Below are 71,650 nucleotides of genomic sequence, written 5' to 3'. Positions count from 1 at the left end.
TAATTTAGCACCCGGCGCTCTGCTCGTTGTTGTGAGCGTAGCTCCTCCGCCCTCCGTTGTTATTGGAGGGCAACTGCCTCCAACTGCCCAGCAGCGTCTTTCACGAGCCTCCTCCACAGAGGCCGATCTTGATACCGCTGGTACCAGTCATCGGCAAGTCCAATCAGCTCCACATCCTCCTGTACCACATCACTCCATCTCTTCTCTAGCCCGTGCCGCGCCCGTTTAGCAGAATTCACCACCACCTCGAATCAGCATCCAAGTAGCACCTAATCATAGTTCACAACAGTGACCCCTTAACACTGTGACCTATATGAATTGACCTATTAAAAGTGTAAAAACACTTTTATTTTATACGTGGAGTACAGATATAGAAATTAGTGAAATTGTCTACTTAGTTTTTTTTTTAACAAAAACTATCTCCTTGCAAACGTGTATTTATTTGCTAAGCGAAACTTGGGTGGAGTTGTCCATTAAATCAACAACCCCATAACCCTAATACTCATCAACTATACACACTCGCAAAACATGCAGGCACAGGGGAAATAGAGTTGTATACAGTACATGACTACCATATACAGCGGAAGGAGAGCTGTACACACGCACAGTGGAAAGAGTTGAAAGGACAACTCCCGGGACACACACATGTAGGTTGTCAGCTGTATGGGTCACAGCCAAGTGGAGAAGAAGTGAATGCTTACGTAAACTGAGTGGTCTGGCTGAAAGTTATGTGGACGATGCCTAGGCAGAGAGGGTCGTTTGCACGGTTAAAGGTCGCACGTCTACCTATGGAGTCGGGGGTCTTAAAGCTACAGAAAGCAGTACCCACATCGTGGATTCTTAGCAGCATAAGATATCAAGTCAGTAATGTGGCTGGCAATGGCTCTGGTCAGAGGAATTATATGGCCCATCCTATTCAATTCCAACCGCATTCTTAACCAGATCCCTTAGCCCCTCCGATCTCTTCCTGCACACTAAATCACACCATGATACACCACACCATGAAACACTGGTTATAGGCAATGCTTGGTTATTCAAAAGTTCTGCAGGTGCCAAATGCAGGATATGTGACAGTTCCCAACTAAATGTAAATATAGGTTTGTTTGTTTTCTTTTTGCAGGCATCTTTGTTTTTACTTAAGCTCACAGCTGAAGGGGAACTATTCAAACTCAAGAGGAAACATTGTTTTAACTCATTCATCCTAGGATCAAAATCCCTCAATCTAGGAGGAAAAATGGAAGGTGAAGTATGTAGTTAGGTGATGGCATATTTATTGTTGCCTCTGTGTCATAATTTAGTGAAACCATGGAATATATATTTCAAAGGCAACTATGTGCATTAATGTGGCTCATCACATCTAATTGAAGTTACGCAAATACATTGAAAATACATTTTCACAGAATTGATTGGGAAATATTAAACAATACCTCATCCTTAAGATTATTACAGGTGATTAAATGAAATGTGGCAACCTAATTCGTTCCCTTTCCCACATGTCCAAAAATATACATGCATTTCCTTAGTTTAATAAGAATGTGCAGTGCAACACCGCTATTTGCTCAGACTCTAATCTACATAGTGCTATCACTACCGCTAATGAGAATATGCAATCTCAAGGGAAACGCAGCTCACCCTTGCATTAGGCTTTGCTCAATGTAAACACAACCGCAGCCGTTGTGCTTCAGTGAGCCATTGGGTCCGCTTCCACAAAGCAACTCTCGCTGCAGGTGTCAGGAAGAATTGAGATCACAACGTCTCTCGTGCACTCCATGGCTCACGACAACTCCAGTCATCCTCGCAGTGGCCTTTGGATAGCCATCGAACAAAGACGGTCACTGCATCGCACGTTTTCAGATATATTTGGAAGCCACTGGAGCTATGCACTTTTAAATTTCGATTGAAAACTAATTTCTTTAGAATAGATTTTTTGTGTATAATTTGTTGTCCTTCCCTCGCACCTCCGGTTTACACGGTTGGATACGTAGGGTGTGAAAGAAGCTCAATATACATGCATACTAAGATAGGCTGCCTCCAGTTGTAAGCTCTGCTAGGTTCTTTAGACTCAAGATACGTTTATACCCATACATCATTTTTGACTATTGAAACTCAATGATTCTGTTGAGTGTGAACTGTTTTAAATGCTTTACAATATACTGTATTATCCCAACTCACTTTGACGTATGTAATACATATCATCGGGTTATCTTTATTAAAAGTTAGGTGTGAATCTTGCCACTGAGAAGTACTTTCGAACGTGTTTACATTTTTTTTCCAAAACTGACATGATGCGAGCAGCAAGAACATACACCCCGAGGCATTTTTTTAAAAGCTGTATTACAGCTGCTGTTTATATTACAATCTACTCTTGCATATGGCAATATGTTCAGCAGCTAAATGGTAACGTGAAGGTATGCTAGCCACAATAGGGCTGGAGGAGAGAGTTTGTGTAGTTTTTCTTTTCCTCCGTTGAAGGAGCGATGTCTACAGTAGTTTACGATATGGCCCACAGTTTGGGTTGTATAACCACAGTCACACTGTGGCATCGCTTTAATTTGTAATATACAAATAACTGCCTTTGTACTGGTAGGAACCTCCTGGTGACACCAGCCCACAGGGGATTATTGTGTCCGTCCGTCCGTCGTGCATCCAAAAATGGGAGGGGTGGGACTGGGTGGAGACGGGAGGGTGGGGGGGGCTGGGTGGGGAGGGTGGGGCTGGGTGGGGGGTGGGAGGGGTAGGGCTGGGTGGGGAGGGGCTGGTCACCCCGTGGTGCCCTTATAAAACTCAACGTTTAACCTACTCACGCCGGCTTGTGCCCGCCCTCACAGTCGGCCATATTTGCGGAATACACCACGCCGCCGTTGACCCTGACCATTGACCGAACAACCCAACGTTCCTACCAGCTCCCTCCGCAGGAATGTTTTTGTGGCATATGCCTCTGTTTTTACCATTTAGAACAGTGTCTCCTTGTCTCTCCGAAGCAGTTTGCCAACTCCACTCGTAAATGTAACATTATTTACGAAGTATGATTGATGTCACAAAAGTGTGCATATAATCGGAAAGCTCATATTATGGAGTGCTTTTGGAAAACTGGCTTTGATAGTGAAAAAAGAGATGTACCAATGTGCTTGAAGAATAAAGTTTGAAATAAGTGCACAGAGTATTATCCACTATGACATACAGACTGGAAACATGGACACTGACAAAAATGGAACAAAAGTTGAACGGTGAAAAAGAGTCGGCAAGACATTAATACTTGGAATTACACTGAGACACCAATGCGGAGGATGTATGCATGTTGAACTTCTTTCGCACCGTATGTAGCCAACCGTGCCAATCGGAGGTGTGGAAAATTGGATGACCACTGCAGAGATTGGGTGATGTTCAGATGGATTCTTGCATCGCAACCCCATGAGGGATGGTGATGACTTCGAAAGTCTTTCTCCAGGAGTGGATAGAAGATGGAAATTATTAGTAGAGATTGGTCATCTCAAGTTAAATGTTGCCATAGTTATTGTGAGGACTAAACAGACAAGGTGATGAAACCTTGGCCCGTGTGGCAGCGATTGGATCTGCACAGGACATTGGGTGAAACTAGTTGGTTGTTGATAATTACGCAAGTAAAAGATACATGGTAACCTGGGATGGCTTATGATGAGATTCTTATTGTCGCTCTCAGTGGCTGAAGTCACACTTTTCTAACCTCAGGTTACCTTTCAGCTGTAGGGATTTGTCGATGCTAATATATTTATTTTTGATGTAATGGAATTATTTCTCCTCTCACAGAACCCCAAATTAACAATCTTGTGTACTTTAGGGTGACTCGCAGAGACACACGATGTATACTCTCCACCACTCCAACAAGCCCCCGTCTTTTCGCTTCCCCTAAACGCAGATTGGACGTATTAACATTTTCATGAAATATAGCTCCGGTTCCATTTAAACGAGTTTGACAGTTTGCACGCATATGCCTGACTTGATTTTCACTGTGGGCTTTTACTGCGCCATCTGACTCCATGGTATTGGCTGTACGCACTTACAATATTACCAATCCTTTTTATTTTTACCCTTTCAGTGTAAGTCTTTTGGATATCTATCCGAAGTGATTTCCTGTAAAATTATTCTAATTACAAAATGTCTTGGAACTATTAAGATGTCTTACTAAATGCCAAGAATGTGTGCAATTGGACACAATGTACAAACGAGCTCCATTCTCGACATCAGTAAAATACAGCCACAATAATCATGGAAATATATAACTGTGCAATGCACATGACACGAATGACTAAATTATCTCTGTAAGAATGTCCATACAATTTAATATGCAGCTGCAATGCTTAATTAAATAACAGTGTTAAAACCTTACATTATAATATCGTATGCATTTGTCTTCAGAAGTTTGGCCTCAACATATTCCCCATAGCTCGATACAGAGGCATTGAGGCAGGGTGAGTGACATGCGGTAAATTAACGTGTACAGTGCAGTGCTTATAATGCGTGTGTGTTATGTGGACATGTGTCCAATGGAAAAGCAGGATATACAGGCGACCCTGTCCACAGCTGTCGAAACTGCAAATATATTTCCCATGAATAGGAGCCCTGCCTTCATTAATCACTGAAAGCGGCGCAATGACAGGAGGTCCTAGCCAGGATGATTGGAAAATGGAAAAAGGAGATCTCGTGTTCGTGACACCATTTATATGGCCTTTGCTGCAAAGGACGAGGGTTGGCACTATTAATACTTGTATTAATTGTATGCATATATTTGTAAAGTTACACAGTGTTTTATGTATGAATATGTGAGAATGAAAAAAAGACTCAAATATATGCTTTACCGACTGACATTCTAGGAATTTCGTTATATACCAGGTTAATGAAACGTTCTCAACAGTAACATATACTGTTTCATAACTAATAGAACATGGGCACATAAAGGTAACGCAAAATACATCGAAACATTTACATACAATCTCAAAACAAACCACTATCCATTACTGTACTCAATTCGAATTCGGGTAGAAATCATCGCCCCCTACTGCAAATACTTTCCAGAACCGTTCTGGAAAAGTCTCATGCGACTCGGCGAGTCTTTCCTGGGTAAACATGCATAATACATAAATAATATACACGTGCCTTAGAGCTATAATGATAACAAGATAACCTCTCACCTGAAGACGATTGCTTGTGTTGCGATTAAAACGTCCTGATATTTGTTTTATTCTATCTACGTGGCTTTTACCGAAAGCCCCATATAATAAGATAACCACAATGTATAATATCCCAACTTTGTAGCTGATTTACTAGACAATTGGGATGTGTAGGTATTTAGCTCAGGACCGAAGTAGATATATAAACACGTTTTATAGTTTGGGAGTAAGGGTCACATCTGTAATATTTGACAATATTTTATTGCAAGTAATTTAACCAACAAAGCATATCTAACGTAATCACCAATCACACCTCACTGAAGCAGATTTCTCAGTAAGTTGGACTGCCACCAACACCCCAATGTTTGTTATTTTCTACACTTTTATACACGGAGTGGTGGCGCAGTGGTTAGCACATCGCACTCTGAACTCGGCAATACAGATTCCCGACCACGTAAGTGGAGAGTGATATTTGAGCCTGGCATTGCCCTCCCTTCACCAGCCCGCACTGACCAGCGATGATGAATTGTGGTCAAACAACCCTTATGATGACCGACATCTCATTGTGAGGCCATTATCCTGCAGTGAATTACAAAGGGATGTAGGTTATCCGTTATTGTACAGGTACCACTTTCACGGAAAAAAGCAATGGCATAATTTGGATGTGGGAACCATGGTATGAGCAAATCAGACGTTTATTTGTTTTTATTTCTCTTACTTTTGTTATTTTGAGGTGCCATTTGTTCCCTCCCGCACGGGGATTAGAACGCTGGCTATTTCTGCCACGCTCGACTATGATGCGGCTGGTCATTGACGTCAGAGTTGCTGCCTTTAGGGACGAGCATAAAAGACAAAATGGCAAATCACTGAGTTAGCAACAGCAGCAATTTCCCTCAGGGCTTTCTGTGAGGGGGATTAGCTGCATGTGCGTGCAGTTAACACACGCAAGTTCATCATGCAGCGGCACTCTGTAACATCCCATTAATGTTAGCCAACCCAAGCATATGATTGCACGTGAGCTTCATTATTGCAGTGTAATAATTTCCATCCCAACTGCATGACAAATCCATAAAGTGGGCAGGCAAATGCTGTTATATAAACACAATTATCTGAATATAAGTGGTGATTCTCAGTGGCAATCATCTCTCCTGTAAACCTGGTTTGGCATACATTTAGTTTAAGTGTATACCGTGTTGATTGTGCCCAATATGCAATATTAAGCAGCCACTTGCTCATCACTTGGCACATTATTATTCTCCACTACTTGTAATATGACGGTTTGATAAATTGTAACAACTTTGGGCGACGATTCGATGTTGCTATCGAGTGTGCAGGCAGTGCAACTGCACTGTGGCTCTCAGGCCTGGTTGTGTAGTACCATCTCATTTGCATACAATGTGTATAAATTATAATCAATATATTCTCACACACAAATCGATGCACGAGAATCACTTTCAATCAATGCACCGATGCATTGTTGCGTGTCTTTTCATCAACCTACGGAAGACCAAAGGGCTTTCTCTTCAGGAATATTGCTGAAGAGTCAAGTTTGTGTTGGCCCACGATTGTGTCTGTAATCTACTGACAAAGTCGAGGTGTGGGTGGATTACGATTTCGCCTGGCCATGTCGCCCATGAAACATCGACCAGTAGGTGCAAACAGTGCCAGTAGGGGCAGTAGCGTAGCGTGGTTGACATGGGCCCCTGGTGCAAGGAGTGAAATCCTGTAGAGACCCCTGTCCAACATACCCAGTCCTCCTACTCCGGTGCCTGGGTCCCAGTGACTCGTGGGCCCTACTGCAGCTTCACCGCCTCCACACTCGATAGGAGGGGGCAGTACAACCCGCAGGCACCTGACACCACACCCGTGCATCATTTTGGCATGTCCCGTCTGAAGTATATGGGCTGTCTCTGGGTACTTCAACTACCTTTCAAAATCTAAAAAGACGTATAGAAATATAAAAGGTATTTGCCTACACGCCCTGAGCAAAATCCTCTTCGTCTTTAATTTCGATCACACTTTAAAGGGTAAATATTTCAGACGCAAATGCTTTCAGCCTGGTCACCAATGACTGCGCAAAACGTATGGCATGTTCAAATATGACAACGCGATATTCCAGCTGTGAGAATAAAAATATATATTTAGAATGTTATGCGATAAACATATCTGCGTTGCATTGCATGTGGAAAAGTGTTCCCCTATTGTGTACATTAAATCAAGTTGCATGAATAGTTCCAGATGAATACTTTGTCTTGGGGACATGATGCCGATAGCACAATTGGAATGAAGTCGGGATATATAATAATGTAATCCAAAAAATAAAGATGTCAAATGCAGTAAAAGTCACATTTTACTGATAGCATGCCCTTCTGAAATGACGTTATGGAGTTTGTCAGTTTAGCAGTGCCACCCAGTGGCCACCATTGGGACTTTCTCCCAAGACCGCATCGCGTTCCTGGCCATTACAAATCTATATTCATAAATACCGCAATCTTAAATTTTACACGTGACATTTTCTGTACGCATTGATAATCAATACATTGTTGCCAAATTATCCTACACACTACAACCCCTATCTCTCAATGGACCAGAGATCAGTATGCGACTGCAACAACTCATGTGGGCCACAAATGACCTGTGTGCCTGAGTTCATGCTTTTACAGTTTTTTCTGAATCTTAAAACCTGATGTCAGATTCTTGCATTTTATTGATTTTAAACACATTACGCGTATTCTGATTATACTATGTATTATAAACATAACATTTTTTAAAAATAAGATGATGCGATTAATGTGATGATGATACTATGTTGAACTTCGTTCGCACCGCACGTAGCCAGCCCTTGCTAATCGGAGGTGCGCTACATGACTGATTGTGGGTTTTGTTTTTTGTGGCTCCGGAGTGAGGTTAAAGTAGCTGAAACAGGAGAAGCAGCGTGGGAGCTGCTTCGGAGCTGCAAGCAGCGGGCTGCTGGAGCCTGCCCGCATCTGGAGCTGAACTATCGGAGCCGCTGCAAACCTGGAGCCACTGCAAAGACGGAGCCACTGCAGACTCGGAGCCACCGCAAAGACGGAGCACTGTCAACCCGAAATACAGTGGTGCTGTGTGATGCTGATGACAAAGCTTGACGGGCTTGCCGTGGCATGTTGGGGGCACTGTTATCAGTCGTCCCTTTGCTGATACGAGGGAATGGCCTCTCTGTGCAGATAAGAAAGTGCTGTACTTGCAAAGCTCAATTCGCTCCATAACGCCGACGCAGATACGGAGTAATCTACAATGAAGGTGAATGCGTGGCTGATACCTCGTGCTCAGAATACACGCATTGACTACTTTGTTTAAAGAGAATATACATTTGTCATTTAACGTATGCGCACGATGTGCTCGCTCATGCATCTGTTGGGCTAATGCGTGAAAAACTACGAAACGTCAAATATATGAGACGGTAAAGGCAAAACGAAAATAATTGTTGAATCAAATTGCAACCTGCAATAATGACGATTCAACGAAGTACTATGGGGATGGCTTATTCGGTATATCCCGAGTAATAATGCATGTTTTTTAAATTCAAAGACGGTATGTTTATTTGTAGGTTAACATGTCCCCTGCAGCAGCTGAAGACCGTCACCCCACGGTGTTAAATGAGGAAGTAAAATCAGGAATTTGCGTGCATTTTGTAACCCTTTCTAACATGTGTTTGTCCTCACAAATATGCCATTTGCGATAATAACGTTACCTTCCGAGATTCACAATGATATTATTATTGTTTTTGTTACGCTTGATAAAGCAGGAAAGCTTTCGTAAGTATCAAAATTATTTTCGAAAAATACCCTGCCATGTTTTGACACCAAAAAAAAACCTCTCATGGATGATATTGATCGCGATAGCCTACGTGTTAAACTAAAAAGGCGATGTTGCTATGTATAATGCCAAATGAGTCATTTGCAGGTAATCTTTCAGCATTGGAATGTTTTTGTATATACATATGGGAGGAAACCAGAGAACCCAGAAGAAACCCATGCAGAACAAGGGGAGAACATACATACTCCACACAGAAAGGCACGAAAGTGCTTTGAGGCACAAGAGTTTGCCGATGTGTGGCGTCGTGAGATGTCGTCCCTCGTCATGATGTCTTGGGGAGGCAAGGCGCACGCATGGTGCAACATCATCATCGCCTTGGCCGACAAAAGACTTGTTCGTTTAGCGATAGTTTTGTATTGGCAAATTTTTGGCAACTATTTAATCAAGGGTCAGTTTTACATTGGGCAATTTCCTCATAGCAACACAACTTTTTTCCATTTAATTTACATTGGACACAGATAGCATTCTCTACGTTACTGGATGAAAGCCTCTCCAATTCGTCTTGGCCATGGGGTTGTTTGACCGTACTGTACTTCATACTGGTCAGTGAATTGTGGTTGGTGGGTGCATATTCAATTAATATTTTACTTGCCACTGATGTTAGCCGTGGCCAGGGACCTAACTCAGGTTGGTCAGAAATATCATTGGGGATACAGCTAGGGTTCATAGCCCTGCATGTGGACCACACTGCTGTTGCTGTTAATATAAACCATTCAGCTTGCAATGCATGCATCATGTGACGTGTGAGACAATTGATGCGTTTACATTGTACTGTATGTCCCTGGTATGTTAGCATTGGCAGTTTAAACCCACTCTACCCACTGCTCAAGGAAGAAAGTAACAGGGTCAGTGTCAAACCGGTATCTTCATTACTCAACTGGTAAGCCCTCAACCACAGTCCTGACACCTCCAACTAGAGGAATACAAAGCATGCGAGGGTACAGGTGAAATCGCATTAAACGCCTCAACCCCACACTCTGAATCACGTCATATCATACCCGAAATGCTAACCACACGCAGTTAAGCTGGACCTGACATGGATAAAGTCGCTTATCTGTCTGCAAAGAGCAGTACTGAGGGATGGCAGTGTCGGGAATACGGTGTTGTGTTTCTGTGAGGGCTGTGTAATTATTCACCAGGGAACGCCTTACACAACGAAGAATCAATCTCTTTCGATTGATGGATCGCATCGGATTTGCTCACACGAACGTCTGATGTAACTTCAGTAATCATTACCTTTTCAGATATCTTAACTCCGAAGCAAACAGCGTGGGATTGGTATTGTTGGTTGGTGGCGGGTGATTAGATTCGACACTAGATGGAGTTAGGCTAGGCACGCCGCTTTGCAGGGCTATTATGGCCATTGATCAAGAATAATAACGGAGTAGATGAAATAAGCTTGTGTGCAGGTCCTAGGTGGAATACTAACATCGTAGCATCGTGAGAAATGTCAACAGCTGTGCGAGGCCTTCATCCAGCAGTGTATTGGTCATTGCTCTTCACAAAGCATTGGCGTACAATGTCCAGTCAGGAGATGTTGTATTCTTGGTTCTTTCGGTAAAGTCACGTAGAAGGGAAATAATAAAATAATAAAAATAAAACATAATAAAATAAAATATTTTTTTCAGGAGATGTTGTTTAATGATAAGCAAGAGAGGGATGGGGTGCGATGAGAAGGCTGATTCTTACACTTTCTCACACACCAATCAATACCCGTCACTCGCCACTAAGTGACGGTGATGTCACCACGGCGTCTGTGCCAGGCCAGGTGCACTTTGAGGGAGCCACGTGAAGTGTCGAAGGCTCGCTGCCAGGAGGTCACGGGACAGACCCGGCTGGTGCCATGGGTTGACTCACTTTACCTGGTCTGACTGAGATGACTTTGTCTTGCTCACATATCCACCGTCTCGTTTACACACACAAAAACGAACGCGTATTTTTACACGCTTTTATTTAACTCACTCTCTGTCTGTTGTTGTTGTTGTATCCTCAAATCTTGTAACTCAATTTTAACCCACTTCCCAATGTGCTATGGACTGCAAACTTGGTATACTTATGTCATACTGATGACACTACTATATTCTATCATAACAAAAAAAATAAACTATTTTTAAACCATCTTTTTATATGGTATGTTTCGGCTTGGGTCTAATTGTCCACGCTCAGCTGTCGTTGGCTGTAATTGGCCATGGTCCCTTACGTTATGGCAAGCTTCGGGGCCACTTCCTGGAGTCGTGGAGTTTTGCCATTACGAGTACGGTACATTTCATTAAAGCCTGTTTTAAAAAAGTATTTTTTTTATATAACATAGAGTGCACATACACCCTCATTCACCGCGCAATGTAAACACACTCGCTCGTGCCCACACGACGGCACGTAATCACGCCATACTCTCACTCACGCACTGTCACATTCACACGCACTCGTGTGATCCCCCTATAGACGTATAGACATGTTGGGGTCAGTGCTGAGAGCGAGCACCTCGACATGCCAAGCACGGTGCACGATGGGGTGGCGAGACCAGCTCACTCTTGCAAATGAGACGATTCTGGTCTCTTGGGTTCTTACCAGGTTAAACAAGTGGCATTACACTTCTATTAAGGTCCCACTTAAAAAAAAAAGAAATGGAGACCACCAGGGCATCCTTCCAAGCCTTTGGAATCCATCCAAACGTTACTTTACTTAGCAGTTCGCTGGAGATGTCATCTCTGCCCGACGCTTTACCTGGTCTGAGGTTTATGGATCGATCACTCTTTGCACTTCTTAAACAGATGGCACATCAGCCAACCACTCACAGGGAGCAGCTACTTCAGTCTTAGTTGAATATTTGAGGCAATGCAGCCTCAAGCAGGGTCATCCCCACCTTGTCCCGTGATATTGTTTAAGCTGAGGGGGTTTTCCACTACCCCAAGACCTCAAAGTAATGCTCAGCAAACCTGTTCTTGGGGGTTGGAGATCAGATCACCCTTTTTTCCCTCACATGCATACACAGTCTCACACAAAGATCCCACGTATAGTCTTAACAGAATGCCATGTTAGCGAGCACCTCTGAAGGCTGGCACGGCACACGAGAGGAGTGGGTGGCCAGCACCACGCCCGACCGTCTTTGTCTCCCCAATGGCGATGTTTACACATCGGGCACTTATTTGAGGTTGAGTCGACCTAGGGGAGGCCCAAGACCGGTTCAGATAATCGCCACTGGTGTTCGTGAGCGGGAATCGAACTCAGATTCCAAGATTCGTAACAGCGTGCTAACCACTACACTACCGTTCCGTACACACACACACTCTCAAACATAGCCAGTGGGAATGTGTAGGGGTAATGGTGATTGCATCAAGGGCGTACACTATAACACACTAACTGCCATGCACCCAAAAGGAAATCTCTCAGTGTGGCAAGGGACCGCAGGGGGTGGCCCCAGAGGTTATTAGCAGCAGAGTAGGATATGAGCTCTCTAAGCCCTCTAAAGCAACCGTCAAGTGCTCCCACAGCCCCACACGACTACAGGCTGCCGACATTACGCAGCGCTCTGAATTCAGTCCACTTCAGTGCATCAAACAACACTGGCACGTTGAGTACTTAAAGATGACTTGCAGTGGTAAAAATGTGTGTGCGACTTTATTTTGGGAGTGCATCTCTTCGTAAAAAAATCTTTCCGACCAACAAGTAACGATTCTGGCACAATAAGATGGGGCCGCTATACGATTGGTGGGATGGGGGGCACACATATAAACACCCTCAAGAGCAACCCTGACAACAGCTGTGGTATCTGTCATAGTAAATTAAGTTCATGGAAAGGTTTGACGATGCCATCAACGTCGCGGACCACGATGACTTAGGGGGGTACGGAGCTCTCGAAATCGAAACTGTATTCGTCACTTATAGATGTTGCAGATTAATTGAGCAGTGGCACAGCTTCAGAGTGAGCGTTTTGCAAGAGTAAGGTTGGCAGCCCATAATCTCTCCAGGTGTGATGAAATGAGCAGCACTCTGTGAGGGGGACGTTCTTTGTGTAATGAACGACTTCTCACTCTACAGGCATAATCACTGGGCAACAATGTACATACACGGCTACGCATAGAGCTGATCCATCTACACAGCCCCATCGTCGGCGTCTAATTATTTATCTGGCTGACTAATACAGCGACGACGATGGGATCCGTGCAGAGGATCGGCCACGAGGCTGGACGATGAAGAGAGATGACGGCGAGACAGGGACGGCAGCCAAGACCCGGAACCCCACGACACCCCCAAACCCTCGGTCACGTCCCTCTTATATACTTCCCGGCGTGACATGGCCCCGCCTCCTGCCCCGCCTCCGGCCACGCCCACTTCTAGAACCTTCGAGCAGGTTCCCGGAGCTTCCCGACTGACCCCACCTTTTACCTTTAACCCAGTTACGCCCCTCCTGGTCAACAGATTGACATTACATTTGTAAAGACCCACCCCGGTTGATGGGAATGTAGAATTCTCACCACTGGCTCAGGGCTGTAAACAGGAAACGAGGACTGTCGCAATGCCCATTTGAGTAGCCAATCACTCAATTGCGCAGTGTTGTAGAGAAACAGCAGAGTGGTAAGATACTCAAAGAGTGTATTTAGGAGACATGAAAATGGTTCCTAAGCATCAAGTTTAAGTCAAGTTTATTTTCTTTAACCAGGTGAGAAATAAAGAGACCAGGATAGTAAAATTTGCAAGTGACCTGGAGCACTAGTCTGCCAGTAGGGGGCGATGATTATTGTGTTTAATTCCACATATTTAAACCCTGATGCCAGCACACAATGGCCAACTTTTGCGAATTACGTTTGGGGATCTTTAACGTCCACTGTGAGTGAAGCAGATGGCGAGTAGTATTATAATGGTTAATACACACCACAGTATTAACCAGGGAGGCTGCTGGATTGGAACTGTGAACCTCTGCAACAAGCGGAAGGACGCGCTACTGCTCAGCCACGTCACCACGAGCATAGCAAGATATACTGCCACATTAAGTCATTTTATAGATGCCAGAAGGACACACACAGATCTAACCCGGAAAAGAGTGCAAAAGAAGAAATGTAAATGACTGGCGATCTCTTTGCATTTTATAGTGCTGTGTAGTTGAAGGCACAAGTGAATGAATACTCTCATAACGTTTAGTGTGAAAACGGACAAAGGGCGTAATAGCACGGAGGTATGCCATATATGTATTATGATGTTGAAAGAGAGGGAGTGCCATGGAGATCATTATCGTCAATAGTCAAGTTCAACCACAGTTCTGGAAGCTGTGCTAAAGTGCATGTATATAATAAAACATTTTAAACACGCTGTAATATGAATTGTAGTACAATTATAATCAGCTAGGATAGCGGCGATGAAGAGATGGTCCTCCCACATAATCGCCATCCTTCATGGTCTTGGGGCACCGTAATCCATCTCGCTACTGCACATGAGCTAATCTGATCCCTCCATCTCGATTGTGGTCGCATTCTCGTGCAAGTTCTCTCTTTTGATTGCCATTCTGTCACATCCTCTATCAGCCATCTTCCCTTCTATATCCTTCCCAAGCCCACTTAATTTTCTTAACAGTCAATATGAGTCTTCTTGGTTCTTTCGGTAAAGTCACGTAGAAGGGAAGTAAATAAAACAATTCTCACGACGTTTCGGCCACAACGCAAGCAGCCGTCCTCAGGTGAAAACCAGGTCCGTCGAGGCGACAGAGTCTGAATGAAACAGCACACGAGCTTGGAGCATAAATGCAGGAATGTGATTAGCTTGTTGAAGGATCTCAAAGTTATGTGGAAACCCTCCCCGTAGAGGCGGTTAAATTTCGATTTAAAGCTTTCGTGACTGCAGGGATTCATCTTCTTGGTTCTTTCGGTAAAGTCACGTAGAAGGGAAGTAAATAAAACAATTCTCACGACGTTTCGGCCACAACGCAAGCAGCCGTCCTCAGGTGAAAACCAGGTCCGTCGAGGCGACAGAGTCTGAATGAAACAGCACACGAGCTTGGAGCATAAATGCAGGAATGTGATTAGCTTGTTGAAGGATCTCAAAGTTATGTGGAAACCCTCCCCGTAGAGGCGGTTAAATTTCGATTTAAAGCTTTCGTGTCAATATGAGGTATCCAATTAGCGTAAGTTATTTGATCAACATTTATCTGTCTTTCATTGTAAATCCCGGAATTCATCTCTTCACGATTCTTCGTGTATCAGTTATTTTTCGCATGGCATGCCCTTACACTTATCCAGCTGACGCAGAGCCAAGTAGAATCAGAAGCTACTGGGGGCCAAGGGAACTGTGGTTTATGTACCGCAATCACGAGGAATTTCGACTAAAATCACGCTGGTCAGTGCGGGTTGAGAACGCACAATGACTATGCAATAGCCCCCCAATTGCAGTTTACTCGTGGTAACGATTGAAATAATTATCACAACACAGCACCACATCGTATATATGACCTACTACTGATTCTAATTGTAATACAATACTATTCGAATTGCTACTCCTGATAGGAACGGTTACGCAATTTACTAGATGTTCTTCTACAGATTGCAATTTAAAGTTCTGGAAGCTAGTAATATGGATTACGTTGCTGCCTGATGTACATTACTGCTCAATCATGATAGTTTAAATCCACGTAAACTGCAATTATTTAATTATCAGACTTCGTTAATCCACTGCTGGATGAAGGCATCCCCAAGTCGTTTCGTCCTCTGACGATCATCCTTTGTGATAATCCTCTTCCCACCTGCATACAAACTAATTTGATCACTCCATTTCCCCGATGGACGTCCACTTCGACGCATTCCATACTTTGGCTGCCACTAGACGTCATTATTCCTGACCATTTGCCATCATCCCTTCTAACCATGACGCGTCCTAAACCCACTTAGTTTTTTTTAACACAGTTCAGTAGTTTTAAATTGGAAATCAATGATTAGCATGGGCTTCTCTTTCTGTCCCTCGGTGTTTGGTTATTTATTACATTTATTTTTAAGCAAAGCACGCACCTTTCCTTGCCTCGGGACAACACCATCTTCTGGGTTTCTAGGTAGAAGTTGAATAGCTCAGAATGTCGTAATTGGTGCTAAAAGAGAAACACTTGAGGTTGTTTATTGTTGCACTTACACAACACAGCTGAAAATAACTCTGGAAGATACTATTTACGATTTAAGCCAACTATATGCCAATGTTATGTTTAATAAAAACATACATGAAGATAATATAACTCCAATACAATATACATCGGCCAAATAATATGACCTTGAATCGAATCTCAACATGCAGTCGATATTATAGTAGCAGAAGGAAATACCCACCCCCATGCTGTATTAAACGGTGTTAAGACAACTGCGTCACCTCGCAACAAGCAATAAGGAGACGTTGTGGCTTTTAGGGGTCTCGGGAGTGAATGCTGACGTGGTCATTCACTCAGGGAAACTCTGCACTTGTAGGGCGCGGCGCGTGGTTAAACACGAGGTAGAGGGTAGAGTGGGTTCACGGTGGTGACCCCATGGCGTGAGTAATACAGTGGGTTCACCATGGCGTGAGCAATACAGTGGGTTCACTGTGCTGTGACCCCATGGCGTGACGAATTGAGTGGGTTCACTGTGCTGACCCCATGGCGTGACCTATAGACTGGGGTTCACGGTGGTGACATCATGGCGTGAGCAATACAGTGGGTTCGCGGTGGTGACCCCATGGCGTGACCAATATAGTAGGCTCACGGTGGTGACCCCATGGCGTGACCAATATAGTAGGTTCACGGTGGTGACCCCATGGCGTGAGCAATAGACTGGGGTTCACGGTGGTGACCCCATGGCGTGAGCAATAGACTGGGGTTCACGGTGGTGACCCCACGGTGTGACCCGTGGCGGACTGTGGTGACAGACCCCATGGCGTGATCCTAAATCGCTTCACCGTGCTGATACCGCGTGGTAGACTGGGTTTGACCCCCCCCCCCCACCGGAGTGACCTCGTGCCAATGCCGCCTGACCCAACACACACGCACACAAAACATTAACCGGCCACGGTCTACCACGTGTGCGGCGGACGTGACGCACCACGCCCTTATATGGACTTCCGGGGGTGTGCGGGTCACGCGCGGACGGGCGACCGCTCGACCGGCGATAACCGTTCCAAGAAGACGCGACCACCACCACGACCAGAGTGAGAGAGAGAAGAAGAACAACAACACCGAGGTGACTGAAGGATCACGCGGAGGAGGAGAGCCCTCGAGGCCGGCGTCGAGGAGGAGGAGGAGGGAGTGAATAGGAGGAGGAGGAGCTAGCGGCGGCGGCGGCGGCGGCGTGGGAGCGTGCGCACCGGGGCCGGGCTGAGTGCAAAATCGGTGCGCACGGCCCCAACGCGATCGCCGCCCCGCCCGGAACCTCATTGGCAGTAGCAGCGGCGGCAGCGGCAACAACAGCAGCAGCGACACAAGAAGCATAAGAAGAATTAAAGCAAACAAAGGACGCCGTGACCCGGTTACGTGTTCGTCGGCATCTTTGTGTGTCTTGCTTGAGCCTCGTTTTGGAGGCGGCGGCGTCACTCGTCTGTCGCTTCGGTCGAGCCGCGGCGAGGTCGGCAACAAAGGAACGCCTGGAGCAAGTTTCCTCGATCGCTATTCATCGTCGTCCGTCCGTCCCTCTTCATCTGGGTGACTTGGCTCAGCACGGCGGAGTTGTCCGTCGGCACGAACCGCTCGATTAGCGAAGAACAGGAAGCGGCGGCGGCGGCAACAACGAACGAAACCTTCGTCCTCTTCCTCCACTGCCTTCATTCGTCTCCATCGTCTCGTGTGCTCCTCCAACCGATCCGATCGTCGTCCATTCCATCGGTGAAGCACGAAGACCAAGGAGGGGGCAACCATGAATCCGAACCGAGCTCGCCTGATGTGCATGCTGGCGCTCACCATCGCCTTCTTCTTCGTGGAGCTGGTGGTGAGTCGCATCACCGAGTCGCTCGCCATGCTGTCCGACTCGTTCCACATGCTGTCGGACGTGATCGCACTCTGCGTGGCCCTGGTGGCCGTCAAGTTCGCCGAGCGAACCGAGTCCACGAGCAAGAACACGTTCGGATGGATCCGCGCCGAGGTGATGGGCGCCCTGGTAAATGCGGTCTTCCTCACGGCGCTTTGCTTTACCATCGTGCTGGAGGCCATCGAACGCTTCACCGAGCCACGCCGCGTCGATCAGCCCCTGCTCGTTCTGGGCGTGGGTCTCGGTGGCCTCCTCATAAACCTCATCGGGTTGTGCATCTTTCGTGGCCACAGTCACGGACACGGACACAGTCACGGTGGGCACGGACACGGGCACGGGCACGGCAAGAGCAATGGCTGGAAGAAGAACTCGAGCGAGGAGCGTGCCAACCCCGGGGAGACGTCGCAGTTCATCCAGTCCGTGGGTGCCGCCGAGCAGGCGACGCGCATCGTCCCCGACAAAGACGCCATGGGGGGTACGGAGTCCACCACCACCACCAGCACCCACCGTTACACTTTCACACCACGCACGCATTCATTCATTCATGCCTTGTCGGATTGTTGTCGTGTTTACCATGCCAGACTGTCACCGTGTCGCGTCGTGACGATACCGTACTGTTACCATGGTATGTGCCGTGTCACCATGTTACACGTCACCATGTTACCCCTGGCCACGCTGTTGGCAATTCATCTTGTCAGCCTGTTCCCTATGACGGGGTACCCCTCAACCCCGTCACGTTGTTACCACGCCACCGCTTTCAGACATTTAGACAATCAACTTGCCACCCTGTTAACCTTGTCGTTACCCAGTTATCATGTCACGCTGCTTCATCTCGTGGTGTTTACCCGCATGCCGTTCGTGACGTGGCCTAGTGGCCGTTCAAAACCATTAACGACAAACAGCCATGCTCGTATTAGACTTGATCCAAGTCATATCCGTAACATCGACTGCATATTCAGCTTTAACCAGTCTCATCCTCTCACCCTAGCTCAAACCAGGAGCAATCCAAATTGCAACCTTACCCTAGCGCCTATTTCTGATTATGAATCGATGCCCAGGTTACAAAAAGTGGCACCGAATGCCAGCCAATCAAAGTTGAATGGGGCTCCAAGCAGTCCGTGCTTTCACGTCAATGCGCTCGCAGTAACCGTTAGGCTGTTCAATATTCACACAGCAGCAGGAAACAAGAGGCCTCTCTTGTGCCGACCCCCCCCACACACACATTTACGATTTGAAAATATAACGACGAGGTGAGGATTGGTTCGAGCGTCTAGATGGTGGTGGTGTGTGAGATCCATGAGGTGGCCGGCCATGACCCAGAAAGTGATTGGGCTTTATTGACAGCGTGGCGTACAGTCTCCTTGCATCTTCTGATTTTTAATGTGTTGCCGTTGAGCTGTGGTGCTTTTGAGAAGTGAGCTCAACATCCCTGTGTCGCTTTGACACCCGGATGTGTGGCGACTTCCTGTCGAGTACTGTATGCTCTAAATGCTCCATTGCTTTGAGGTTGTTCCAAACATTTCATGAGAGGATGTCGCTTGGCCATTATTAAGTGACCGTTTCTGATAATTGTTCCACATGTCTCGTGGTCTTGGCATAATGGTACATGACCTTAACAAACAAGCTGTGCCGTGGTCCCGGGTTTTTCCCATTAAAATCTTTTAGGATAATACATGTAGATGGAACATCCATTTGCAAGGTATTGCGGGGGTGTCAATTGACACGGCTCATACAAACATTTATGAAAGTAATTGAAATATTCTATTTCAATTAAGAATATTTTAGAATTAATAATTGAGTTAAAAGTAAGCTGCTGGTCTTTGAATTATTTATTTTCATGATGTTTACACATCGCATTTCTAATATATGCTAAGTTTGGATTTCATTTTAAACATACTTTATGCACAGCAAATTTAATATAAAATGTTTGTCCTCACAATCATAGCTTTTTCCAAAAATAGAACACATTTCTAAGAGTGCTATTGTATGTCGCATATAATGCCACATCGAGTGTGGTGACCTATTTAGTGACTACAGAGAGGTATGATGAATGCCGGTGTTAACATTTCTCTAATTTTCTTGTTCAGATGTCAAGTTGGCGTGCTCGGAACCTTTGCCACATGTCAACGGCAACCTGCAGAATGGCGATATGGCGACCGTTCTGGATCTGGAGATGGCAGAGGAGTCTGCTTCCCAGATGAATATGCGTGGTGTGTTCCTGCACGTACTGGGTGATGCCCTCGGCTCTGTGGTGGTCGTGGTCAATGCAATTTTGTATCACTTTTTCCAGGATACCTGCGCTTCTGGCGAAGAAAGATCCTGTTGGGTCTATTACTTAGACCCCAGCTTATGTTTGGTGATTGTTTTCATTCTTTTGGGCACCACATTCCCCCTGCTGCGCGAGTCGGCACTGATCCTTTTGCAGACGGTGCCCAAGCACATCGATGTGCGGGTGTTGACGGAGCGACTGCGCAAGATCGAAGGCGTGCTAGCGGTGCACGAACTGCATGTGTGGCAGCTTGCGGGAAGCCGCATCATCGCTACGGCGCACATTAAGTGCCAGGGCCCGGCCTCCTACATGGAGACTGCAAAGCTTATTAAAGCTTTCTTTCACAATGAAGGCATTCATGCCACCACTGTGCAGCCCGAGTTTGCAGATGATGGCCTCTCAGGTTCGCGTATGGCTCTCTGCGACCTATCCTGCCAAACGCAGTGCGCGCCTAAGCTTTGCTGTTCTACCGGTAAAGTGATGGCTGGTGACTGGAACGGACAGCAGCAGTCTGGACCTGGAAACGGCAACAACCTCGAGACTATCCGAGAGACACCAGAGCCCAACCGGGATTCACCTGCGCACTGTGAACTGAAGGAGGGAGACGAAATCAGCATTGACATCAAACCTGCCTCTGTGGAGGATAAAGTGGGAACAGAGAGCGAAAGCCAGATGTAACGTGTATATTTGGAAAGTCACTTTTATCCATTGGTTATGTGAACGTATGTACAGGTTCATGATGAAGAGTAGGCTTAACTTTGCATTGTACCAATTCATTAACAATACAATTGGTAAGGTTATTGACAGTAGATCAGCAGAGCACATATTTATAAAGTTTTCCTTTGGATAATTTGTATGAATGCAGAACTCATTCGACGATGCCAAGTTTAGCCTATTTCAAGGTTTTTTTCATGCCGTTGTGAACGCTGTGGGATTTGAGTGGTAAAGTGGGTGGCACTTCATCAGAAATGGGAGACGCAGCTCCACTGTGACAGAATGGTCACTACTGTGCACAAAGGAATTGTGATGTGTTTTGTCATACTTCAACTTAACTACATCTTGTATCCATTTGTGGATCTCCAAACATCACTCAATGCAATTAGAGTACTTGTAATTTAAGTATATATTGCCTTTGTATTTAGATTTTTTTGTTTCATTGTTACAGTTTCACTAGTTTTGTGAATACTTGACTAATAACATTTGAATGCCATCGTTTGGGTTATTGCTCTCTTTATTACCAGCAGTGCACAGTAACATTTCAAGAATGTTTCTGTTCACATTGGCTTTTTTAGTGTGGATCATCAGTTGCATAACACCACGGCAAATGGTCACAGTATTACGCGCTGTGACGGTTGATTCATTTTTAAGAACAGAAACTTACATTGTGCCATGCTGTTTGTCTTTGAACAGTAGTAGCATAAAGTACAATCCGTTTTCTACCAAGTTTAGCTTATGCTTGCAGTGGTGTGGCAGAGGCCTCTTGCCAGTAGTGATTAATATTGCTTTAGAGGCTTCTTGCACTCTTGGTGCTTTTGCAAGCTTGACCGTGCATGCAGCTTTTAGGACTATGAACCAGGTACTCTCCTGAGCAAAAATTTGATTTTGGAAATAACATGAAGTCAATTATAGCAATGGAAACTGGATATTTGCCTCCGATTTTTATACGTAAAAAAATAGTTAATGACATTACCTTTTGCCCAAAAAAGAGTTAATTTTGCATAAGCAAAAGTAGACGTGTTTCTGATAAATGGTGATTATGCCATGTGTCGGTCATTTTTTTATTGACTAAAGTGGGGGAACCACCATTTTGAGAGAATTTTGTTTCCCTCAGTCTATCCAACAATTGTAAACTTAAAGATAGTATTAAAAACATACCATTGTTGTGTACTTGCTCTTTTACTTGAATTTTCACTTAAGAAATTTGTGTTTGGATTCTTATTCATTAAACATTTAACTTTGATATTTGTACCGATTACATTGTTCAGCTAATCGGATTTTAAAGGAGTTTACTTAATGTTGACTTAAATATAGGCCAAACAATGTTTTTTTTGCTTACAGTGATTATATTTCCATAACGCTATTTATTTGGCCTATTCCGTGATTGGTTTGTGTTACTCGGTTACCCATTAAATGACGTTTAAAGAAATTAAAGCATTATTTGAGCTCGTTTGCCTTTTTCTCCCATTGAAACTGGACGAATGGCACTTGCCACATTTCCACTTATGAATGCATGCTAATTGCGAGGTAGAGAATAAAAAAAACATCTACCCTTTAAATTAATAATAATTACAGCTTATATAGCACATTGCATAAAATCTCAAGTAATGGACTAATCAGTACAACGGCCCAGGTCCACTGATGTCAACATTTGAATGTGATTACAGAGGAGGCCTTATTTGCCTCGTTCACATAAAAATGTATATTTTGTGAGTGGTGAAATAAATGTGTCTAAATATGCAAAAGCAAAGTTTTACAAAAAGGGGAGATTTCCTGTGGATTTCACTGCAAACACATCTGAGTGAATAGTCATAAAAGCTGGACTTCGGTTTTACTATAAAAAAAATCACATTTGCCCTCATTTACGAGTGGCAGCTATATTGTGTATTTGAATAATTTGTATTTCTTAGTATTTTGCGTGGTTGGGTGAAAATTTACTATTCAGTGTTCTGATTGTTGTGTATGTTATGCAAATTTTTTAAACGGCATTGTTTTATTTGTCTACACTACTTTAGCTGTTTGTAGCTGGTTCTTGAATTATATTTTTGTGTATAGCTCTTTTTCCATTTCTAAAAACAATCGCTATAACCTTGTCTTTTTAGATTCATACCTCATTAAAGTGCGCTTTAAAATTACCACTTGTAATTTCATGCTGTTTTATCATTTCGTGCCATTCAGCACACCATCTGCAACAGCTCAGGCTGATTTAGAAGATGCATGGTTTGTATCGTTACCTAATACTATGGTGGCTAATCCAAAATAAAAATTATAGACATGTATTGAGGTATTTGAAAATTAAAAAGCCTGTAAATACTGTACAATGTGCAACTAGACTCCACCCTAAAATGATTGCGTTTTTGTATTCTCAAAAGTGACTAGCAAACCTTAGGCTGTACATTCATTATTCGATCTTACAAGGTCCAGATTAGGCCGAATGCCGCACTACCACAAAAGCATGCAGCAGTGTATTTTCAAATCAACACAAGTGTAGCTATTTAAAAAAAAAAAACCTGCCAATTCTTTACTCCATATTTGATCATGCTTCCATTTGTTAAAGTTTAATTACCCAACAGTATGTGCTCTCATGAAATTAACCATTAACAGGTATATTTGCTGATTACGTGAACTGGTGACAATCAAAAACTGGCAATTTTACAGCATGCCAGGGCTGGATTTCCCAATGCATTGTGCATACTTTATTAGATGTACAGTAATTAATACATTTTCCTGCATAATTGACCAGATGATTTATGCTTTTAGCCTGTTAGGTAGGCCAATGTATTGGCTGAAGTTTACTTTAAAATTTGCATCTTAAAAGGTTACTTTTCCTGTGCAAACATCCAGTTTATAATTGAGCACCTTACACGAAAACTCCACACATACTGTATATTAACGTATTGATCTGGGAAATAAGGGGCAAACGTATTTTGAAACATCTATCTTGGGGAAACAAGTTACGTCGCGCACATAGATCGCATGAATAAAGTGATTCCCATGTACAACGTTGACGGAGCTGTAACATAACTATCAATTTAAATTCCCTGTAATTTTCAATTACTTTTTCTTGGTATGATTTAGATGCGGCACAGCAATGCAATCATTAAATAGTTTACAATGACTGGATGTGGTTTTGTCATCCCAACTTTTAACTAGAAAACCATATTGACACTTTTGAGAAATGTTTGACACCAAGTAACCCCCTATTCCGTGAGAGCATCATGTTCTTCGTTATTGTTCTGGGACAGTACTCAAATGTGTTATCTGCTGAAGCATGTGATAGTGTCGTATGCCAAGGGTCATTATTGCGCATCTTCGAGCTTATGACCGCGTGCGTTGCCTGGCCAACAATCGTCCTTTTTTCTTTCACACACTTGCCATTGTGGGAGAACCAATGCCTTCACATTGACATCTCTAGCACCGTATGTGCTTGTTTCACTTGAATAGAGTGCTTGTGTGTTTTATTTCCATTAATTTAACGCCTAGAATAAAAAAACCAGAAGAAACAATGACATGCACTCTTATTAATAATGTTCACATTCACAGTGAACGTTTTTTTAAAAATTGTTTTGGAAAAATAAACTTAAGCACAAATGGAGAACATATTAATAATCCGAATTGTCATTTTTACAGTGAATGGATATACAATACAGAAATTACTGTGAACTTGCAAAGTTGGGATGAAGATAAATACAGTTTCAGCAAAACAAGTCATACATAACATGATTGCTAAACAAACAAAAAGATGGAATGCTTCGAACAAACTGCAGTTAAAAGATAGTTTTCGATTCTTGCATATTATCTGCTATGACATAGGTAGACACATAGACGAAGAAATTGGAATAAAGGTGGAAGCATGGCAGGATGTATTCTAGGAATTAGAGACAAAACTGGGGACACGTGGACGAGAGAACATGCGTTTTCGTGACAATACTTTAAGAAACGTCGGCTTGGGCAAAACATTTGCTGGAAGGGATGATGGACGAGTTGACGGAATATCAGCCAAAGCTAAGAACACGAAAGAGAGAATGACCACCTTAGAGGTGGTGTGATGGGATAATCTTATGTGCAGGCGCTATATGATTTGTGGCATCGCAAGACAGTGAGGATGGTTACAGTGATGATTTAAAAGAGACTTGTACAGCTGTTGCCTGATCATGGCTGATAATGATGCTTTAAAAAACGTGGTTTTTTTTACATCTTATATTTTGCAAAGATGAATGGAGATGCTCGGTTGATAGGTTGTTAGACATGTGATAAAGTAATGGTTAAAAAGGAGTCACACAAGCCATTGTTTCCCAACAACTAATTTTCTGCAACTTAAATCATGAGGAACAAAACAAAAACGCAACGCATTCGTCAATAATTGCTTTAGAAGGAAAAATATATAAAAGGTGACGTTTTGAGCAATGGCCCTTTTACATTGCACAAACAGAGGCCAGGGAAATAGAGTGGATAAGAGTTGGAGACTGCACTTTTAAAAATGCTTTTTAATTAACAGTTTTTACATTGGCATATGAACAGTTACATATTAGTGGCTATTGAGCAACAGAAACATCCTTCAATAATCACAAATGTATGGCTAACAGTTAAAATGTAAGTTTTAGCAGATCCCACCATGTAAAGTGCAGTTTCCAACTAATCCACTATCTCGAGCTTATGTTTACGTGCTACGAAGAAGGGTCAGAGCCTGAAGCACCGCCTATTATATATTTAAATTTAAGGCAGTGTCATCGAATAATGTGTTGAGTTTCTTATTTAAGCAGCACCGTAATTTCAGTATCACTAAACATTGTGTAATGCGGGCGTAAACGACCTTCCGGATGTGACGTCATGAGGGGAGGAGTTACGTCACGTGGGGGAGAGGGGTCAGGTCTATAGGGAGAGAAACCGGAAGAGGAGGGGGAGTGATTGGAGACTAGGAACGAGTGAGGCCACGTAGGGCGGGAGTGGGAGAGTGGCGAGATAGCCACATACACGGGGAACGAGGTTCGGCACCGTCGGCCAACGGTGACCGACCCCGGAGCAGCAGGAGCAGCGAGGAGGCTGCAGGTGGCAGCGGGGGTCTGCACACGGAGTTGGCAGCGGGGGTCTGCACACGGAGTTGGCAGCGGGAGTCTGCACACGGAGTTAGCAGCGGGTCTGCAAGGAGAGGAAGGAGGCTACAATAGTGACAGCAGCCTGGGGCTGCAAGCAGAGGGTCTCTAAGGGAGTGCCGTGAGGGAAAAGACAAGAACCCAAATAAAGGACACGGAGTCAGAGAGAAGCGTCCGAGTCTTTTATTACAATTGTATAAGGAATAATAACCATAACGCTAATTAAAAATGTATACAATGCTCTCATACATACAATGAATTATTAAATATATGAGTGACGAGCCCGAAGGGTTGAATCTGAAATAATGTATACATGTAGTGACGTTAAGGGTGTCACTATGGTGGTAGCGCCAAGCACTGTCATACAGTGCTACTGTGCGTCCGGAACCTTTTTCTGGGGCCAGAGTGAGTATGGTATGCGAACAGGCCTTAGGGGGCATAGTCCTGGTGGTGGCCTGAGAGAGGGCAAGTCAGGACATGGTCGTCTGGGTGACCGTGATAGGGTAGTGAGGGGGGCCCGAGGGGGGCTTGAGGGACACGTGACATTCCGTCGAGATCCTTCAGGAAAGGTCTCGAAGGGGGCGTGGCCGAAAGAGGAGCGAGGCCATGCTCAGGAGCATAAAGGGGCAGTCCCGAGAGCGTTCTGGGCTCGTCTGTGGAATCATCCTGGGGTCCTGCGTCTCGTCGTCTCTGGGTCTTCGGGTTTCGCTCGGCATCGTGGGTCAGGCAGCATGTACGCTGACCGACCCGTTCGTGTAGTTAATCCGCTACTTACATAGTTAACTGTATAGTTATCACTTAGGTGTTGAACCAGTGTACGTTTATGTAGTTAGCCCTGTTGGGGTGTTGTAACAAACATGTTGCCTCCAACTCCAGTGTGTGCCTCCGTACAGCACACTACAACTGGAGTCAGAAGTGTTAAGAAATATTGTTAGGTGATAGCCGAGTATAGAGATGTTAACTAGGAGGAAACTACTCACCAAGTCGTCTTCGGATGAGGAAGACAACGACAGGGTGATTCCCCAGTCAGCTCCGGGTGCTTAAGCCCTGGAGATCGGGCACGAGGCGGACCTGCCGCCGATGCAGTGGGCCGACCCGGACCTCGCCGGTTTGCCGCCGCCAGGGAGGGTGCGCCGATCAAAAAACGACTGCCTCGGCGACCTTCTGATCTCTGTGGCGGCTTTGGCAGCCGTCCTGAAGGAGGAGGACGACACGCCGGAGTCATACCAAAAACTTTCCGCCGTCGCTGCTTCCCGCGCGCGGGAAACCGAAGAAACGCGGCCCGCGCAAGCGGCCGACATTTTGATGAGCGAGCGGGGCGGGGTTCCCGCCAAATTGGACCTCCCGCCAAAAGCGCCGTCTCAAGACCGCGCTCTCAAGAAGAGGCTTCCGTTCGTCCGGGAGTTTGCGGCTGCGGGTGGCGACTGGGAAGCCTTCCGATGCCGTTTCGCCGCTGCCTGCAATCTCTCGAGGTGGACGGAGAAAGAGGCGCTGTGGGCGCTTCCCACAGCACTGAATGACGATGCCTTGGCAGCTTTCGACGCCATCCCGGACGAGGACAAGTCCATGCTGTCCCAAGCCCTTGCTCATTTGGGGGCGATTTTGCTCCTCCATCGAACAAGCGCCAGAAATTTGCCACGCGAAGGAGGGGGGAGGCCGAGATGCCCCTTGCCTTCCGCAGCGCGCTTCTTGCGCTGGCAAAATCAGCATACCCCGGGATGGACCAAGTGGGGAGAGACTCACTCAAGACCTCCTGTCTTCACTTGTTTCAACATCCCTAGCCGTACCCTGCTTGTTAGGGACCGATTTTCTATGGAAAATACCACTGAAGATCCTTGTGGATCAAGGCTTCATTGAGTTGCCGTCGGGCCACCGAACGGCGTTTCTCAATTCCGTAGAGCTAATGCATCGGTCCTAGCGTTGGCCAAACAAACTGTCAAAATTCCCCCCGGTGCACAGATGCTCGTTCCCTTGCACCTGAAAAAACAACTCGACTGGGAAACGACCACGGAAGGGATGTTGTTGGTTGCCTCCATCAAGGCTGCTCGTGGTAGTACTTTGTTGTATGCGCGGACTTTGGTGGCAAACGATCATGAGCCATTTATCCAGGTTTTGAACGTCGGCTCGGTCAAGTCTGTCATACAAGAAGGTATTGTTTTGGCTTATGCGTCAACCGCGTGTCGCGAGGGGAAAAACGGCGGGACTGTTGAAGTTGCAGCGGTTGCGGAGCAGAGTGAGGAATGTGACGAGTCATGGATTGACGCACTCTGCTCCGAAAGTCCGGATTTATCCGCGGCACAGAGGCACGAGTTGCATGCGCTTTTGAATGCATTTTCTGACGTTTTTAGTAAATCTAAATATATTGGTTGCACGCCACTGTTACATTACCACATCGATATGGGGAACGCCGCTCCCATTCGCCTAAACCCATACAGATTGAGTCCCAAGGAGAAAGACCACGTGCATCATGTGGTCGACGAGATGTAGGCCGCTGACATCATTTCCCCATCAAACAGTCCATAGGGGGGCATCCATTGTGCTTGTTATAAAGTAGGACGGGAGTCTGAGGTTTTGCGTCGACTTCGGCAATCTCAACAAGGTCTCCGTGGCCGATGCGCATCCGCTCCCACAGATGGATGACTAGTTAGACGCTTTGTCGGGGGCGCGTTTCTTCTCCACCCTTGATTTACTGTCTGGATTCTGGCAGTTGCCTTTGGACGAGTTTAACTGGCTCCCGATGGGACTTCACTCGGCCCCTGCCATGTTCTAGAGGTTAATGGAGTTGGTGTTGGTGGGACTTCAATGGGACGTTTGTCTAATTTACCTCGACGACGTCATTGTTTTCAGCCGTACGTCCGAGGAACACCTGCGGAGGTTGCAGGCAGTTTTTCTCAAAATGCGGGCTGAAAAGCTAAAATTTTAACTGCAGAAATGCCATTTGCTGTGAAGGTCGGTCCGGTATCTGGGGCACATTGTCAGCGAATGCGGGATATTGACGGACCCTGATAAAACTGCGTGTGTACGCACATGGCCAACCCCCAGGTCGGTGGAGCGTGTGGTTGCGTACGGGAGCAGAGTACTGTCCCCGGTGGAGCAGCGCTGTGTGAACTGCTGGCTATACTCTATGGTTCTTTCGGTAAAATCAAATAGAAAGAAATTAAATAATAATAGAGTACGACGTTTCGATTGCAACACAAGCAACCATCATCTGGTAGAAATGAATAAGAAAACAAACATAGTAAACTTGGAAATATAATGCAATACAACACAGAGAGTCGGTCAACACAAACAGTCAACACCTCACCTGGTTGATTACGTTCTTCCAAAGATTTATACATTTGAAAGACAGACAAAACATAGACACGGAAACACACAGACAGACACACAAGCAGAGAGAGACTCACACAGAGACAAACAGAGAGAGACATCCAAGTAGGCACACAGAAAGACAACGTCTCTGTGTCGAGGCCTTAAATAGAGAGGGGGGGGGGGGCAGAGGGAGAGTTGTGTGGAATTCCTGCCCATAGTGGCCGGAGGAATGGACTTATAAACAAGCTCGGAACAAGCACGGTAGAAAGCAAATTTAGTAAAATTAGGAAGAGTAATTCCTGCAGTCACGAAAGCTTTGAATCTAGTTTGAACCACCTCTACGGGTAGGGTTTGCCGTGCTTGTTTGTTTCACACTTAACTTCTAATTTAGCAATCTTTGGAAGAGCGTAATCAACCAGGCTACGCGTTAACTGTGTGCTGACCGACTCTCTGTGCTGCATTGCATTACACCCCAGTGTTGTCATCATGGGCTGTACAGCTGCGTCTCCTATTACCACACGTTCGAGCATGTGGTTAGTCACACATTTTCCATAAATTGAAACCGTAAACAAAATAAAAAGACTCCAAGTGAGCCCTTATAAAGTATTTGGCTGACTTCGCTGGCCACATGTCTTGGAGGTTGGAGTACCCACACTTGACCCCACCACACTTGACCTCCAGATTGCCTGTGAATAACACGTGAGTAAAAAATAAAATGACCCATGCATTACATCAGAGCGCCTTAGTTGTATTTAGGAACATACACTTTAGGGATACTTAAAGCTCTGTTAAATACAGCTTTTTCTTTGGGTCTTTCGGTAAAGTCACTTTATTTTCTTTGAACCTATCTACGTGACTTTACCGAATGACCCAAAAAATATGAATTCCTGCAGTCACGAAAGCTTTAAGTCAAGATTTAAATACAGCTTGATACAGAGTGGTAAAAACGTGTAAATATACTCTACTTAAAAAGCTTTACATGATGTACTGAACCGTACACTGTGCCGTGCGTGGGTGTATACTCATTGTGGTTTGTGAAATCGGGGTGATTAGCTTCCGTTTTCAGCAATTTTCCATTTTAACATCAGCCATTGTCTATACATTGCTGGATAGATCCATCACGGTCCCGAAAAGTACACAATCCATACACATTGTTTTGATCGCTCCTTCTCCGTGGTGGGTGTACTCTCGGCACGTTCCCTCTTGTGGCTGTAACTGAACTGCGTGATTGAGTCTCGAAGACGTGCCATCATCATCTGTTCATTATATTCCATTGACGTGTCCTGCCCAAGCCCAATTACTTTATTGATCAAAATTGTTGGTGAAGTCTTGAGCCAAACAACACCAGCCAAGGACGTTAATCGCCTTATTTTCATGAGTAAAGCATTCTGCCGATACCTGTAGTTATATTTTAACAAGAGTCTGTGAAGGTAGTGATGCAACCTGAAGTGTTTTTTTAAGCTATATCGCGTTTATAACTTCATCACGCACGAAGTGGCACTACGTTGATATTTTACAGCTTTTAAAGTGTAATCTCAGGGCCGTGATGGGACTGTGAGCCACACTGCTGAAATGACACTTCGAGAGAACATTCCACGAAAGAGGTTTATTGCAACCACCCACAAGTAGCGTAATGCAGCTGCAAATAACGAAACAAAAATTGAGCGATAATAATGCCAATATTATCCAAGAATGACCACGTCTCATTGGGATGGTTGCTAAATTTCGTTAACAAAACAATACGCCCTATAAAGTACTGTACTGGTAGTTACACAGCTTATGTGCAACAGTCTACAGATAAAACAGTGAAGTATGAGTTCCTACTGTGTTACGTGTCGAGAATGTATTGGACATGCCCCGTGGAGGTAGTTCATATGCCCCAAACATTCGTGTTTGAGAATGATACATTGACACGTGTAGGCTCGGCTCGGCTCTTGGAGAACGAGACTATTGTTATGCGGGACCAGAGACAATGCAGTGGGCTTAATTAGACTTTACATCCACTGGTCAATCCACTGCTGGATGAAGAAGACCTCTAAAGGGTAATTGAGGGCCAGACCAAACCAAACTTCACCACCCTGGTCAGTGGCGGTTCATGCGCCCAACTTTGATGCACCGCCCTCTGCTGCACACCTCGTGAATTTGCACTCTACACGGAATTCGTTTCCAGTGTTAGCACCGCACACATTTTAGTGTAGAACGGGGGTGAGGCGGGTGGACAAGTGGCTGTTTTGTGAGAACCTTTTGAAGGCCGACGCATTAACGCGAGAGTTGGCGTGGACGCGGTCACGCAGAGACGAGGGTCACGAACTAGGTTCAAAGACTCAAATCCCTGAGCGCTGGCGTAGTGGATGATGATGATGACGATGACCCTCGGGGACATGTTGGACTCCCCCCCCCACCCCCACAATAGATAATGCGCTTGGAGTCCTGCACCCACCAGCGCAACTCTAGTGTAGCGCACGTCCCGTGCGCACATCCATTACGCAGCGCAACACACCGCACGCACGACACATCATCATCACCATCATCATCACCAACACCGTGCAGGCCCGAGCCCTCTGCAGCTGTGCGGGGACTCCGACGGTGCACAGTTCCGGGACCCCCGAGGCGACCCCGAGGCGACCCCTGTCAGGAGCCCCCCTCTCCTGGGGGAAGGGGGTGGTGGGTGGGTGACACGACCGTGGCCTGCCTCGCTCTTCGCCGGCGACCTCGCTTCTCCACAATCCCCGGTGGGTTGGGGCCGACCCCGCGGCGGCGTTCGGGGACCCCGCGGTGAGGCCCCCACGGGGCCGGCTGCGCCCGCGGCCCCGGCGGCTCGAGAGGCGGCGGGCGAGGAGGGGCCGGGACCCCCGGGGGCGTGCGGGGTTGCCGACAGACATCGGTTCGGGTTTATAGGGATTTGTTTAGATCGCATTTTAATGTAAAACCCACCACCCACCCGCCGAGATCTTGTGACGATGTGCTGAACTTTATTCCCGCTGCTGGCACCGTTTTAATAGAAGTTTGCGTCGGTCGCGGATTTGGTGGCAACTTCCGTGTGCGTTGTGCGCACTTCTCGAGGGCGTCGGCGAGCAGAGGAGAACCTTGTTTGTGTTCGGGGGTAGGGGGATACCAGTGGGGCCCAACTCTGTGAGCAGGTAGCTGCAGGGGTGGACGTGGTATGCAACAGGCCACACAATGTGCACTGAATGTCCGACGTAGATTCCGGCGTAAGGAAGGAGGCGATGGCGTCAGTGGCCCTGAACGGGATGAGCGTTTGAACTCGAGGTCGGATTTGGCACCTTTGGGGGGACGGGGGGTAACAACAATAACTTGACGCATATCGTAGCAAGAGGAATATTTGTAAATCAGTGCCGTGAACTACAGAGAGATAGAACTGCCGTGCATTGTCTTGCGAGAGCGGTGTGCTGATAGGCAACGTACAAAAGCGATGACTTATGGGATGGGGCAAACATTTATCTATACAGTACAACGATTTATTAGGCTGCACCGCCGTCTGCTGGCCAAAATGTGTGAATACTGATAAACTTTTTTCCCCCCAGGATAACTTCACCGCGAATCTCGAGGATTTTGATTTCAAGAGGGTCTCTTGCATTTGAACGGCAAATTCCATTCATGTGTATTTGGCATGTAGGAGTAACACTAGATAATGCAGAGAAAACTTGGAAGTTGGGGAAGTCCTGCCAGAAAATGGTTCCCAATGGTTATTGTTTATTCTAGATTTGAAGCTTTCGTGACTGCAAGGATTTATACTCTTAGGCTTTTTCGGTAAAGTCACGTAGGTAAAAATAAAAATAAAATTAATGGAAGTAATAATAGAAATATTGTTTAGGTCATAGAGAGTATAGAGAGTATTTGTGAAGTTTTCCCCCTACTTTGTCACAAATAAGGAGAATCCCGCTGTCCTATAATGATTCAACACTGATTACTAACTCGTCAATGAGCTTACTATGTATGTGCTACTTTGTATTTAATGGTGCTTCAATTAGCCTAATCATCATTTACCTCCTTGTTGAAATCGTAAATATTTTATTGTCAAAAAAATGCTGCATCTCATTTCGCCATATCTTGAAATGTGGGGAGTGGTCTATGGTGTCATAGGAAACCTGTTGTTCTGGAAGAGCTCGGGTCATTACTTACGTTTCTCTGCACCCAGAGATGTCTCAGAAGCAGGAGCTGGTGAGCCGACTCAGGCAGCAGGACATGACTGGGAGGCTGTGGCCCTGGCTGGCCAAGCTTCCTCGTGCGTCCGTGCTCGTGCCGCTGTTGTTGTGGAACGGAGAGCCCCATGTGCTGCTCACAGTGCGCTCTGAGCAGGCGAGTCACATTAGCGATTTTCTCATTGACGTCGTGAATTATGGTCAAATAAAATCAATCAGTCACACGGTGTGGGCAGGCCGTCATCCATTGGTGAATTGACAACAATTATACTGGACTGTACTTTTCTCTCCCTGCTCAGCTGCGAACAAATAAAGGAGAGGTTTGTTTCCCGGGAGGGAAGCAAGACCCGCAGGACCAGGATGAGACAGCCACAGCTTTGCGGGAGGCACAGGAGGAGATCGGACTGCCCCCTGATCAGGTCGAGGTGGTGTGTCAGCTCGTGCCCATCATCAACATGGTACCACACTCACCGCTTGCCATGCTTTCAGAAGGTCCTTTAAATGTTGTAAAAAAATGCTCACTGGCTTGTTTTTATCACAAAACAGTGTCCTGTTTCTTACTTAAAGTTTACCTACATTTTCATATTTTGAATTCATTGCTTTATATTTGAAAAGTTATGGTTACAATATTTGTTAGAATTTAAAAGATGTAGCTCATTTCATTGTCCAATAGCAATGCAGAAGGCTATGGTGTAAAAATAAAAAAAATGTCTTTGGAAATGACTCATAATTCTATTATGAATCATTGCTCATGAAAGCCTCGGTGTTAATTTTGCTTAAAGTTGCATTTAATGTACTCCATTGCCTAAACTATTCTGTAATTTACATAATGTTTGCATACGCCAGGTTTTGATCACAATATGACATTCAAAATATTGAAAAAAAAAATCTCCTCAAAAATTTTCATAACAGAACCGGTGCACGTTGTGTTCCAGAGGGGATTAATGGTCACCCCGGTGGTAGGATTCGTGCCACCGGACTTTGAACCGAAGCCCAACCCGGATGAAGTGAGTGCCATATTCCACATGCCGCTGGCTCACTTTTTGAGCCCCATCAACCACAGGGACCGTAAGTTCACCGCGCCAGGAGGCTCCACATTTAATATCCACTACTTCACCTATCAGGAAGCGAAGAGCGGTGAAGCTGAGGGACCTTCTTATCAGATTTGGGGCCTGACTTCCATCATTTGCATCGTGGTTGCCACCATCGTCCTTGGCCGAGCGCCTGAATTCCCGGTGAATTTCGACGTTTCAAATCCCCAAGGTTTTATGGAGCAGTATCTGAATGATAGAAGGATCCCCAATAAGCTTTGAGAGCATTAGCCTGATACTGAAGTCATAATCATCTGAAAACATGAAGCTGATCATTTGTAAAACGGTGTACAGCAATCCCTTGACAACCACGCTTTTGCCAACCATGGTTTCGAGTATCCACGCATAATATTATTTTTACCGTTTTTCTGCCAACCACGGTTTGGTTTTTCGTTTCCCGTGACTTGAAATCTTCAAGCATCTGCCACCGAGGGCGCTGTAATACTCTAAAATCGTACACCTGACGAATCAAGCTTAAGATCGATGATCCCATCGCAGTCCGCTTTTATTGTACCACGGCTCCATCAAGCACGTGGTGTACCCATGCTTGTCCACTTACAGCACTTGTCCGCGTCGTTCAGTGTTGTGCAGCAGTCGACCTCATGAAAGTGTACCAGCAATTTTTGCCATTAAGCATGGCACCGAAGCGTCGAGCTGGTGGTGAAGGTGAGCGTAATGTGAAGAGGGCAAGGGAAGTGGTTTGTCTTCAGACAAAAAGAGTTCTTAGTCTTGCCAACCACGGTTTTTGCCAACCAGGGGGGGTTTCAGGAACCTAACCACCGTGGTTCGCGAGGGGTTGCTGTATATATTATTTGAAATAGGTTTAATTGGCTCAAAACACAAGCTCTTAAAATCTAAGCAGACCAACTCTGGATTTTACAGGCCCTTTGTTATAAGACCGCCTTTTTACCCATGAAGACACCCACCCCTTCTGAAGAAATTAGGAACACTTCCCCTTGTGTTTACTATTGTCTCTTCAAACAATTCTTTACATTCTCACCATAATCCAACTGATCCACGTATATTATTTTGTATAGATACACTGTATACTCAATATACAGTATATATTACAAAGTTAATAATGTACCAGTGGCAGTACTTTTTATGTAAAACATGTATACCCAAAATGTAAACGGAACATTAAAGAAACATGTGATAATACTTCTAATTGTTAAATGAGCATTGTGCATTGAACATTGTGTGAACAGTGACTTGGATAACTGTTGAAATACTTTATTAAAATATTGAATCATTTTACTTCAGTCGTTTTTGATTTATTTTAATAGTAAAAGCAAACAATCAAATGACATTCAAAATCTTTACATTCAAATACTACCCGCCATCTGGCGTCTGCCCCCCATCACTGACCAATCAGAATGCTTCCCAGCGTCAAGCGATCATCTATGATACATAATTTCCCCACGACCGGCCATCTGGCGTCTGCCCTTCATCTCTGACCAATCTGCATGCTCTCCAGTGTCAAGCGATCGTCTGTGATGCTTAATTTTCCCCAGTGTCGATCCGTCATTACCGAAGGTCACGTGGCCAACACCGTATAATCCTCGATTAGCCGGATTCGAATTTCCCGACAAAAATACTGGACCAATCGATGTGTTCAGCTCAGGCGCGCGTGGGGCGGTTGGTGGAAGGGTCATGTGTGTGAAGTGTAAAATGCAATGTTTTGAGTGGATAGCTGCCCATGTGCTTTTAAAATTGTAAAAGGCCCATGTGATGATCCCCAGTATCAGCCCTATAGTGCTTACTGGCGAATAGTGTGCTGATTGTTAGGTGTGTGTAAAGTGGGAGTTGCGTCTGGTGAGTGTTAGGTGTGTGTTTGGTGAGTATCCAGTGAATGGTGAGTGTCTGATGAGGGCTGTGTCAAATGAGTGGAGAGTGATACATGTGAGTTTCTGGTGGGTGGTATCAGGTGACTGGTGAGGGTGTGGTGAGAGTGCTTGGTGATACATCATCAGCTTTATTACAAAGTACCGCTGTACATAATGTCGCTAGCAAACGTAGTACATTATGTAACACGTGTGTTAACACAGTTCGGAAAACTTAATTTAGTAATTTCCAACATAGTACAATATGAAACGGTCGCCGCATTAGTGACATTTATCGAACATCAAAAATCCACAGCCACGCTACTGCTCAAAGGAGCATTTCTGTTCTTCAGAGTTTGTCTTTAACTCATGGACTTGAACAGACAGATGAGGCAGCTTGCCAGTGTTAGGCTGCCCAAGGCTGTCAGCTGCATGCCATCTGATTTTGATGATGGTCCCTCTGTGAACAAGTACGGCTGGTCCTGCAGGCATAAGGACAAACCATATGCAAGTACATTAATGTTGGTGTGTTATATATACGTATTGATCCTGGAGTGATTCAGCTGCATTTTTAACTAAATAAATACAAATCCTCATATAAACTATACACGTTAGGATTCGGACACAAGCTCTCCCTCATGTTCACTTGGCTATTGAACAATGTATGTGATGTTGCATTGTAGTTGTGTCCTTGTGAAGGGCATCGAGAACAATTTCTTGGAGACAAAAATATATTTAAAAATGCTTTTTAAAAACACACGCTTTAATGAAATGTACCGTACGAGTAATGGCAGAACTCCACGACTCCAGGAAGTGGGCCCGCAGCTTGTGATTTACAGCCAACGTGAGTTGAGCGTGGACAATTAGACCAGTAAAAAATATTTTTAAAAAGATATATTTTTAATGATAGAATATCGTATTGTCATCAGTATGACATACCTATACCAAGTTTGTAGCCGATACGACATTGGGAAGATGGTTGAAATTGAGTTACAATATTTGAGGATATGACAACAGACAGAGTGAGTTAAATAAAAGTGTGTAAAATGTAACAAAAAATGTTTTTACATTTTTATGATAAAATATCGTATTGTCATCAGTATGGCATACCTATACAGTACCAAGTTTGCAGCCGATACATTGGGAAGACGTTGAAATTGAGTTACAAGATTTAAAGATACGACAACAGACAGTGAGTTAAATGAAAGCGTGTAAAATGTTTAAAAATATTTTTTTTATTTTTAATGATAGAATATAGTCTTGTCATCAGTATGATATAAGTATACCAAGTTTGTAGTCGATAGCACATTGGGAAGTGGGTAAAAATTGAGTTACAATATATTTTTTTAAATAATAAAAGCGTGTAAATCGGGTACCAGACCATGAACCCACGTGCTCATAGTCACCGTCAGGGGGCAGTCATCGTTGCGATTTGTCACTTCACTTTTATCCGGAACACCTATCAGCAGTTACAGTTCTAAGTAACTTCACATTTGTTAATAATCACGACTGCCTTAGCTCACATTTGAAGGTGCAGTGTACTTAATCCCGTTGATTTAGTGCAATGTATCACCTTTGTAGGGCATTTCAGCTTTTTCCTGCTTGGTGTAAAGTCGTTGTACGTTTGCTTCTTACCCACGGGCTCCAGCTGAATAACAGGACGATAATCACAATATATTTTAGTTTGTTCCATCACACCAAACAGTACAGGTATTGTAGTGGTATAGTACTTATAAGAACACGTACATATAAGCATGTAATGTACACAGAGCGTGTATGTTTCATGAGCAAAATGTATTGTGGTGTGTTGTGTCTGCCATGGTAAGATGGTTTAGTTTTGAACTACAGTAAACTCACCATGTTGTTCCAAACAGCAATGGCCATCTCGGCCTGCCCCTTCTCGCTGAAATGGAAGCAATCCCTGGAGAAGTAGCTGAGGTCTGGTTCATTGAGCTGTCATTGGAGGAGAGTGCAGGGGTTACGCAGTGCTGTCAAGAGGACATCTGTGCATAGATCGAGTGCTTGTCCATTGCATGATGTTCACAAGGAGTTGGTGAAAGTGAATGTGACCCTTGGGCACCAACCTCGTCCAGTGGAAGGAAGGTGTTTCGGAAGAAGGGCTGCAGAACGACGGTGAAGTCATCGCGGTCGGAGTACTTGCCGCTGGCAATCAGGTTGCTGGTTTTTGTCTGCAAAGGCACAGTGACATCACAGTTCACCATTGCCGTATTACGTGTTTTAAGGGCACCAACAGATTCCGGGCCTTAATGTGCCCCGGTACTCATATTCTTGGTTCTTTCGGTAAAGTCACGTAGATAAAAAACAAAAAAAAAATAATAAAAAATAAAATACGTTGAAAATAATAAAAGCCAAAAAAACCACAATGAAAAATAAATTGAAAATAATAAAAGCAAAAATAACACAATCAAAAATAAAAATAGTACCTGGTACTCCCTGTTGACGATGACCATTTCTTCTAGCTCCTTAGAATATTCTCCGGGATTGATGAAACATGGGCAAAGTAACCTGTATGATAAAAAAATATATATCGTTGAATAGTTTTCATAATGTTTACTTCAATACAAAAATACAAATGAATACATCGAAAGTTTGTTGCCCCTAAAATAAATAGTGCAATGCAGTGTATGCCATTCTTTATTTTGATAGACATCGGGTAAAATAAGATGATTCTTCCTGTTTGTAAATACGATGGTTGATATAATAAGAAAAAGACATGTCAGGATTATTAAAATCATCAACTACTGGCACTAGCCAGTATTGGATAATTTATATTTCCAAAGGAAAATAAATTGGACCTCTGGAGAGGGCAGTAAACACAGGCACAGAAGAGAATTACGGAATTCACTATCATGATCGAGATCCATGTGCAGATAGCCCGTGGGTGTCCACTCCACATTTCGAATTCCCTATACGAACTGGAAATTCGCAAAAATAATTGGACCATTTGGAGTGGTGTTATGCAGAAGGAACACTTGATTATTTCAGTTTCAAATGTATGTCGTGTGGACCTCGGATTCTTGGAGCAGCCGTAAGCGCTGGACACGAGTCTCCGCAGCCCTTTGATCTCCAGCATCTCCACCAAGTTCACAAACACCCTCGGCATCTGTGCACACACGCCGCTTTATTCGTGACCCATGATTCTGGTGACATCCTTGCTCAAGGATCACGCCACGGTAGTTTACCGTGAAGGACTATTGAGAGGTTTTTCATTTTTTAAATGCAGTTAAATGGATTGTAGTTACATTGAGGACCACATCTTACGGTGACAAATGTTCAGTAAAAACTCAAGCAAACAAAATGTAACGTAGAATTGTATTTGTTAACTTGAATATCCCGACTTGTAAGTGTGTGCAGATACCCGAGCCTGAACCAAATGGTGCTTGCGCTGTTAAGGAAACCGTGTGCACAGTAGTGTATACTGCAATAGCAACGTCCATAATAATATTCAGCCATGATTAGTCGACTGTTGGAGAAAGGCGTCCTCAAGCCTACACCCATCTGCTTTCGGCAAATTAGTTGCTTTTCATTATCACGTTAAGTTTTCCAATACACTCTCAGCTGCCCTCATAATAATTTCTCAGGATGTCTACTCTGATGTGTTTTACAGTTGTATTATTAGCGAATTTGTACATTACCTTGTGTTTCTGTCATACGTATCTTGAGCCAAACTTTGCAGCCTTCTTTATTGAGGTTTTCAATCACAATTTGTTGTTATTATGATTGTATCTTTGTCGAATCTGAGACAGTTAATACTTTCTCCATTTGTCTGTGCTTTTATATTTCAATCCAATTTTCGGAAAATATAACTTCAAATGTCGCTGTGAATAATTTTGGTGAGAGCTGATCTCCTCGGCCGACTCACCTTATGATTATATGTTTTGTTCATTCGTGCAGTCTTCATATAAATATTATATTATCGTAAATATCTTTTGAATCTTTCTATTTTTTTTAAAGTAGGTCTCGGTTTGTGAGAGCTTGGATGATTTTTTTTTTAGAAAAGCTAGACATGGAATAGTTATTAATTAGTATTTTCCATAATCTGACACTCACTGTCATCAATGGTAACACACCTTTCCTAAAATCTAGATTGTCCGTTATTCTGCTCCCAATTGTTACTACAGTATATATATGTGTATGTGCAAGACAGCTGTAAAATACAAACATGGTAATTTTGGCTGCATTATGGAATGTGAATCTGCCGTTCCAAGGAACTTGGTGATGTACCTTTTCATACAGAATGTCCAGGGCTGCAGAGATGTGATTTACAAACTTGTCAGCTGAACTTTCTCCCTGTTGGAACAAATATTAGATTTAGGATCACTGAAAAGTAACTTTCAATGTACGCCACTGTCAAATAATAACTATATTCCCATTGCATGATTGTAAAATTACAACTATGATCATTCACGTAACTTTCATTTGCACATGTTTGAGGATTACCTTTGCATCAATTCCCCTGTAAATGTAGCTACGTTTACAGTGTCTGGAGAAGCCGTTATAAATGTCATATAAATAGGAGTTGTATTGTAAAAATGTGTGAAAATATATAACTACATCACAATGAATTGTCAAATGGCAAAGGTAGTAAGCACATTGCTGTGGAGTGGATAGCTCTTGCCAAATGTTTTAGAAAGCGGACCTAAGTAGGAGTGTGTCACATGAGCACTTTCAATCAGGCGGGCAGATACATTTTAAAGTTTAGGTTTCATGACAGGGGTGCAGGCAGCAGAGGCTGAGCTGCAGCGGAACCTGGCGTGAAATTGAAATAACTCGATTGGGATTGCATAAAGCAGTCACGACCCCCTGCTGGTAGACTAATGCCCACGTGCAGGCTGGCACTGAGCTACAGGGACAGCTGCGATCAGGGCATCCTGTCGGCTAAAAAAAAATATTCACTCTGACATGTTTTGTTCTATTATGGGCACAATATAAATGCAAGGATTAATGATTACCTTGCTGAGGCAGTACTGGCACAAGTCGTTCCCACCGATGAAGATCGTCACCAGCTTCCAGTCATTGTTGAAGTTAATATTCTGATTATCGGTGAACACAAAACATCAACAGTAGGCAGCATTACTCTTCACTTGCTTTGGACGTTAAACAATTAATACATCAATTCAAGTATGATAACACGGCATAATCGGCAAAAAGCTGAGATGGAAGTGGGGATTACGGCACTGATAAAATTCAAATAAGTTAAATTTAACAGAAATGTTTTTAGTCTGGTCTTAAAAACACCGAATGCCACGGCTGATTTGACTTCAGGTGGTGAAGACTGTTCCAGACCATTTCCTACACAGCAAATGAGCGTGGATTCCGCGATGGTACGTATGGGTTGATGGCATGGCTCAGCTAAGTTGGTTGACCAGTTCTCTTTGCGATAAAACAAAGGACCTCGGACTGTGCAGCTTTGCAGCTGCTACAGCAGAAAATACAGACACACTCACGTTGTTATTGCTCATGCGAGTCACCAGCTCTTGTGCTTGCCCAGTGAGGTTTCTGCCGTGGCAGAACGTGCAAGGATCAATACAATGTCACGGGCGGTGAAACTACAGCAACGGTTCCACACATACACATCTTAAATAAGCCTTTAAATGTTATTTTCTCCACAATGAAAGCAATTTTTTGCGAAGCATTTTTTTGTGTGAATAGCTTTGAAAATCGGTATGCAGTAAGAGGGGTTTAACAATTGACAGCCTGCTGCTTATGTATGTATTTAGCACTTCTTCCACAATGTTGGTAGCCAACCGAGCTAATCGGAGGTGCGGTGGAAGGATTAAAAAATCCACCGGTAGGGCTGGCAAGTATGGTTACGAATAATTGCTCCCACCCAGTTCCGGATTAAGCTAGTGCGGGGCCTGTGGCATATGTTATAAAGGGGCCCTAAATAAAAAAAAACATTAATATTAAAACACACATTTTTAACTTGCATAGTAAAGTAATTGTATTTTTTCATTTGCTATACAGCCAGATAATACGACAAATCGCTAACCTTAAACACCCAGTCGTTCGTAAAAGTTGAAGGCGGTATAGTACTATAGTAATAGAGCAAGTGCAGAATCACTGAACCGGAATTGATAGCTTGAAAGCATTTAGCGCGGGGTCCTTCAAAGTGCGGGGCCCGTAGCATATGTAGCTACTTTTGCCATGAGGGTAATCCGGCACTGTTCCCACCTCCAAGTACGGATGATAAATACTCTTTGGTTCTTTCGGTAAAGTCACGTAGTTAGAAATAAAATACTACATTTTTTCGGTAAAGTCACATAAAATATTCTATTTTATCTCTAACTACGTGACTTTACCGAAAGAACCAAAGAGTATGGATTCCCGCAGTCACGAAAGCTTCACATCAAGTACGGTTGATGAATCTCAACCCACGGGATAATGTCGTTCAAGCTCTGACTAATGATTGCAGTCGCATTCCCCGGGTCGCGAGGTGGCGATCGCGAGGTGTGGGGATGAGTCACCGTGCACGCGCTCCCGGCACGGCGACGTTGAACCGCGCGTTAGGAGAGTCCTTGCTGCCGATGCCCTCCGAGAAGCCGTACAGATTGGGGTTGAACTTCTTCAGGATGTCTGTGTCGGCGTGAGAGGACAGCAAAGAGTGTGACAGGGCATCGTCAGGTGATGGATCTCTGGACGGGCAACGATTCAGTTTGCACCCTCATTCCACCCGCACCTCCGATTAGCACGGTTGACTACGTGCGGTGCGAAAGAAGTTCAGCATACACGCACACGTATAATTGGAATATCATCTCTGGCTGTCACAGTGCTCCATTTCAAATGGTGAGCAAGTTGTGGAAATTACATATTACTATGGCAGGGACCACTTTAGAGATGGATAATTCAAATCGGCTTGTGTGCAGGAGCTTAATGGACTGAGTTTCAGTATTGCGAGACAGTGAGAGATGGTGACAGAATGGGGAGACCTTTCGTCCAGCGGCTCATCATGATTACAGCAGGGTCCAGTCTGTTCGTACGACAACCACAGCTGCATTCACCATGAAGTGAAACTCATTTTACTGGGAGGAACCTCCTGGTTACACCAGCCCACAGGGGATTATTGTGTCCGTCCGTCGTGCATCCAAAATGGGAGGGGTGGGGCTGGGTGGAGAGGGGAGGGTGGGGAGGGGCTGGGTGGGAAGGGTGGGAAGGGGCTTGGTGGGGAGGGTGGAGAGGGGCTGGGTGGGGAGGGTGGGGCTGGGTGGGGCTGAGTGGGGAAGGGCTGGGTGGGGAGGGTGGGGCTGGGTGGGGGGTGGGAGGGGTGGGGCTGGGTGGGGAGGGGCTGGTCACCTCGTGGTGCTCTTATAAAACTCAACGTTTAACCTACTCACGCCGGCTTGTGCCCGCCCTCACAATCGGGCATATTTGCGGAATACACCACGCCGCCGTTGACCCTGGACATTGACCGAGCAACCCAACGTTCCTACCAGCTCCCTCCGCAGGAATGTGTTTTCAAACCCAGATTCAACCCCCCCACCCGATCAGCATTGTGTATGGAACGCATCGCTAACAACCCTGCTTGGCCGGCTGTGGTGCAAATTATTTTGCGCGGAAGAATCGCGGCGTTACTCACTTGCAAGAGTCGTGACCGTGCTGAGAGTTTCATCTCCTCCAACACTGTGTGAGGGAAAAATAAAAAAAATGATGAAAGATGACCGACCTTCCTCGGCAGGCATAACTCATAATCGTGGTAATGTTCAGTGGTGCGCAGTGATTCCCTTCGTGGCCCAACTCACCTCCAAGAAACCCCTCTCCACTGGCTGGTAACGTTGCTAAAATAGTCGGCCCTGGCTCCATTGGCAGCCTGTGGACAATTATCACAGAGAACTGCGTTAAATCGGATGGGAGGGAGTAACCCCAATGCTCACACAGGCTGTTACTTGTCGAGTACATGTCAATTGCATGTTCCTTCCCTCACGAGCTCTGCCAACAATGAAACGGCAGAGCCTTTGATCAACCGACTAGATTGGGTGTCATATACAAAGCGATCGTTGCTTATCACCAAAATGTGGCAGACTGAGGAATGTCGAATGGCAATCTTAAGCGTGTGATTCGTGGCACGCAATATGCGTGATTGTGCCTTAGCATCGAGATAAAAAAATGATACGGAAGCACTTCGGCAAACAGTCTTAAGACATTGGTTTTGCCGAATTGCCCTGAGATGCATGGAAACCTTCGACAACTTGCTGTGTGTGCCCAACTTAGAAAGTGAAGGCACCATGTTAAAGTAGAGTGCTGAAAAGTGTTGCTGACTTGCATAGCATTTACTGATGCACGGACACGGCTTTTAGTTCAAAAGATGCATTTAAAATTCAGAAGGCAGGCGTACCGCTGTCAGCTTAATGTGCACCATGAGCGATTCACGACCAAATATGTTTGAAGCCGTGCCGTCGGGAATTGTGCCGTCCCCTTACCGTCAGTGAGTCGCCGAGCGCCGCAATGACCTTGATGTCTGCTGGCCTCAGGGTGTGCACTGGATGAGGATTGAGGGTTGGAAGCAGAGACAGCACTCGAATCAAGAATCTCTGTCGTCACCAACCAAAATCGAAGTTGATTTACATCAGGGCGAGCACAGGCGTTGCGTGTGATCTGCCATCTCACCAGAAGTGGGGACGGTGCTTGATGGAGTTGTATCGGTGCAGGAGAAATCACTTCCCCAGTTCTGCAATGAGAGAAAAGTCATTCCTGAAGATAGATTCTTTAACATGTGCATTTTTAAGTTTCAGAATAAGCCAAAGACAGACATTTGTAAGCATGATATAACCACAAAGCACTTAATCTATTTGAGAAAATATATTGTGATGAAATAATATTAGTCTTGATGTCATATCTCACCTTTTTCTTGTAATTGTAGTCGCTGTTCTTGTAAGTATATAGGTATGGTTCTTTCTGCAAAAATCAATATTCGCTGTTTATTAATTTTCAACACACTGTTGCAATAATGAAAGGCAATGACAGTGGCATGAGATGTGGATGTATGTGGTGGTGGTGGTGTTATCGTACCTCTGTGGGACAGCGGATGGACAGGTCAGCCACAAAGTCCTGATCGATGGTTTTCTTTCCCACAGGTTCCAGCTGCAAACCAGCAAGTAAGGTCACATTTGCCTTAAATCATCATCTCACCATTCTTTAACATCAGCTATTCTTGTGGGTAAGGCAATGTGCTATATTTTTCCAACAGAGTTGACTTGAGGTTGAGACAGGTCAGATGCATTTTAGGTTTGCAATGCACATGGGCGTTGCAAACTAAGTTGCAAATGGTTTTGTTTTGGAAGACTTTCAACCGAAACAGGTGTTATCTGATTCTTTCTGTTTATGATTTCACAAAATAAGATAAGCACAACACCTATAGGTTGAGTACTACTTTGCCTTAAATAGAGGCGAGTGATTAGATAACGGGTTTTCAATCCTTTATTGTCTCATAAACAAAGGACATAAACAACAAAAATGTGTTAGTAACCATGAAACATCCACGTCTCACAAACACGAAAGGTCATTTCATCTATCGCACAGCCGCAGTCGATTACCAGCCTCGAGGTCACAGTGCCGTCGTACCATGTTATTCCAGAGGGCCTTGGCAGACAGCGCATGGGCCTTCTCACCAAAGTGGAAGCAGTCCGGAGAAAAGAACGACGAGTCTGGTTTCCCTGCCTGCACACCAGCAAGGCACGTGCCAAACAAAGAGGGTCAACAGCACACAACTGATCACCCTGTCCCTGCACGCTGTTCACCACCTTTGCAGGCGTCTGATGAAACAACCCCAGCATGGATTTGCCGATTTTTGTTGTTGTTGTTGTTGTTGCGATTCGGGGGCAAGGATTCAATTCAAGGACGCATTGTTTTGTGTATCGGTTTTTATCAACTTGTATTTTTTCTCAGTCTTTTATTTAATTTGTACAGATTTGTTCGCTCAATTCACCGAAACGGAACGTTAGCATGTTATTTACATCAATCGTACAAATGGTCAATCTCACTCATGTTTCGATGCATGTGTTGTAAGTGTGAGATTTAATATTAGTATGACGAATACATGCCTTCATACATGCCTATGACAAAACATCTGTTGCAATCTAATTTAACTTATTTAGATTATGGACACATAGATGTATATTTTTGTGTCTGTGACCGAAGAACATTGACAGTGGAAGGTGTGTGCTGTGCAGGTGGGCGATGCGTAATAGTTATCAAACTGTGCTACAAACTCGGATACTCGAGTTCAATTCCCGGCCACGATTAACATCAATGATCACATTTCCCAAACAGTCCTGAGTATCCCTTTGGTTGATTCCGCCTTAGATGAGTAGCCAGTGTGGTGTGATACACATCAGCCCCGCGGAGACAAAGTCTAATGGGCATGGTAGCAGCCACACCATCTTCCCGTGTGCTGTTCGAGCCTTAATAGGTGTTCCCTAGCAGCACTTGCTGTTGAAGGCTACACAGGGAGGAGCATATATGTCATTGTACTGTGCTGGTGACTGCGCTGACCGAATTCATGGGCATGGTGAGGTTACGCAGGAAGGGCTGCAGCACCACCGTGAAGTCGTCCCTCGTGTCGTAGCGCCCGCTCTCGATCAGCTCCTGCTGTCGTTGCTGCATGAGGAAGACAGAGCGCACGCCAGCAGCTTGTCATGATCTGTGTCAGTGTCATCATCATCGTCATCATCATTATCATCGCCATTGTTGTTACTAATCATAATCATCATTGTTGTTGCCTTCAACATCATCATCTTCATCTTATTTCATGAGCAAGAAAGTACATCAAGTCTTATAACCGAGTGCCACAATTCAAAACACAGGTCTAAAACCACATCGATAATTACATGCTTGCATTTTGAATGTTATGAACCAGTACTGTTACAGCATATATCTAACGGCAACCAAACTCATTCACCAGCGTTTAAATGATGTCACCAGTGTAAATTCAACAATGTAACCCTTTTGGCTGGTTTCCTAAAATGCCTTAAGGGAAAAAATTCTGCTTTACACTCATGTATACAGCATCGTAACTTAAGGTAAACATTTACCTTTTGTTTATGCAATTAGTTACTGGGACTTGGGTTTTCGTATAGATGTATTAGTGTATGAATTTAACTATCTCTAGTGATAGTCCAGTATTTAAATCTCTTTGTGCATTGGAACGAAGTTGGATCGTGACTTTTACGAGCCAGTTGTATATCGTGAACCCCAGCGAATTGCACAGCTGTAATGTGTGCACAATATTTAACCAGCGGGAGGATGTCATTGTGTAAGCTGTATAACTGTTGCCACTGTTGTGTCCAGCAAACTATTAGTTTATTGCTCGCATTGAGAAAAAGAAAACATGGGAGAATGTTTCTATTTGCATTGAGCGGTACATTCTTCTTTGTGTGCAGCTTAGCATTTCTGCCGTGTGAGGATTTGCGGACGTGTGCGTTTTTAATAGTTCAAGTTCATGTATTAGGTATAGCCCTGTGAGCCATTCGGCTCTTGAATCGGGTGCAACCGCAACAAACAAAAAACAAAAACATGAACAAGAAAACATCTTAAAGTGACTATGTGCAAACAGAAAATCCAAGAAAAGACAGCAAAATATTGCAGAAAAAGCACCATACACAAACACTGTGTGCAAAAATCCCAGTGGGATGCAAGTCAAACAACAACAACAACAAGACAACTTAGATTAAGGCCATAAGTCTAACTCTGTACTACAACAAACAAACATGGCCAAACCGAAAAACTTTTCGAAAATCACCAAAATAAAGCCATAAAAGCAATGAAACAGTGATCATAGGAACTGTGACCGAATTTTCACAATAAACGACGAAAACAACATGTACTACCAAACTCTGCAGCCATAGCTGGCTGCATGAGTCACTCCACAACAGCAGGAGCATCAGTCGGAGTGTCAACAATAATTTGACTTGAGCGCTGACATACGTGTTCATGAATGTGTTTGCCGTGGATTTTGGAGACTCCGCAGCAGTACCTGGTATGCCCGGTTGAGTGTGATGAGGTAGTCGAGCTCGCTGGAGCCATCTGAGAGATCCACCACGCAGTCACACAGCTCCCTGCGGGGACACGTTCACCCTGAGCCTCGCTTGGGAGTCGCGGCGCCGTGCAGCAAGCACACATTCTCCAACCGCAAGCCCTCTTTGTGACACTTTGAAGCTCTTATTACAACTGTCGTCATAAACAAACGTTCAAGGGTGTTTCAAAGGATCACAGAGCAGCACACGTTGCTGTTGGCGGTCTTGAGCAAGTTGTGAAAAATTCCACATTCTTTCGGCATATAACGCGTTGGGGGTTTGGTTTGGTTCTTGTCTGCCATGCATCAATGGTGTCTCCCCACGCACCTGAGGATGATTCGGGGGCAATCATTGTCCTCGTCATTATACAGTCCTCGCAAGGGCTCGATGTACAGCATCTCCATGAGGTTCACGAATGCCCGTGGCACCTGCAGCACACACAGTGAGAGATTTTCACGCTGCCCTACACTTCTGGACGTTGGACATGTAATATGGCGACGGCTTAGAGAGGCCATCATTCAGCAGCGGATTGATCATGGCTGTTGCTGATGGATTATGACGTGGCCTAGTAGTAGTGCAGTGTTCTCCATTGCAAGGCCCGCGAGGGCACTGGTGGGCCCCTTGTGGCCTTTAGCGTGACCCCGGACATGCAGCCGCTGAAAATACACAAGTCGTGAAAACCACCCCTTGTAGGCAGGTGTGGCGGCCCTCACACCGATGTCTTACCGGCGGAAGTGGTACCTCTCTGACAATTAGTGAAGAACACCGTGGTCGTGTGTTCGTCGCCCGCCCTAATAATTCTTACTGTGGGTGTAATGACCACGGTGAGACTACATGCTGTCTGCTTCCCAGTGGACGCTGAGGATCTCCCGACGTCATTCGCAAGACGAGACCATTGTGTGCCAGCATCAGAGTCTGAATTCTCAGAGTAAAAAATGTACCCGCAAATGACTAAATTTGGAATATACATAACATTCATCGCCCCCTACTGGCAGAATCACCCCCCAGGTTACTCTTGCAATTGAGACTAGCGTTGACTCTTGGTTCTCACCCAGATAAATAAAAATAAACTTTAATCTTAACGATGGGGTGCCAGTGTGAGCTCCGTACCTCTGCATGCAGGATGTCGAGGGCTTCGCTGATGTACGTTATGTAGTTGTCGGCGGAGTGGTAGGGCTGTTGACATCCACACAATTTAGGTGTCCAGATCAGTGTCACGTTTAAAATGTAAACATTCGATTTTTGTGTTAGATTGGTTCACGTGTTTTCGTGTAAATGGAGCAAACCTTGTTTGAGCAATATGCGCAGAGGTCATTTCCACCAATGAACAATGTGATGATCTTCCAGTCATTATTGAAATCTATTCTCTACAGAATAAAGCAAAACAATAGTACAATTATAAACTGCCAACTTAAGCATGTAATGTTCTATGGCCAGTTGAAATTACTTCAATGTTACAGTAGTTGCATTTGGAGCCATTAGTAATGGATATACAGTCGTTTCATTTCGGCAAAAGGCAAAGTCACTGTCAGCATGGTGTGCTCCGGTTCATACATTATCTTTTTTCATGATGTCCACAAGCTTACGGATCTGCTTTGGCATATCGCTGCAAAAAGAATGAACACAAGCAATTAATGGTTTTAATACTTTTCTCTATATATACTCAATTTGTATGGAAATATGTAAAGTATAACAAGCAAATAATTTTCAATGCATGCACCTAAGAAAATGTAGATAATTTTACATGTGCCTCATCTGCCAACCATGTTTTAAGTAGTGGTAGACTCTTGCCATGATTTGGGATGTCATTTAAGTGCTGCTCAATTACACGCAAATATTTATTTTGATTAAATTATTGTACTCTGTTGTATTTTATTGCTTTTATAATTTTGTTGACTCAAGTCACTCTCATAAATGAGACTATTCTGATCTCTTGAGTTCTCAAATGGTTATACAGCACGTATAACCTTAAACTCATCACGAGAGGGTTAATTACGTCACAGTGAGACCTCGCCAAGGAGAGGCCATGGTAAGGAGCTGCCTACTCTGCTTTTGCGCCCGGGACACCCTGGTTGAGGAAGGAGTCCGGGTGATTTTCATCGCCGATGCCCGTGGAGAAACCCATCAGGTTCTTGTTAAAGTGACGCAGGATGTCTTGGGAAGAGAGCAAATAAAACGACATCGATTACAGGGATAAAACTAGCAGTATTCTTTCTCAGAAAGGTATAATGGAAGAATTAATTTTCAACGCATAAACGAATACCATGAAAAGCGTTACATAAAAAAACCAATGTCAAAACTGAGCCATCGTGCTTACGTACTCGGAAGGGTTGTCACATTGGAAATGTCACCTTTTCCACCAACGCTGCGAACAAAATTACAATCACCGACATTGTTGCGTGCAAACATGTGTGCTTCAACGACAAATCGCGCCGAGTGTCGATGATCTGCGCGGGCGGTGCTGCTCATTGCTCATCGTCGTCACGTGGTGGTGCGTCGTGGGTGTGCGTCCTTGGTTTTGGAGATGACCCTGCCCTACCTCCAGGTGAGCCCCCGGTACTGAATGATCACCTCCAGCAAGTTGTCAGCCCCTGCCCCATTGCCAGCCTGGAAAACGCGCGCTCGGTTAGCGGCGCAAGAGCATTTTACATCCCTCCGTAAAAACGCATGTCGTGTTTTAACGGTGCACCTATGGGACTGAGTGATCGGATGACGTCATCACGCTTCAGAATCAGAATATTTATGCTGGAGGAATCCGATGAGCTGTAAAGCTTTTTTTCACAGATGTTCAGTTGGGGCGGGTCAAAACGTTACAACAACGAAAAATACCAAAATACTATAGGGAATGCAAAGTATAGGAAAGGTAAACAAATCACTGAATAAAAATATATACAAATAAAACTAAACTCGTTTTCATCTTACCAGGTAGAACCCACTGAGGTGTTAACTTGTTTTTTTTAGAAGCGACCTGACCACAAATGATAGCTCAGCAAAGTGGCTTGTTATTCACGATGAAAACAACTGTTCGCCCATCAGCTTCAGCCTACGGCAGTCGTACAAGGGGTGGACATGAAGCTTTCGTTTAAAGGGTGCAGCTTTGAACTCACCGTCAGAGAGTCTCCAACAGCCCCGATGACCTTGATGTCAGCCGGTCTGAGTTCGTGAACTGTGTGGCGAGGAAGGTTTTGTGAATTATTAAATGCAAATAGCTTCAAATGGAGCACATCTCGCTCGCTCCCTTTGCCAGCTGGTTGATTGTATATTCAAATCGGAAATCATTGGATACCCGCACGTGGCATTTGAAACGTTCCTCGTGTGTGGAATTTAGGTGGCATTTAGTAAGTGCTCTTAGTACCTGAACTCGGAACGCTTGCGGAAGGAGATGTATCCTTGCAAGTGATTTCACTTCCATAGTTTGGCTGAAAGTAAGAATTAAAACAATAGTACATTTAACATGTATGCGTTACTGCAATGCACGTTCACACATCCAGAATACTAAAAAGCCAACGTGTGTGTAAGCGATGGTTTGTGGGGGTATGCGGGGTGTGGGGGGGGGGGCACCTTGGGGGGTGAGGTGGGCTCAGGGGGGGGCGGGGGGATGGAAGGCACTGCGGGGTAACTGTAGTTGCTGTTCTTGTACGTTCGCAGGTATGGTTGTGCCTACAGGGTAGGGGGGGGGACAGGTTTGGGTCGAAATAGGAGAGTGTAACGTATTATGGCACGACATCTGGGTGCAAAGCAAATATACGTAGGCAAAACAAAAATATTTTTTGGTTTTTAAATCATCTTATTTCATTTAGCTCAATGTGCGCGTTACAAAAATACAGCTTTTTTCACGTGGAATTGTGTTGTGTAGTCGCATCGTACCACGCTGGGGCAATTAATCGTGATGTTGGCCGTGAAGTCTTGAAAAGTGCTTTTGCTTCCAACTGGTTCGAGCTGGAAGAGAGATTATGCACACACCGCTTTCACATAGGATACTTACCAATACATTAGAATCAGAGTTTCCCGGCGATGACCAGGGCAACCCGTGACACAGCCACAAGACTGCTGTCAGCAATGTTGTTTGTGCATTTCTCACACTTAAGAAAAAACTCACCATGCCGTTCCACAGTGCCTTGGCAGACATGGCGTGCGCCTTCTCTGAAAAGTGAAAGCAGTCCGGTGCAAAGTAGGTTTCGTCCGCAAGTCCTCCCTGAACAACAAGCAAGGGAGGTTCAAGGTGATCACTGTGTCGTGTGGCTGAATTATGTTTTATAATCACTGAACTATGCAATCAAGTTGCTGCTTCGGTAAACTTACAACGTAAACAGTTAACATTTCTCACAATTTCGATTTAAAGCTTTCGTGACTGCAGGGATTCATCTTCTTGGTTCTTTCGGCAAAGTCACGTAGAAGGGAAATAATAAAATAATAAAAATAAAATATAATAAAATAAAATTATCACGACGTTTCGGCCACAACACAAGCAGCCGTCCTCTGTTGTGAGAATTTTATTTTATTATGTTTTATTTTTATTATTTTATTATTTCCCTTCTACGTGACTTTACCGAAAGAACCAAGAAGATTTCTCACAATGTAGGGATTTATACGTTTCCTTAAGGACATGTGAGCCACATCGTTTGGGCTACGTGTCATTGAAGCGTGATTCCTTTCCAACCATCTTGCAGTGTTTAAAGTGGCACCGCTTTAAAGTGCATCTGCTTGCTGAAAGGCCTACCTCTGTGACTGGCATGGTGACGTCATGAAAGAACGGCTGCAGCACGACTGTGAAGTCCTCCGTTGTGTCGTAGCGCTTTGTAGCCACCAGCTGCTTGTTGTAATCCTGTTCACGGAAGAGATGGCACACACGAGGTCAAGCGAGGCATTTGGCAACACAGTGGTCGAGGTGACCGGGTGGCTCATTGGTCAGAGCACTGAGATGGTACTGCTATTTTCCTGGGTTCGAATCCAGACAGGAGCTTGTGATTAAAGTTAATTCTCAATGTGTACATAGTTGATGGTCTCAGCTTCGTCACCGATGACTGTGCAAAAAAACTCAATGAATGGACACTTGGTCCTGCACTTAATTTGGTTAAAATCCAGAATATATTTCTTTGACTCTCATGTGATGAAGATTCCTCCTACTTCTTGAAATGGATCTCAGATGTAGTTATTTGACGAAAGGTTGTTACTGGAGAGAGCACAACTGGGGAAAATGTTTATTGAAAGTTAAACAATATCCAACAAACGACAATGCCACGGCACTGGGTGAAATTTCGATTTTATTGTACATACATCTCTATTCATTCGTTATCTTTAGCAATTAAGGCCATGGAGATTTAGTTTTCGTTGAGTTTTGTAAATCCTTTGAACAACAAAAAACAATGCCTAGTTCATCATGTTCTTAGCTGGGAGTCTCTGAGGCCCTCTGGGAGAAATATGCATACCTGGTAAGCCCTGTTTGCTTTGGTCACCACTGCCAAGTCATCTGGGTTTGTGGGGTCCACGATGCATCCACACAGAATGCTGGGGAATTAAGAATGAAATGAAAAAAAAATATGAAAAAAATGAAGATGCTCTCTGTTAATCAGTGGCAACTGATGCAATGATTACTTATCACTCGTTAACAATTCTGAATATAAATATATTTCAATTAAATCGTTACAAAGCGCTTCTTTCATTAACATAAAGCATGTTGTGTTACATCCTATATTCGACGAGTGACCACTTTAAGATTAGAAGTAATTTTGACTTAAAACTTTCGTGACTGCAGGAATTCATATTCTATGGTTCTTTCGGTAAAGAAACATAGATAGAAAAAATAATAACAATAAAAGAATAAAAGAATAAAAGTAAAGTGCATAAAATATCACGACGTTTCGATCACAACACAAGCAGTCCTCATCTTGCCTCCTGATGAGGATCGCTTGTGTTGTGATCGAAACGCCATGATATTTTTTATTCACTTTATTATTCTATTGTTATTACTTTTTCTATCTACGTGACTTTACCGAAAGAACTATAGAATATTAGAAGTAATCATCACACATACTCTTTGGTTCTTTCGGCAATGTCACGTAGGTATAAAATAAATTAAATCACGACGTTTCGGGCGCAACACAAGCGTCCGTCATCAGGTGGGACAACCACAGTAAGAAACAACTGCTGACGTGGGCAAAATGGCTGCTGTAACAAGAGGCTATATAGGTAAGAGGAGGGAGGGGGGGACACCTCATGAGCTGTTTGGGACACTTGTTCTCGTCCTCGTGGAGTTTCCGAAGCGGCTCGATGTACAGAATCTCCACCAAGTTGACAAAGGCCCTGGGTACCTGAACGACCAGGGAAAGTGCACTCAAAGGGGATGTCTCTTTTTACGGAGTGTGGATGAAAAACACTGATGTCAATTTAAACTGTAATGATGAGTCCAGGTAAAGTGCATCGATACCTCTCTGTGGAGCATATCCAACGCAGTCTGTATGTAGTTAATGTAGCGTTCGGGCGAGTGCTTTATCTGGAGGGTGAATAACGAAGAGATCACAGTGGAGGGAATTAATATGGTTTGCAAGTAAACATGTACATAGTACCTTGAACTTGAGTTTAACGGCCTTTTTGTTGCCATGTCCCATACTCCCAATTTTGAACATCTTTAAAAAATGGGGGATGCAGTGTGGTGTTTTCAGGGCCATGGTGTATGTAGGGTCATCTTTGTGCAGGGTAATGGTGTGTTCAGGGCCATGTGTCTGCAAGGTCATGGTGTGTGTAGGGCCATGGTGTATGGAGGAGGGTCGTGGTGTGTGCAGGTCTATGGTGTATGTAGGGCCATGGTGTGTGCAGGGTCATCTTTGTGCAGGGTCATGGTGAATGGATAATGGTGTGTTCAGGGTCATGGGGTGTGTAGAGTAATGTGTGTACAGAATTGTTCGCACCTCATCTTCACAGTAGCTGCACACATCATTTGCTCCGATGAAGAGAGTGATGAGCTTCCAATCATTTTGAAAATCTATCTCCTGAAAGTGTTTACACATCCATGTATACATTAAATGTATTTTGCAAAACAAAATAGGAAATACATTAGTGTGAAAAACACATTTAAATATTTTTTCTTGTAAGGATATGTTTTTATGATCTTACCGGGGTAGTTTTCAATAATTCGATAAGTTTCTCGACTTGAGATGGGATATCCCTGTGGGTGGGCATTGGAAACAAGCACCACTCACTTTACATCAATCACCACAGTCATCATGATGTGAGAGCATTGGTTGCGTACTACCTGTTATGACATAGGGATCAAAAACAGGGATATCAATTAAGTAAATGGAACAATGGCTGAAAATTGTGGAAATAATCGTGGAGACGTACGCTTGGAATTACATCGCGAGATAGGAAGGGAAACACATGGTTAAGAGTACAAGTTAGAGACATTAAACTGACTTTTGCGAAAAATAAGTGGACTTGGGCAGAAGGTATCGTTTTCACAACAGAGTGGCAGGCAGAGGAAGCGAGGCGCCTTCCGACAAGGTGGAGCAAATTACTTCACATCAGGCGAATTCCATCGCATGATCGTGAGCGATGGCGACGCCTTTGGGGTGAGGCTTTTATCCAGCAGTGGATCGATGATGGCGGATGACGGTGCTTGGTAAGAGAGGGCTGGGCACGGTGAGTGAGCTGAGTGGAGAGGGAATGAATGCATAAGGGGTTTCTCTTACGCGGCGATGGCGCCCGGCACCGCCTGGTTGAGGAACCTCTGATCATTCCCAACGCCACTGGAGAAGCCCTTCAGGTTGGGGTTGAAGACGCGCAGGATATCTGAGGATGGACACACAGTTGTTCATCGCCGTTCATTCACTCGATTTACGGCGCTCGGATTTCATTGGAGTGCTTAACGTTTTTTCTTCTTCATATAATGACCGCACAATTGGTCACGTTTGCATTGCGGAGGAGTGAAATCTGCCCTTACTTGGGAGCGTAGTGACATTGTTGATGTCTTCATCACCTCCGATGCTGCAGGGAGGACAGAACAAAAACACACATTCAGCGAAGGTGCACAGCGTGGCTTTATTGAAATGGAACGGAAGCCAGGGTTAATGGTTTGCGGTGGCGATGTGCAGAGACCTCCACGCCAGGCCTCTGTATGTCTGTAGCACGTCCAGCACGTCTCCGGGCACCGAGCCCGCGCCGTTGGCAGCCTGGCAGACAACGCGTTACGTGCACATCACACGCATCACAACGACGTGTGAGTCACACGACCCACAGCTCACCCCTCCAGTCCCTGCCTGGCTTTTTCTTTTATATTTTGCAGGGACAAGTGTTGTTGCGAGCACCTACGATGGCCCGGCCCGGTCAGGACGGCCAGGATTCCGCAAGGACATAGCCCACTTGTCACCCAGGCAACCGGGGAGCACAGACAATAGAGGCATTTTTTGACATATCAACTCGAGCAACAATGAGAGCACCACACCTGGCCTTCCCAGTGTGCTGGTGTTTACACATTGTGTCAGTAATCATTTAATGGCGAGTTGAGCTGTGGGAGGCACGGTTTAGGTCCCGATAGTATTAGCCACCGATGGGTGCGGCACACGCGCCGCATGCTACTGTCTTGGACACACTAAACGTGGGGCAAAAACCTTTGTAGGTTTGGTATGAGAAGCACAAATTGATTAACCAGTTTGAAAGCACAGATACCACTGTTTTTAGAGGTTGATTCATAGTGACTGCTGACAAGTAAATGTGAATTATTGCTGTATAACCGTTTTTACGCTTTGTTATATTTCCTATTAGTAATTATATTATAAACTAAGTGTGCAGCATGCTAAATTATCCTTGTCAGCAGATTCATATGTGAGACATATCAATGATAATTATATATTATCATAATAAAATGTTGTTTTATTTCATATAGCATAATTTATGAATGCTGAGATAATTGCATTATATAGCACCAGTGGTTGTTTTATTGGGAGACCAGGTCCCACCATAGTCTTGTGGAATTTCCACAACTGGGCCCAAGGACACCAATGGAAGATGAACGCCATGCCAAGCTCATTTTGAGCGGAGGAGATTGCTGCCTCTCTAAAAAATGTAATAGCGCAATACGTTGGGGGTTCATATGCAAGGTGCAAATGCTTTCAGGTGTGATAAAAACAAAGGTGGCTCAGAGGCGTGTTCGAGGAGAAGTGTTGCCATCACTCGCAGCTCGTCCCATACCGTGAGTGAGTCGCCAAGAGCCGCCACCACTTTAATGTCGCCTGGGCGCAGGCTGTGCACTGCGGAAGGGAGGTGACCGACAGTTATTGTTCAACAGCTGCATTGACGCTTAATCTAATCTAATGGGCAATATTGCTGTTTTTATCAGAAACCATACCCCGCCCGGTTCAAATCTTATCTTTGTCACCTTGGCTAGAGGCTGAACTCCAAGGAATCGGAGTCGTAAACTGTTTGTGGTTCCGCTGATCAGACCATAATTAAATATTATATATTATTCCCGTCACAGATGTCAACGCTTAATAACGTGTAGTTCAATTCCATTTGAAACATGCACCTGACCAGCTATGGAAATATTTTACGTTTCTTCACTTTTATAAATAAACAGAACTCTCAGGAATAATTACGAATAATTGTTAACAGAAAACCTAATTATTGTTACGTAAGACCAGGGATGCCCACAACCTAAGCCCGCAGGCCAAATGCAGCCCACCAACTCATTGAATCCAACCCACGTGTTCACTCTGATCGATACAAACTAAAATGCCCACCATGTGTTGTTTTTATTGTACGATGGCTAATAGTTTGGTACCCCAGAAAAGTAGGGAACAGGCTCCAGAGGATATCTACCGTGGACAAGCCCTTGCGCAGGAGCTTGATGGAAGAGGGTCACATCACAAGACCACGAGGAATGGGAACGGCAAGGGGAGGCCTTCATCCAGCAGTGGATAGATTATAGTTGATGATGATGACTTATGTTACAACGAATGTGCGTAATAATAACGTGAAAAATATTGGCAAGTATGCAGGTTCTACAGTTTATGTATTGCCGTGAAGTGTAAATCATGGGGATTGTTTGGGTTCGTAAAGAGGACCGCCCAGCTGCCCAGGACTGCTTCAGATATTGCTTTCCACTGATATAGCAAATAGCTGGGAATTAAATTCAATTGGTTTTATTCATAATGCAATTGGCGAACCACTGCGCCACCGCTCCATACAAATCCATCAGTTGTGGTGGTGGGCAGCCGACAGTAGTGTAGCAAAACGAATCGTTGTACTGTACTTCTATGCTCTAGCGTCTATGCTCCCCGCCTTCACCAACCTGTCCTGACCATCGTGGTGAAGTATGGTCAAGTACCCCCCACAACCTACACGGAGTGAAGAGGCCCTCATTCGGCAGAGGATTGGCAAATGGCTGCACATTATACAACGAAAGTTGTACAATGTAATTGTTTATTATGTAGTATCTGTGGTTTCGTGGCTCTCGTGTTAGTGCAAAGAGTTTGGTCATCCCTGCGGCAGACGGTCATGTGTGTGTATGTGTGTTGAAGTTCTTTCGCACCGTACGTAGCCAACCGTTCTTATCGGGGGCGCGTCATAACGGGATACACGGCGTGTCTGCATATTGATGGTGAACTCGTGGTGTGTCGTCAAATTCACATACCTGATGTGGGAACGGTGTTCGAGGGGGCGGTATCCGTGCATGGGACGACACTCCCCCACACCTGCGAAATTGACAATCGTGGCATCAGTTTCAAGCAACCCACAGAGAAAGCGCAATCGTGATAAAAATAAGAATTATTTTTCAAAACTCTTTTTTGAAACACGCTTTAATGAAATGTACTAGTAATGGAAGAACTCCACGACTCCAGGAAGTGGCCCCCGAAGCTTGCCATAACGTAACGGACCGTGGTCAATTACAGCCAACGTCAGTTGACCGTGGACAATTAGACCTAAGCCGAAACTTAACATATAAAGAAGATTGTTACAATTTTATTTATTTATTTTTAATGCTAGAATATAGTATTGTCACCAGTATGACATAAGTATACCAAGTTTGCAGTCGATACCACATTGGGAAGTGGGTTAAAATTGAGTTACAAGATTTGAGGATACAACAACAACAGAGTGAGTTAAATAAAATCGTGTAATTCTTTGCTAGCTGTGCGCCGTATTGTCCCTTGAGAGTCAACTTGAGTGCCCCCCCACCCCTGCGACTCTGTGTGTGCCAAGTTCGGCCGTCCTTTGAGAACCGCACGTAACTGATAAGCGGGGTGGACGGACCTTGCATTTGAAGCGTCTCTTATCACCTCTCACGGCCAGGTGTGTGTACAAACAAAGACACACATTCACCCGAAAATCCACAAACAGACTGTTGGGGCAAGTGCTGCTAGCGATTAGCACCGACTAAGGCCGGCACGGCACATCGAGGCGGTGGGTGGCCACCACCCCGCGCGACCGCCTTTGTTTTCCCTAGTGGCGAAGTTTACACAGCACCAGGTACTGCACTCATTTGAGGCTGAGTCTACCTAGGGGAGACCTCCTCATGCCACTCCCCAACCCCCCTCCCACCCACCCGATTGATGTAGTTTAACACGTAGGATTTTTTTGGGTTAGATCGCGTTAATGATGTACTTATTCAATTTGAACTTATATACGTGTTTGTGTGACTTGTTTACCTTTCCTATACTTTGAACTTCTATCGTTTTTTACTGTTTGTTGTTGTAACTTTCTGGCACGCCCCTACTGGACATATGTGAAAAAGAGCTTCATAGCTCATCGGATTTCTCCAGGATAACAAAGAAAGATTCTCAAATAAAAAAAAGGTTCTGTACGTGCTGCGTGTGACCGAGGATTTGGGGTGTGGGTTGGGGGAATATCCACGCCGGGAGCCCAAGCTGATAAACCATTTCAAGTGAGGTAACAATACCCCAAACATCAACATGATCACAATGATAAAGTACTGTTTGTTTTTACGTCGTACGCGACAATTATAGTTTTCTCAGTAATCTGCTCAGGTGGTTTCAATTGCGTATTTAAAAACGCGATGTTTCGGTAACATGTTTAAGCAGAATAAAGCCGTAAAAAATGCGTTTCGGTAACATGTTTGAGCAGAATAAAGCCGTAAAAAATGCCGTTATTAAACTGCATTATGTGAAGAAAAAAAAAGTATTTCAATACAACACTGTATATGTCAACAATGATAATAAACTAGTCACCTGATTGTGTAAGTCAGCGTTTATTCAAAATGTTGCAGTGAAAAAGCAATAGCATCAACCTCGCACATAAAGGCCTTTACAACGCACGTTTTTATTTGTCCCTATTGCGTTCGAATGAAACCACATCTCAAGATGCTGCAACATTTTATTTCACGGAGAAAGAGGCAGAGGATAAAAAAAAATACATTGTAAAGGTCTTGAGCCTGGAGTTGAACAGGGGGCAGGGTGACAACAGCGTGGAGAAAGTCTCGTTTGCTGGAGTCGAGAGTTGTGTCGAGGGGAGTAAAAGTGAGATGAGAGGAGAGAGGAACACGGCAGGTGAAGTACTCCGGGAGGGGAGAGATGGGCAGGGAGGGTAAAGTCCACGGAGGGTGTTGAAGACGGTGAGCGCAATCTTACTAATTGACCTTGTCGGGGTGGTGGTGTGTTCACGACACTTTTATACTTACGCGACCTAAGCCAATTAACGTTATCATCATGATTATTGTGGATGGGGTGATGTATTCTCGCTTACAAATGCAGGTGGAAAGCCGGGCAGTGGCGTTTTGGATCACCTGGAGTTGCAGATGGAGGATTTTGGAATAATGCAGGGATCGAGAGTGGCAATATTTAGCTGGAGGAATTTAGGATTGATCCCAGATGAGATCACATCAAGGCAAGATGTGTGATTGGACAGGGAATTGAAATCGTGGAGTTAATGACAACATAGAGCTGGGTGTCATCAGTATATGAATGGTGATCAATATTAAAAACCGGAGATGATTTTGCCCAGAGGAAGGAGGTTGAGAGTATGAAGCTGATGATGAGGTGATGTACAACAGGGGCTTCTGATGGTAGGACAGCCCTTGAGGGGTAAGTGCGGAACGAGGAGTGAAGTGTGCTGTAAATCCCTACATTGTTATGGAGGTGATATTCAGGAGGATGGAATGGTCTGTGGTGTCCAAAGCAGCAGTAATATCTAGGAAAGTGATGCATGGTCTGAAGACAGAAGGTCATTTACCACTGAAATGACTTCGACATGGAATTCATCTATGAACTTAGGAATAGAAGATTAATTGCCCAAGTCTTCTACTGAAGTGAAACAAACACTGGTCATGAACAAGCTCGTCATGATGCTTAGGTGCACACAGGAAACACCACTATCATGAGTTGAATATCAAAGTTCGTGCTCTCGACTTACCCGTGGGTTCTTGGTGGGTTTGTTGTTGAGATCGTACCATTTTCCTGTGAACAAAACAAACAACTCCAGTTCAGTCGTTGTATCAATAAAACACAGAAAAATAATCTTACGGTGAAAACAATGTTACTTTATATATTTGTACCTGCTGAAAGCAATGCCTGCCCCAAAACGATAACTATGAGGGCGACAACGCCGCGCTGTGGGACGAGATGCATGGTTGGGTCCGCAGTGATTAATCCACTCGGTCGTCGCCTTTTAAAGCATTTCACAGACGGAGTTTATTCATGGCATGTAGAGTGGTGCGCAAGCCATAGGCTGACATATCGCAGGTAGATTTAACAGCCTCCCCACCACACCTGCTTTTACTATCTAATTGATCCATAAAGCTAGCCACAGTCCTAATCTATATAGTGCAAGTGTGTAAAAGAGCTGAAGATAAGCCGTGTCCATCAACACCTTTATTGTCTGAATTGTCAGGTCATGAACTAGTAAAAATCCTGAGTGTGCAATATTCGTATAGGTTTGAACACTGCCATTTTTATTTTAAAGGCATTCTGTTATTCGTATGTGTGTAAAAGATATGATATTAGAACAACAAAGGTGTTGGAATAATTACTACTCTGGATTATTTAGGAATTAAAGAGAGGCAAAATGGTTGCCTGTGCAGGTGTGGCAAAATGGGTGGTCAAGAGATTGGACTTGTTTGCTTGCAAGTCCAAAGTTACTGGTTTATCTTTGAACATGACCTTCTGGTAAAGCGCAAATGAGCTGAATAGGATATTTCCGTTGGTCTTTGTCTACGTTGTTTTATGTTTTAGAACAAATATCGTCACGGCTTGTCACACCACATACGGAATGCAGCTCTATGAATGCCCATCATGTTGGGAAATATTACAAGTTCACATAACTGCTGTGGCACTGTGAACTTCACTACCGTCACACGAAGTATAAACCGTCAGCAAAGCAGCAGCAGTTGGCAGGAGCAGCTTGAGGTGTTGAAGAGACTACGTGCTGGAAGTATAGTCACACGCGGGAAACTACAGAAAATGAGCCACCATCAGAAATCACATCCCTGCACAATCACTTAACCTATATCACGGGACCTCCCTTGCCAGTATCAAAATATAAGAATAAGTTTGACCCTTTCTGGCAATAAAATAGGTGTTAAACATCTATAATAGAGGTTTTCTTTGGGCTATATCGCGTAACTATATAAATGTGTTGTTAAAACCCGCCACCACCCGACACAGCCAACTAGTAAGGGTTATCACGTAAACAGAACGTGCCAATTCGTCACTATTACAGCACGTCGGTGTGTTGGAGAGCCAAGCCACAACATTAACAATCTGAGTACGACGTTTCGCCAGTAATTACAATTAACTTCATTAGGCGACAGCCAGATTTGTGGAGAAGTCTAACTGTTTCGTTCCTTATAAAGAGGCGTAGATGTGGTGACCACACTTCTGCGCTCTTGTGCAAAGTGGGGGGGGAGGGGGGGGGGGGATTAATGAGTCAACGTACATTATGCATGTGCATTATGCAATACATAATGAAACAAATACAGCCCTACATCGGTAGGACCTCTTCGTTCATCAAAAACTCTGAATATCTCGTAAACATAATTAGAGATATTAAGCTTAACCCTAATTATATTCTCGTATGTTTTGATGTGACTTCTCTGTTCACGGAGGTTCCGGTCAACGAGTCAATTAAATTACTCGACACTCTGGTAACAAACAAAGGTTTAGCCAAATATATCCCAAGACAAGCTGAACACTGTCTAAATAACACCTACTTCTTGTCTCCTGTGATAGCGAATTTGTACATGTGGAGTGTATTCCATAATTACTCACACCAACATGTTGTAACAAGTCACCTGCTTACACTTTATTCACATATTGTTGCACCAGTTGTAGGCACTCCTATAACTATCGACACGGTCACTTGTGTTTAACTTCTCCCCACTCTTATCTACCTTTCACCTCGCTTATCTTGCACTCAACAGCTCTGCTCTCAGCGACTTCGCACGCAGCGTCTCCGCACGCAGCGTCTCCGCACGCAGCGTCTCCGCACGCAGCGTCTTGGCAATCAGCAACTCTACATCTCCACCGCTGCCCTCACCTACGCTCCCCCAGACCCGCTCACCCGTCTGTCCCAGGCGGGGGGATCAGCCAACACCCGCCCGGCGACGGCGTGAGGGTTGAGGTCCCGTTGACGGCTCGAGCGGCAGCGGCGAGATGTCTTCACTCTTGTCCCCGGCAACAACTCCCTCTTAACTATGCGCACCGCGTATTTCACTCCTCTACACATGTTTAGTGACGTATATTGGGTCACTACGGTGTTTAGGGCCAGATAGTGAGACAAGAGTGCAACTGTGCGTGTTAGAGCCTATCTCTGGCACCAGAGTATGTATGGCATGGAAGGGGGCCCTAGGGGGCATGGTTCTGGTGACTGTCAGAGAGGGGGCAGTTGAGGACGTGACATTGTGGATGAACCTGAGAGGGCACGTGACCAGGACAGGAAAATGAGGGGGCCAAAAGGTGGCGAGAGGGACACGTGATGTATAGCCCAGAACCTTCTAGTAGGATCTAGAAGGGGGCGTGGCCGAGGGCGGAGCTGGGCCACGCTCAGGGGCATAAAAGGGAGGTCACGAGAACCAATCGAGGCTGTCTGTTGGAATAGAACCCGTCGGTGTTACGTCTCTTCGATCCTCAGTCCTCGGTCTTTGGTCTTCAGTCCTTATGCTAGGCATCATGGGTCAGGCAGTATGTTATTGACTGACCCGGTTATGTAGTTACCCCGTTGTGGTCTAGTTACCCATTGTGGTCTAGTTAACCCATTGTGGTTTATGTAGTTTCCCTATTGGGGTCGTGTAATAAACGTTTTGCCTCCAAGTTCAAGTGTGTGCCTCCGTAGAACCCACTACACATGTGTAATGACAGGGTGCCACCTGTTGGCCTGGAAGGATAATCACGGGTATGGGCAAGGTTATGTAACAACTAATCAGAAGGGGGGCGTATCTGGGTTAAAGGTAAAAGATGGGGTTAGTCGAGAAGCTCCGGGAATCTGCTCGAAGGTTCTGGAAGGGGACGTGGCCAGAGGCGGTGCCTAGCCATGCCGAGAGGTATATAAGGGGGATGGAACCGAGGGTTCAGGATTGTTGCGGGGTCCCAGGTCCTGGCTGCGTCGCTGCTCTCTCCATCGTCCGGCCGCATGGAAGATCCTCTGCACAGCTCCCATCGCCGTCATCGTCACACTAGTCAGTCAGCGGTGTGGTTGGATGTAGGCGATGGGACTATGCAGAGAGGTCGGCTGTGCATAGCTAAAGTAGAGACGTATATATATATATTACCCAGTGTTGTGCCCAGTGAGAGGAGACATGTATATGTATCGGCCTGAGTTGTGCCCAGTGTGAGAATAAATAAGAAGAAGCCCTCTACACGACGTGTCTCGGAAGTCGCTCATTACATTTGGAGTCTTTCTGGTGGGATCGTCCGCGAGCGCGACGGCCGCCATTACACGTGGCACGAAGAACATGCAGCCGGAGGCCACCATTATGCATGGCGCAGGAGAGGCGTGACCAGGAGTGAATCATCAAATAATATATTATATAAATGCATACCTACAAAGGGCAGCGTACTTCAATAGGGATTACCGTTGGTAGGGCTATTTTAATAAACACAATAGACAGGAAGAACAAGTTCAAAGGGCTCGCATAATGCACATGCATAATGTACGTTGCCTCAGTAATCCCCCCCCCCCCCCCCCACATTGTGCAAGTGTGCAAAAGGGTGGTCAACACATCTATGCCTCTATATAAGGAACGAAACAGTTAGACTTCTCCACAAATCTGGCTGTCGCCTGATGAAGTTAGTTGTAATTACTGGCAAAACGTCGTACTCAGATTGTAAATGTTGTGGCTTGGCTCTCCAACATTGGCATGTTCTGTTTACGTGACAACCCTTACTAGTTGGCTGTGTCGGGTGGTGGCGAGTTTAAATGACACATTTATATATTTACGTGATCTAACCCCAAAAAACCCTCTATTAAGGTGTTAAGATGTTAAAACACCAAAATGAAACCTTTCGCAAGGAATCGTGTCTGCATTAACCAATAGTGTGGACCAATCGGTTTCAAAGACAATGCAAATACTACCATATGTGGCTCATGCATACATGATTCCTTGCAAAAGGTTTCAGTTTCGTATTTTAACATCTTAACACCTGTTCTATTGCCAGAAAGGGTAAAACCTATTCTTACACATAACCTATCCCTGTGCCATCATAAAAACAATCCCTGTGTAGAGGTGATACGCGCTGGGATTAAGGATCGTAGGCACAGTGCGTGATGATTGGCTGTGTAGGTGGCGACGCGCGCTGACGGTGGAGGATCAGGGGTCAGCGCGGGGTCGTGGGTTACGGGGTACCGATTGGCTGTGGGCGGTGACGCGCTGAGAGGGAGTGATCAGGTGGCAGCGCAGTGTGATTGGTGGAGTAATGTTAACACGCGCTGGGGAAAGCGGATCGTAGAGAGAGTGCGTCGTGATTGGGTCATTAAGGAACGACGCTCACGTCGACGCCGCATCAGCTCCGTCCCTCGTGAGCAGGGGCTATAAAAGGGGATGCACACAGGCGTAAGGGCAGTGTGTAACCAGCGAAGAAGGAAGACGGGGATGAAGACCTAGAGCCCTGCGGTACCTAGCCCCGCTGTCCTAAGGGGACCGGGACTCTGTGTAACCCAGAGGCGAGTGTAGTGGGTGTAGCCATAGGTCTACACGAGCCGAATGTACTATGTGTAGCCAGGGCATAGGGCTTACACGAGTCGAGTGTATTGTGTAGCCAGAGGCATAGGGCTTACACGAGTCGAGTATATTGTGTGTAGCCAGAGGCATAGGGTCTACACGAGTCAAGTGTATCGGGTGTAGCCAGAGGCCTAGAGCTTACACGAGATTAGTGGAGTGTGTCGGAGGAAGAAGAGAGACCACACGTTGTAATTGTGATACCTAAAGGATTTAATAAAAGTGTGTTACCCGTCAAGAAGTTCCTGCCGTCAATTCCCATACTTCAACTGGCGTCAGAAGTGAAACGGTCTTCCAAGCATGGATACAAGGGGGAGCCGTCGGACCCACGGGATTGACCACGGGGACAACCTCGACGACGCGGGCCAGCTGGCATCGGGGGGTGAGGAAGAGGAGTTGCCCACGGGGCAGGATCCGCCGACGGCGCCGGACGAGCGACGGGGGACTGACGCCGTGCTTCGCGAAGCGCTCTCCCGTCTGGCGGAGCTGCTGCTCGCCGCCGCGTCCATCCTGGCGGAGATCAGCTCGTCGGGAGGAGCGGGGACGGCGGCCGACGTTCTACAGGGTCGCCCTGCAGATTCCCGCCAAAACGATTTGGCGATTCCCGCCATTTCATCTGCACCGACTTTTGGCGGGAACGGCCATCACCACGTGGCAGCGGTTCTCCATGCGCGCCCGCTGACGTCACCAACGCGCGCGGCGGACCGCCATCACACACCCGCCGCTGGGGCCGCCATCTTACACACCGACGGGGCGGCAGAGAGGAAGCACGAGGAGGAGGACGACTTCATCTTTCAGCAGCGCCTTCCCACGTTGTCAGCATTCAAGGCGGAAGGCGGGGATTGGAGCCAATTTCAGCGCAGATTTTTGGCGCATCAAGAGATGTCCGCCTGGTCCGACGCTACGGCACTGCGGGCACTGCCTGCCATGCTGGACGACAACGCGCTCGCGGCCTTCACGTCCGCACGCAGGTCGGACCGCTCCACGCTCAAGGATGCGCTGGCTCTCATGGCAAAAGTCTACGGTCCTCCCTCGGCGTGCCGCCATCATTTCTACGCAAGACGGAAGGCGGACACGGAGACCGTGCTCGCCTACCGCACGGCGTTGCTCGCTCTCGCTGACGCCGCGTTCCCTCGTATGGACGAGGAGGGCCAAGATGCGATGGTTTTGGAGCAGCTGCTCAAGTTGGCGCAGGACCTGGGGGTCCCCATCAACACGGCCGACGAGACCGATATTTCTTCATTACGGGTCGCCACGAGCATGCAAGCGCACGAGGTCCTTCAACGAAAGCAGGGGGTCGTCTGCAACTGCTGCCGTGGCCTCAACTCCGGGTCCGGTTGACACCGTGCCCCAAGTCGTCAGCCCACGAGAGGACGCGTTCATCGCGGGACGAGCGGGGGACTGGAGGTCGGGGGGTCGTTCGCCTCTGCGAGCGGCCCGCAAGCTGGAGCAACCGAGATCTCCGACTACTGTCATCACCTGCTATAACTGCGGCCTTCGTGGCCACGTGGCCTCCGGTTGCCGCGCCCCACATCAGCGCGCCATGGGACCTCGGCTGGACGACGACCAAGGCCCCAAGTCGTCCCTGCAAACCCCGGCAAGTCGCGGCACCTCACATGCTTGGCCCGCATACTCGACACATATGGGTCGTCGCGTCGCGGCGGGGGAGAGCCGAGTAGAGTTCGGGGATTCGGTTCGGCGAGGGGGGTTCGGCCGGGTCCGGGGAGACGTTAAATGGTCGGAGTTGGGGCACAGAATAGTGGCTGCCAGAGCGGGTTCATCCGTCTTTACGGGATCTATTGATGGGGTCGAGGTCAGGGTGTTAGTGGACACGGGGGCATCGGCGACTATTATATCGGATCTCATTTACAACATTCTCCCTGTACAATGTCGTCCGCTGCTTCCAGTGGATGTGCCATTTTACGCCGCTAATGGGGGATCGTTGGGCATTATCGGTCAGATTAGGGCGTCTATTTGCATTGGGGATATCAAATTGTCGGGACCCGTTTTCGTTTCGTCCTCCCTGGCGGTTCCTTGTCTATTGGGCACAGATTTTTTGGCAAAAATGCCCATCAAAATTCTCATTGATCAGCGTTGCATTGAACTACCATCGGGTCGCCGTATTTCATTTTTGACGAACCCTACTGAAATTCGGACGGCGTGCGCTACGATACAAGCGTTAGCAACACAGACCGTGCACGTGCCCCCGGGTTCACAAATGTTAATTCCCCTCCGGTTGCGGAAACCAGGGGAGAGGGAGACCTCGGATCAAGGCACGCTTTTGGGTCCTTCTAATAGGGCTGTTGGAGGTCTCGATTTGTCGGTGGCTCACACTTTGGTTGGGGCTGACAGGGATCCGGTTGTCAGGGGTTTAAACGCTGGGTCGCGGCCGGCCGTCATTCAGCAGGGCACCGTGCTAGCTCACGCGGCGCAGGTCCCTGCGGAAGAGCGGCTGGTTGCGCAGGCTGGTCCGAGCCCCACGCAAAACGTTAATCCGAAGGAGGACCTCGAATGGGTCGATTCGCTGTGCGCGCGACACACAAATGCTGATGCTCTGTCGCGATTGTTGCCTTGTCACAAATGTGCGTGCTTATCGGGATCGGCGCGCTGTAGACCGCCAGTTACGGAAGGCGAGGGGGCATTGGTTGCGACCGCGGGCACACCAATTGGGGATGGTCCCGCTACCCCAGGGGGTCACGACTCGCTGCTCTCACTGTCGCTGATTGAGTGGGGCCATCTCCAAATGGCGGACAGCTCTCTGCTAGCATTGCGCCGAAGGACGGGGGGTTCCGAAGGCGACCATGAACGAACTGGCTCCTACGTACTTAAGCAAGGCCTGTTAATGAGATGGGACAGTTTGTCCCGGCGGCACGCGATTGTGGTGCCTTCTGCTGTGAAGGGGAAAATTGTCTTGGCCGCACACGAACGCCTCTTGCATTTGGGAGTTAGCAAAACGCTTGCCCTGCTTCAGCGTGACTATTATTGGCCGGGAATGGGGGGTGACGTGGTGATTATTCTGAAGGGTTGTGTTGAGTGCGCCAGACGGAAACCACCGCCCGTGGCAGCTAATCCACCGCTGCAATCCATCCAGGTCTCGCGCACTAACGAGCTCGTTGCACTCGATATTCTGGGGCCTTTTCCGGTCACGCCTAGGGGTAATAAGTACCTGTTGGTGGGGGTCGAATATTTTACCCGGTGGCCTATGGCGTGGCCACTCGCCAACCAGTCGGCGGCGGCTGTGACGGACGCCTTTGTCCAGGGCTACGTCCTGGACAAGGGGGCTCCCGAACGCTTGCTGACTGACCAAGGGAAAAATTTTTCGAGTAAATTACTGCAAGAGGTGTGCGACCTGTTGGGTACCAAGAAGGTGCGTACCTCCCCGTACCACCCGCAGACGGACGGGATGGTGGAGAGGCTTAACAGGACATTGACTTCTATGTTGTGCCAGCAGGTGTGTGGGGCACATGTTGATTGGGACCTGCAGGTCCCTGGGGTCCTCGCCGCGTATAGAGTGGCCCCCCATGCAGCTACGGGATTTTCCCCGTTTTATCTGATGTACGGTCGGGAAGCCGACCCGCCCATGGAAACGCAGCTGGGTCTGCCCGCACCACGAACTAATTCGAAATTGGCAGAGCATATTAAATTCAATATTCATAAGCTGACAGAGGCAAGGGAGGCCGCACGGCTTAATTCACGGGCTCGCCAAGTTGCAAACGAGCGGTTGCGGGCACGGAAGGTGTCCGTGCACAATTGGGAACCAGGTGACAGGGCCTGGCTGCATTGCCCTCAGGCACCTTTGGCTACGTCACCTAAATTGTTGAAGCCGTGGCGGGGACCCGTGGAGGTCGTGCGGGTTGCACGCCCCCAGTGCGTTCAGATAAAATGGGGAAAACGCCGTTGGTACGTCCACCCCTCCCGACTGAAACCGTTCTCGCCTCCATATGGCCTCCCCTTGTGTCGTGAGGGCCGAGCATGTGACGTGACCGACGACCCTAAGGGGGAAAGGTCTTTGCTTGATCCTCACATGTCTCCGCCTGATCCGCTCCCAGGTGTCTCGGAACTGACAGCTGCCGACCACCGGCGGCCGGATCTTCGCGGCGGGGCCGGTCCTTCCAGGCCCGATCCGTGCCGTCTAGAGCTGCCGGAGACACCGGACGGTCGCCAGCGTCCCGTCCCATATGACGGACCGGCCAGACGGACTCGCGCTAGGTCGCGCTACTTTTTATGACCTACCACGTGCGGAGTCGAGGCAGCCGGAGCGCCTCGGCACTGCGTGGGTCACAGTGACACTTGGCGCGTTCGTTTTACGGTGTTCGCTGTTATTGTGTTGTTCGTCGGGCTGTATATTGCTTCGTATTTAAGGTTGTGTTATGTTGTTGTTGTTGTGTTACGGGGCACACTGGGATGTGGAGTTCTTTATTACTGCGTTGCGTTATGTTGTGTTGTAGGTTAACAGCCGGGCCGGCTGCAAGCTATGTGGGAGGGGGTGATGTAGAGGTGATACGCGCTGGGATTAAGGATCGTAGGCACAGTGCGTGATGATTGGCTGTGTAGGTGGCGACGCGCGCTGACGGTGGAGGATCAGGGGTCAGCGCGGGGTCGTGGGTTACGGGGTACCGATTGGCTGTGGGCGGTGACGCGCTGAGAGGGAGTGATCAGGTGGCAGCGCAGTGTGATTGGTGGAGTAATGTTAACACGCGCTGGGGAAAGCGGATCGTAGAGAGAGTGCGTCGTGATTGGGTCATTAAGGAACGACGCTCACGTCGACGCCGCATCAGCTCCGTCCCTCGTGAGCAGGGGCTATAAAAGGGGATGCACACAGGCGTAAGGGCAGTGTGTAACCAGCGAAGAAGGAAGACGGGGATGAAGACCTAGAGCCCTGCGGTACCTAGCCCCGCTGTCCTAAGGGGACCGGGACTCTGTGTAACCCAGAGGCGAGTGTAGTGGGTGTAGCCATAGGTCTACACGAGCCGAATGTACTATGTGTAGCCAGGGCATAGGGCTTACACGAGTCGAGTGTATTGTGTA

At 45.8% G+C, this 71,650-nt stretch overlaps 3 protein-coding genes across 4 annotated transcripts; 2 read left to right on the top strand and 1 right to left on the bottom strand.

Annotated features, from left to right (window-relative positions):
• Positions 1-17,082: 17,082 nt before the first annotated feature.
• On the top strand, positions 17,083-23,231 carry LOC133347024 (proton-coupled zinc antiporter SLC30A1-like). The gene is made up of 2 exons (XM_061558911.1): positions 17,083-18,443; positions 20,056-23,231. The coding sequence occupies exons 1-2, from the start codon at positions 17,858-17,860 to the stop codon at positions 20,913-20,915; spliced, it is 1,446 nt and encodes a 481-aa protein (XP_061414895.1). The 5' UTR covers positions 17,083-17,857; the 3' UTR covers positions 20,916-23,231.
• Positions 23,232-31,510: 8,279 nt separating this feature from the next.
• Positions 31,511-35,867, top strand: LOC133347023 (peroxisomal coenzyme A diphosphatase NUDT7-like). 2 transcript variants are annotated; one of them, XM_061558909.1, is made up of 4 exons: positions 31,511-32,088; positions 33,516-33,676; positions 33,819-33,977; positions 34,455-35,867. In XM_061558909.1, exons 1-4 carry the CDS (start codon positions 31,773-31,775, stop codon positions 34,830-34,832), a joined length of 1,014 nt encoding a protein of 337 aa, XP_061414893.1. In that variant the 5' UTR covers positions 31,511-31,772; the 3' UTR covers positions 34,833-35,867. The 2 variants fall into 2 exon arrangements, with proteins under 2 accessions (XP_061414893.1, XP_061414894.1); XM_061558910.1 differs by lacking the exon at positions 31,511-32,088 and having other exon boundaries at positions 32,140-33,676.
• A 6-nt stretch (positions 35,868-35,873) lies between these two features.
• PLB1 (phospholipase B1) lies at positions 35,874-62,113 on the bottom strand. The gene is made up of 44 exons (XM_061558908.1): positions 61,967-62,113; positions 61,825-61,868; positions 59,090-59,150; positions 57,649-57,707; positions 56,557-56,630; positions 56,402-56,445; positions 56,151-56,250; positions 55,576-55,627; positions 55,371-55,451; positions 54,890-54,955; positions 54,676-54,773; positions 53,892-53,970; positions 53,183-53,287; positions 52,562-52,657; positions 52,330-52,401; positions 52,024-52,122; positions 51,818-51,881; positions 51,570-51,628; positions 51,002-51,069; positions 50,784-50,827; positions 50,508-50,616; positions 50,017-50,068; positions 49,749-49,829; positions 49,573-49,638; positions 48,790-48,890; positions 48,423-48,504; positions 46,943-47,047; positions 46,013-46,108; positions 45,461-45,532; positions 45,293-45,346; positions 45,059-45,119; positions 44,872-44,930; positions 44,194-44,261; positions 44,031-44,074; positions 42,922-43,030; positions 41,902-41,953; positions 41,407-41,487; positions 40,679-40,744; positions 39,463-39,557; positions 38,878-38,959; positions 38,518-38,622; positions 38,291-38,386; positions 38,007-38,081; positions 35,874-36,915 (listed from the first exon to the last, which is right to left on the bottom strand). The coding sequence occupies exons 1-44, from the start codon at positions 62,037-62,039 to the stop codon at positions 36,796-36,798; spliced, it is 3,369 nt and encodes a 1,122-aa protein (XP_061414892.1). The 5' UTR covers positions 62,040-62,113; the 3' UTR covers positions 35,874-36,795.
• Between the last annotated feature and the right edge of the window lie 9,537 nt (positions 62,114-71,650).

The sequence above is a fragment of the Lethenteron reissneri genome, chromosome 25 (assembly GCF_015708825.2).
Source record: "Lethenteron reissneri isolate LAM-NWPU_2019-01 chromosome 25, ASM1570882v1, whole genome shotgun sequence".
Classification (NCBI taxonomy): domain Eukaryota; kingdom Metazoa; phylum Chordata; class Hyperoartia; order Petromyzontiformes; family Petromyzontidae; genus Lethenteron; species Lethenteron reissneri.
This window is presented reverse-complemented; position numbering and strand designations above follow the sequence as displayed.

What these genes read in the sequence shown, in the direction of transcription:
- LOC133347023 (XM_061558909.1), top strand. Translation starts at nt 31,773, where the DNA reads ATGCGCTTGGAGTCCTGCACCCACCAGCGCAACTCTAGTGTAGCGCAC. An exon ending in TCACAGTGCGCTCTGAGCAG is followed by an intron (nt 33,677 to 33,818) that starts GCGAGTCACATT and finishes CTCCCTGCTCAG; the next exon opens with CTGCGAACAAATAAAGGAGA. An exon ending in TCGTGCCCATCATCAACATG is followed by an intron (nt 33,978 to 34,454) that starts GTACCACACTCA and finishes GTTGTGTTCCAG; the next exon opens with AGGGGATTAATGGTCACCCC.
- PLB1 (XM_061558908.1), bottom strand. Translation starts at nt 62,039, where the DNA reads ATGCATCTCGTCCCACAGCGCGGCGTTGTCGCCCTCATAGTTATCGTT. An exon ending in TACCGGGGGCTCACCTGGAG is followed by an intron (nt 50,828 to 51,001) that starts GTAGGGCAGGGT and finishes TTTTGTTCGCAG; the next exon opens with CGTTGGTGGAAAAGGTGACA. An exon ending in TTGCTGTTTGGAACAACATG is followed by an intron (nt 38,082 to 38,290) that starts GTGAGTTTACTG and finishes CCTGTTATTCAG; the next exon opens with CTGGAGCCCGTGGGTAAGAA.
- LOC133347024 (XM_061558911.1), top strand. Translation starts at nt 17,858, where the DNA reads ATGAATCCGAACCGAGCTCGCCTGATGTGCATGCTGGCGCTCACCATC. An exon ending in CGACAAAGACGCCATGGGGG is followed by an intron (nt 18,444 to 20,055) that starts GTACGGAGTCCA and finishes TTTCTTGTTCAG; the next exon opens with ATGTCAAGTTGGCGTGCTCG.